Below are 60948 nucleotides of genomic sequence, written 5' to 3'. Positions count from 1 at the left end.
AAATTTTCTTGCATGTTCTATTTTAAAATTAGTCACTTAGTTGAAATCAAACATACAAAAACACAAACTGGATTGGACCCAAAAGATATTATTATCATAAATAGAATTGGATTGCATGTTCTACTTTAACAAAATGACATGCTTCCCTTTTCCAGGAAAAATTATTAATAAATAAGAAAATTCTCCTTTTTTTTTTTTGGGCTTTTGATGCATGCTCTACCTGTTATTTTAGCTTTGAATTTGATGATCGATGCACGCTTTCTTTTTTTTTTTGATAAATCAAATTTTTATTTATTCATAATCGATGCATGCTTTACCTGTTATTAAAATTGTTTTAATTATTAATGTTATTATAATTTATAATTTGTTGTTTTATAAGTAAAATCAGATATTATAATTAATAAGAAAAAATTTGGCATGGACAAATTCTCCTAATCCACATCAATGAGCCTACCCTATAATACCCAAACTAGGATATGACATATTAAGTGAAAAAATCTGGTGAAGAGTACATCCAAAACAAAACATTCAGCTCAAACAAAGCACAAAGAACAAAGTACATCTAAAACAAAACAATCGGCTCTAATAGAGTACAAAAACAAAATAAGCTAAACAAAATTCTAGACTAAAGCAAATATGACGACAAAGCAATCCACACTCAAAGCGTAACAGACGAACCCAGGACAAGCAAACCCATATAAGACAAAGCAAAACTAGCAAAGCTCATCAATACAGAGGAAAAGCAATAGTAAATGTAATAACCCTATTTGAAATTTTCTCAGAATATTCCATTTTATCAAACTTTAGTAGCTGATGTTATTGAAATTCGACTGTCAAACTTTTTGGAGTAGACCAATATAAATATAGGGTGAGAGACATTTCTCCCACTAATCCTTTCCCTATTAGATTCTCTAGAGCTTTCCATTTCCCCCCTCTTTTCTCTCATTTTCTCCCCTTCTCACCAATCCAATACCCCAAATCTTAAGAGTTTTCTAAGACTTTCTCCATAAAAGCATGCTAACCTTATCCTTCCTTTTTCTTTGCTGGGAAGAGGTGTTGAATATTCGGAGGGATGACTAAATGGATGGAGTCAGATATTGAAGTGAGTTCCTTCTCTTCTTCTCTTTCTATTTAATGAATTAGAGTCATCAAAACAAGAACTAACACTAGATTAGTGAATTAAAGTGAAAGTGAGAATGTTAAGGTTTTGTAGAATTAAATCTTGGATTAAATGGATATATTTAAGGTCTTTGAATTTTATTTTAGTTGTTTAGTGTTTGAAGTAGCTAAATATGGTTGAAAAGAGCTTTACGAAGTTTAGTTTTGAGTTTGGGGGCTTAAAACCTGAATTTGAGAGCCGTAGGATGAGTTATGAAATTATAGGTTCGGCAACTGAACTTGCACAAGTTAGGTAGCCAAACTTTGCATGAATAGTCATGTAAGCAGTGCATGGCAATTTAGGCAGTCAAACTTTAAAGTTAGTTAGCCTTGCTTGCCATATCTTAGAATGTTATGTTTAATTAATTAATTAATTATATATATATATATCCTAAAATAAGAACTAAGTTAATTATATTAATTAATAAAATATTCTTGGCATGTAATAATTATGTTAAGTGAATTGTAATAACATAAGAACACTATAAAAAAAAAACTTTTAAGAATATTTTTGTAATTTCTAGAACACAGGACCTAGTTGATTGAACTATAGAGGAGTTAGGAATCCTAAATAGAGAATTGAACTACGAGATTTAGATTAGGATTGCTGTAAGCCCCGGATGGGCATTGTAATGTTGCTGTAGGCCTGAAGTCTTGTTTGTATTGCTTTGTAGGGAGGATAGGTTTCAATATAGGGAAAACTCTGCCAGATTTTCGATGGGATAATTAAGACAATTGAATTAAGTTATTTAAGTAATTAAAGTTAATTTATGATTAGTGTTTATTGAATTGTTAGTATATTTGCATGGGTCCATCCAACTACTACTGTTGACAGCCACTAGCAGGTCCAATGGTAGTAAATGGTTACTTAATCTCTTAGTAGGACCTACTTAAACTGTTTTAAATGAACTTCTTTAATTAAATTTTTACAGTCTTTTGGTACGTCCGTGCATCATGGTAGTTATGACCTATATTAATTATACTCGCATAATTATATTTGTTATTAAATGCATTTCATGAAAAATGTTGCATTGCATTTATTAATTGTGTTGCACTGGTAGTTCATGGATGACCCACTGATTCTCATTGGGAAAATAAAGGAAAAGGAAAGGAAATGGCATACATGCATGCATGTGAGCTCACTTATGAAAGTAAAGTAAAGGGATGTTGAGTAAGACAATTCTGTGTCTCTGACATTCGGATATTACGGATTACATAATCCACCTTAGGTAAGTCATTACTTATGTTTCCCTAGTATCTATCATGTGAATGTTAAGAGAAAGTACTTATACTTGCATAATTATATCTATTATTAAATGCATTTCACAATAAATGTTGTAGCTGTACTAGTAGTTTATGGATGACCCACTTATTATCATTGGGAATGTAACACCCTCATTTTAGCTATTCTGTATATTCTACTGTTCCAGTGATCGGTGTCGGTCCGGACAGCTAGAACGTCTGGAAAATATTTAAACTAGAGTGATGAGTCATAAATAACTCAAATAATGATAAGAAAAATTTAGAAAAAATTTTAAAAATAAAATATAACCAAGTTAAATGAGCAAGTGCCCTAGCGATGGGTAACCCAATGGGAAGTTGCGGTTTTCGCAGCTAGAAGCCCTAAACCCGGGAGAAAATTCATGAAATGATTTTTGAGACTCCAGAGAAGAGTCATTGAGGTTTCTATGGCATTAGAATGCCAAGAAAAGACTTAGAAAAATTTTTAGATCGATACAGACAATTTTAGTCTGTTAAGCCAAACAGAGGGTATTTTGGTCATTTCGTCTTCAGATATGATTTTTGGCCGACTTGTGCAGTTAATTAAATAATTATTATAATCTAAAATATGAATAAATATTGATAAAAATTAAATTAAAAATGAGTAGAAAAGAAAAGAAAAGAAAATAAAATAAAATAAAAGTCATATTTATGACATAAGCATGATGCAATTAAAGTATTTTCACCCAACCAAATTTTGACACATCATTATAAACTACTTAAACATGAATAAAAGGAGATAAAAATTGAAAAAGTGGACAGCCATCTTCAATCTTGGGCAGCAGAAACGTAGAGAGAGGAAAAGAAAACTCCATGAAAGCTCTTGTTTAAGCTTGATTTTTCCTAAGCTTTCCACCCCAAAACCCTAAACTTCCTTCACAAAAAATTATCCCTAAACCTTAAGGAAGCATAAGGCAGCAGAAATTTGAGGAAATTTTAAAGTTGGGCAAGTCCAAGTTAGGTCACAAGAAAGGTTAGTGCTATTTTCTTCCATATTCTTTTAGTAAACTTAAATTTGAGCATGAAAATGGAAAGAATTACAGGAAAAAAATTGAGAAATTATTCATGTTTGATGGAAGAAGAATTTTGGTAAGCATGTGTACCTATGGGAATTGATGAATTTAAATGAAATAAAATGTGTTTATTGGAGTTGCTTAGTAGGTATTTGTGATTGGATGTGTTAGATGGCATGGATAGCATGAAATGGACATTTTGGAAATTAGGGTTTGTAAAAAATTAGAGTTTTGCTTATGTAATGGTATATTAACATTGTAATGGTCAATTAGTGACCATTTGAATGTGTGTGAGGAGGAATTGAAGTGAGTAAGGATAATGGAGTTGAGTTTAGGCATGTTGCCTTTGGTGACCTGTAGGACTGGGTGTGAGTTCAGCAGGTTTGGGTAGCTATAATTGGAGTTTTATAGGTTCAATTGGTGCAAGGCTAATTGGACATGAAACTAGACACATACTGGCACAACTATGGTGAAGAAACCCTACCTAGAAAACCAAACCAAGTTGACCTAAAAATTACCCTAATCTGGGTGACCAACATGCTGTCCCTGGAAAATAACTAAATGAACAATGTTTGTTCAAATAGTCATAACTCAGTGTAGAAAAGTTCAATTGATCTGAAATTTTACCAACAGAAAGCTGAGACATAGCCCTAAAACTTTTATGAAGAACACAAACTCAAATTCTGAACCTAACTAATTTAAATTGCCAACCAAACTTAGGTCACCAAATTTGCCAAAACCAAATTTGCCTAGAATTCTAGATTTTGTTCAATCCGGCCAATTATGGTTAAATAATCATAACTTGAGCTAAAAAACTGCAAATGAAGTGATTCAAAAAAAGAAATGTAACTAGACACAATAAGAAACAACTTTGATGAAGACAATTTTGTCAAATTCCTACTGTACAAATGACCAATAGAACAGTAAACTTAGTGTTTAAAATTTGAAAATTGTAAAGTAACCAACATTAAGCTTTGAAATGGTATTGGCAACCAATACCAACAACTTTAGAATGCAAAATGTGGTATCTTGGTGAACTTAGGTTTAATAAATTTATTATGTATTAAAAAGTCAATAATTTGAGTGAATAGTAATACAAAGACACAAAGTATAATAACTAAATTGGTAGAGGAAATTAAGGTATGAAATTTGGAATCCATGAAACATTTATGGATTACTTGGAATAGAAATAGTAATTTACTTAAATGACTTAATGAACATTTAAGTTATGTAAATATATAATTAAGATTTGTATTCCCATTACTAGTAGGTCTAATAAAACATGAGTGACACCATTTAAATATGAAATGAAATTAACCTAGATGGATTGTTTAGACTTATACTCCCAACACCAATGGAGTTCATAATATATTAGTAATACAACTTGAAGTATGAAATGTACTTTACATGAATAGATTGTTGAATGAATAAATGTGATAAAAGTGTCATTTAGAATTTAGGTTCCCATCAAGAGAGAAAGGAAAGATGTTTTGAATGTGAATAGTACATAAGATTAAATGAATGTGAACTGTAATTAGCATGAATATTACAATGAATGCATAAATTACCTAGAAATGTGAATTTGGAAGTTATGTTTCCATTATAAACAAAATTAGAATGGTATAAAAATATAAACGAAAAATATAATGAAATGATGAAACATATAAACTCTTAATGGTACTATGTGCACATGTATTGCCTAGACACGTGTGTCAGATTGGATAGATTAGCATGCCAATAGGGTATTATTTTAGCAGTATTGCGAAAGGCTTTATGCCTGTATTTATGGCTTTATGCCCGTATTCATGACTTTATGCTCGCATTCATGGCTTTTATCCCTGATTATGTATTATCATGGCTTTTTAGCCATACTGACTGTATACGTGGTTGACGTTCTGCATCCCATGGTATGGTGGCTCGAGGCACCGCGGTATCCAGTGCCAATGACCCGTTATCCAGTTTAGTCAGCCTGTCATAGGTTATCTGGGCAGAAAAATTTATTAAAATAAGTTAAAAATATTAGAAACTAAATAAATCAGTGAGAAAATTCGAAAGGTATTAAACTAGTATTAAGAATTTAATTATTGCGAAATGATCCACAACACATAGAAAATATTAAGAGAGTAAATGAAAGACTAACAGAATAAGCATAACGTAAGTAATTATTAGAAATGCATCCTCCATAATAAAATAAACATAAACTAAATATTTAGATTTATTTATACATTATATAAATGATTATTGTAAACTTATAACAAAAGAGATTCTAGAGAGCAACATAAATGAAGAAAAATATACCATATGGCAAATTTCATATGAATCCAGTAAAATTATTGAATATAGAAAATATACTCCAATTATTTTTATTTGTATACATTATTTCTTGTCATATTATTGCACCACTAAGCAGTAATGCTTAGCGCGATGGATTTGTTTCCTCTCGCAGGCACTAAAGATAAAAACCAGTGGACATTAGACTGGAGAATTTAGAATCCAGATCTGCGGAAGTGTCAGAAGTGTACAAGATTGTCACCTCCTCAGCAATGCATGTAGATAAGGTCCATATAGATCATATTATGTATTTTGTACATTATAATTAGTTATTATTTGTAATGTAAACTATGAATTGTATGTTGAAATATAGATTATGGAACTGTAATTAATTTATAGATCATGTAAATTTTAAAATTATGTAATTATTTTGTAAATTATGCAAATTAAGGAAATTTGAAAATTTTGCTTATGTAATTTGAGAATGTTTACATGTGAATTGAGTATGAATAGATTTGTACAAATGACTATGTGAATTACAAGAATTGAATGTGAGATGAATATGATGAGCATGAATGATATTTTTATTATAAAATATTATTGAAAATTTCAAGCAGGTAAATAGTAAAATACGTTAACTAATAATAAAATAGGGAAAACTCCGCTGGTTTCTCTGTAGAAAAATAATTAATATTAAAATATAACGAGATCAAATTATTAAAGGAATAAAGTAAGATAAGATAGGGTGTTCCGGTACCGAATGTAGCATGCCTCACTCGGCTACACTGTAGTCGGGTGAGGGGTGTTACATTTATTGGTATCAGAGCACGGTTTAGGCATTCCTAGGCATAGATAGATAGAATGAGATAGTGTGCATAACATGCATTGCATTCATATGAGTCGAGGTAACACTAATGCAGATCTGTTTTCTTGGTTAATTTAGGTTAAGGTATAGACTCAGAATCGCAGAGAGCAGTAGAAGAAGAAGTAGTAAGCCGCATCCCGACTGGGAGTGATATTGGAAATCGGGGAGATCTTGCTCTACCAGTGTAAGAGGTGCCAATACAACCCCAACAGGCCTTGTTTGAGCAGATGACTGAATTCTTTCGACAGTTGACTGGGGTTATTCCACCACCACCTCAGCGGAAATCACCTTTAGGAAAAATTAGGAAGTATGGAGCTGTAGATTTCAATGGTAGAAAGGAAGACTATTCTTCAGCGGTTGAGTATTGGTTAGAAAGGACTGAAAGAGTCCTGCAGCAGCTCCATTGCACACCAGAACAGAGTTTGGAGTGTACAGTTTCATTGTTACAAGAAGCTACATATCAATGGTGGGATGTTGTAACCAAGGCAGTGCCACCAGCCGACGTAACTTGGAAATTCTTTCTGATAGAGTTCAGAAAGAAATATATTAGCTGTGTTCATGAAGAGGAACAGAAGAGGAGTGGTGATCAGCAAAAGAGAAAATTTGGATAGTCTAGTAATAAGAGGCCGAGAGAACAGTTAAGTCAGACATCTGATCAAAGTAAGAGATCTAGACCGAGGCCTATACCCAGAAGAGATCAACTAGAAACACTAGTAGTGAGTGCGCTAAGACGAGCAGGAAAATGTGGCCATTGTAACAAGTGGCATAAAGGTGAATGTAGGGGATTGACTAGAGCCTGTTATAGATGTGGGGCCATAGACCATCGTCTAAAATATTGTCCTAAGAGGAATTTACCACAGACTCAGACAAAGATTATGGAAGGACCAAGTACAACAGTAACACCACTTCCAAATGTCACCCAAGCCGAAGAGGAGCAAGATGCCCCAAATGTGAATTTGAGATAAAGTATCATTCCTTTATGATATGCCTAAGTGTATAATGATAGATTTGAAAAGACTAAGTAATACCATATATATATAAAAGGAGTAGACAGAGGGAGCAATAGAAAGGTAAAGGAATTATCTCAGATACCTACACCCGATAAATTTCGAGGACGAAATTTTTGTTAGAGGGGAAGAATTATAACACCCTCACTTTAGCTATTCGGTACATTCTACTATTCCGGTGACCGGTGTCGGTCCGGACAGTTAGAATGTCTGGAAAAATATTTAGACTAGAGTGAGGAGTCATAAATAACTCAAATAATGATAAGAAAAATTTAGGAAAAATTTTAGAAATAAAATACAACCAAGTTAAATGAGCCAGTACCCTAGCGATGGGTAACCCAGTGGGAAGTTGTGGTTTTCGCAGCTAGAAGCCCTAAACCCGGGAGAAAATTCAAAAAATAATTTTTGAGACTCTAGAGAAGAGTCATTGAGATTTCTATGACATTAGAATGCCAAGAAAAGACTTAGAAAAAATTTTAGATCGATACAGATAATTTTAGTCTGTTAAGCCAAATGGAGGGCATTTTGTTCATTTCGTCTTCAGAGATGATTTTTGACCGACTTATCCAGTTAAGTAAATAATTATTATAATCTAAAATATGAATAAATATTACTAAAAATTAAATTGAAAATGAGTAGAAAAGAAAAGAAAAGAAAATAAAAGAAAATAAAGTCATATTTATGACATAAGCATGATGCAATTAAAGTATTTTCACCCAACCAAATTTTGACACATCATTATAAACTACTTAAACATGAATAAAAGGAGATAAAAATTGAAAAAGTGGACAGCCATCTTCAATCTTGGGCAGCAGAAACGTAGAGAGAGAGAGAGGAAAAGAAAACTCCATGAAAGCTCTTGTTCAAGCTTAATTTTCCCTAAGCTTTCCACCCCAAAACCCTAAACTTCCTTCACAAAAAATTATCCCTAAACCTTGAGGAAGCATAAGGCAGCAGAAATTTGAGGAAATTTTAAAGTTGGGCAAGTCCAAGTTAGGTCACAAGAAAGGTTAGTACTATTTTCTTCCATATTCTTTTAGTAAACTTAAATTTGAGCATGAAAATGGAAAGAATTACAAGAAAAAAAATTGAGAAATTATTCATATTTGATGGAAGAATAATTTTGGTCAGCATGTGTACCTATGGGAATTGATAAATTTAAATGAAATAAAATGTGTTTATTGGAGTTGCTTAATAGGTATTTATGATTGGATGTGTTAGATGGCATGGATAGCATGAAATGGACACTTTGGGAATTAGGGTTTGTCAAAAATTAGAGTTTTACTTATGTAATGATATATTAACATTGTAATGGTCAATTAGTGACCATTTGAATGTGTGTGAGGAGGAATTGAAGTGCGTAAGGATAATAGAGTTGAGCTTAGGCATGCTGCCCTTGATGACCTGTAGGACTGGGTGTGAGTCTAGCAGGTTTGGGCAGCTATAACTGGAGTTGTATAGGTTCAATTGGTACAAGGCCAATTGGACATGAAATTAGACACATAATGGCACAACTTTGGTGAAGAAACCCTACCCAGAAAACTAAACCAAGTTGACCTAAAAATTACCCTAATCCGGGTGATCAACATGTTGTCCCTGAAAAATGACCAAATGAACAATGTTTATTCAAATGGTCATAACTCAGAGTAGAAAAGTTCAATTGATCTAAAATTTTACCATCAAAAAGCTGAGACATAGCCCTAAAACTTTCATGAAAAACACAAACTCAAATTCTGAACCTAACTAATTCAAACTGCTAACCAAACTTAGGTCACCAAACTGCCAGAACCAGTTTTGCCCAAAATTCTGGATTCTGTTCAATCCGGCCAGTTATGGTAAAATGACTATAACTTGAGCTACAAAACTCCAAATTAAGTGATTCAAAAAAAGAAATGTAACTAGACACAATAAGAAACAATTTTTGTGAAGACAATTTTATCAAATTCCTACTGTACAAATGACCAATGGAACAATAAACTTAGTACTTGAAATCTGAAAATTGTAAAGTAACCACCACTAAGCTTTGAAATGGTATTGGCAACCAATGCCAACAACTTTAGAATGTAAAATGTGGTATCTTGGTGAACTTAGGTTTAATAAATTTATTATGTATTAAAAAGTCAACAATTTGAGTGAATAGTAATATGAATAGTAATACAAAGACACAAAGTGTAATAACTAAATTGGTAGAGAAAATTAAGATATGAAATTTGAAATCTATGAAACATTCATGGATTACTTGGAATAGAAATAGTAATTTACTTAAATGACTTAATGAATATTTAAGTTATGTAAATATATAATTAAGATTTATATTCCCATTACTAGTAGGTTTAATAAAACATGAGTGACACCACTTGAATATGAAATGAAATTAACCTAGATGGATTGTTGAGACTTATACTCCCAACACCAATGGAGTTCATAATATATTAGCAATACAACTTGAAGTATGAAATGTACTTTACATGAATAGATTGTTGAATGAATAAATGTGATAAAAGTGTCATTTGGGATTTAGGTTCCCATCAAGAGAGAAAGGAAAGATGTTTTGAATGTGAATAGTTCATGAGATTAAATGAATGTGAATTATAATTAGTATGAATATTACAATGATTGCATAAATTACCTAGAAATGTGAATTTGGAAATTATGTTTCCATAATAAACAAAATTAGAATGGTATAAAAATATAAACAAAAAATATAATGAAATGATAAAACATATAAACTCTTAATGGTACTATGTGCCCATATATTGTCTAGACACGTGTGTCAGATTGGATAGATTGGCATGCTAATAGGGTATTATTTTAGCAGTACTGCGAAAGGCTTTATGCCTGTTTTCATGGCTTTATGCCCGTATTCATAGCTTTATGCCCGCATTCATGGCTTTATGCCCGCATTCATGGCTTTATGCCCGCTTATGTATTATTATGGCTTTTTAGCTATACTGACTGCATACGTGGTTGACGTTCTACGTCCCATGGTATGACGGCCCGAGGCACCGCGGTGTCCAGTGCCAACGACTCATTATCCAGTTTAGTCAGTTTGTCATAGGTTACCTAGGTAGAAAATTTTATTAAAATAAGTTAAAAATATTAGAAACTAAATAAATCAATAAGAAAATCCGAAAGGTATTAAACTAGTATTAAGAATTTAATTATTGTGAAATGATCCACAACACATAGAAAATATTAAGAGAGTAAATGAAAGACTAACAGAATAGGCATAACATAAGTAATTATTAGAAATGCATCCTCCATAATAAAATAAACATAAACTAAATATTTAGATTTATTTGTACATTATATAAATGATTATTGTAAATTTATGACAAAAAAAATTCTAGAGAGCAACATAAATGACGAAAAATGTACTGTATGGCAAATTTCATATGAACCCAGTAAAATTTTTGAAAATAAAAAATATGCTCTAATTATTTTTATTTATATGCATTATTTCTTGTCACATTATTACACCACTAAGCAGCAATGCTTAGCGCAATGGATTTGTTTCCTCGTGCAGGTACTAAAGATAAAAACTAGTGGACATTAGACTGGAGAATTTAGAGTCCAGATCTGCGGAAGTGTCAGAAGTATACAAGGTTGTCACCTCCTTAGCAATGCATGTAGATAGAGTCCATATAGATCATATTATGTATTTTGTACATTATAATTAGTTATTATTTGTAATGTAAACTATGAATTGTATGTTGAAATATAGATTATGAAACTGTAATTAATTTGTAAATCATATAAATTATGAAATTATGTAATTATTTTGTAAATTATGCAAATTAAGGAAATTTGAAAATTTTGCTTATGTAATTTGAGAATGTTTACATATGAATTGAGTATGAATTGATTTGTACAAATGAGTATGTAAATTACAAGAATTGAATGTGAAATGAATATGATGAGCATGAATGATATTTTTATTATAAAATATTATTGAAAATTTCAAGCAGGTGAATAGTGAAATACGTTAACTGATAATAAAATAGGAGAAACTCCGCTGGTTTCTCTGTAGAAAAATAATTGATATTAAAATATAACGAGATCAAATTATTAAAGGAATAAAGTAAGATAAGATAGGGTGCTCCAGCACTGAATGTAGCACGCCTCGCTTGGCTACACTGTAGTCGGGTGAGGGGTGTTACAGGGAAAGTAAAGGAAAAGGAAAGGAAATGACATACATGCATGCATGTGAGCTCACTTATGAACATAAAGTAAAGGGATATTTGGTAAGGCAATTTTGTGTCTCTGACATTCGGATACTAGGGATTACATAATCTACCTCAGGTAAGTCATCACTATTGTGTCCTTAGTATCTATTATATAAATATTAAGAAGAAGTCTTGAGGAGCACCTTTAATGGGCCGAGCACATTGGAATTTTGATAATGATTATAATGTGGCTAGGGAACCACTAGTGAAATGAATTACCTCCTTATGAATTGTTTGTGCTATGTAAACTTCATGTGAATGCTGCATATCATGTGCTTGACTATAAATTGTTCTATTATTTGGTTTTTTTTCCTACAATATGCTTCTCATTGAGCTCTCAGCTCACCCCCTTTCTCTATTTTTCCATTTAGGGACAAGTATTATAGATACAGTCAATGGATTTTAACTAATTAAGTTTCAAAGGTTACAGCCTCAATTTTGCTTAAAGGTAGATGTACATTTTATGGAGTTCTATTTTGTAATTACATATGAGTTTTTCTCTTTTATTGTTGTGCTTACTATTTTGAAATGTAAAAGAAATATAATAATAATTATTATTATTTACATTTAATAAATTAATTATATGAACTGTTTGGATTTAAATCAAGATTTTGATTTAAGTTAAGTTTGTTGCGAGTTCTAGTGGCTTTATACTTTCAGTGCTCTAGTGCGGTTAATGGTCTAAATTCAGGTAGTTACAAAGTTGACATCAGAGTACTAGATTATGAGATTGAACCTAACTGCTAGTAAAGATATGCAGAGTGAGAAGAAAGTAAAAGTAGGAATACAACTCACTATATAAATGCAAAATATGTTATTCTAAAAAGATGAGTATAGTAATTTTGTATACATGTTTATTGATTTTGATAGTATTTTGTTGAGTTGACTGCAGTTTTGACAACTTGTTCCTTTCTAGCAAGAGTAGGGTCTAGTTAGAAAACATGCAATTTATATAGAAGATGCACAAGTACATAATGGCTAGTTACCTAATCCCTTTTTTTGTTTAGATTAATTATAAAAGAAGAAAGACTCTAGTTAACTTTTTTCTTTATCCAAATTAATTAAGAAATTTTATACTTTTCAATATCCTATATGGTAAATGCAATTTAAAAAATTAAAAATAAATTGAATTCCTGGTAATATTTCTCTCATATTAATGGACACACGATCTATTATATTTATACAATTTGAAAGATTTATGATGATCATGAAGCAGTGGAGATTTTATTAAAAATTAATCTTAAATTTTTTATCAATTTCAAATTTAATCATTGAATTTGTTTGATCATAATCTCTTATCTCAAAAATTAGTATTTTACAATAATTCAATTAAATTGATTTTGTCAATCATATTTAGAATGAAGAAATTTAATTCTTTTTAATTTAAAAAAATTATTTAAAAAAACTAAAAATCAAATATGATTGTGTGAGAATTTAATTGAATTTTTTTCTTATAAATGATTTATTCTAAAAGAAGCCTACAGGTTATAATGTTCCTTTAATTTGTGTTAATTAGAAAGCATCTCAATCCAAGAAGAATGTGATAAAAAAATAAATGGAAAATTTAGTAGGATATGAAGCAATTTGCTTGGAATATTATCACTTTATTATCAGCTTACGCTATACATTCCAATCACAATACAAAATCACATTTTGTTTTTCTTAGGTGACAAATTATAACAGTACGACTACAAAATCATATTGTCATCAATTTATTGCAGAACATATTTTCCTAATTTCACTATCAGAGCCTGTCTTTACTCCAATGTTACTCATCTTCACCATGGACTTTCCAAACTCAACATTGAAGTTCAATGCAGCCAAGCCTCTAACACCCAAGAAACGTTGAACAAAGGTTCTGGTGGAAGTATCAGTCCATAATTTCTGATCAGACTCAAGAATTCCTCGCCCATTTCTCAGGTTGCCGAAGAAAGATGCATCAAACTTGTTTTCACTATCTGTATCCAGTGCAACTCGCTTTGTCCTGTCACCGTTCTGTGGACACAGTGCTTGTAATTGGGGAAGGAATAAAGCGCTGATGGTAGGATCAGATCCATTCCCAGTTGTATTATATAATCTGTAATTAAAGAACTGGCAAGCTGTAGTCCCTATTGTATGTCCTCCTATATCAACAAAAAACCATGGATATGGAAGTTAATTATCATTGAATTTTATGTTTTAAGACTAATCAAAATGTGTAATTTTAGATTGGGTTTTTACACTTACCAACTAGTGTGACAAGATCCTGTGCATTAAGACCCTTTGCAGCGAACTTTTGCTTTTGTGCATCAATGGAGTCTGTGAAGCCAGGCAAATTAGCAGTGTCAGATGCCGATGACACCCGGCCGTCTCTACGTCCAGTAGGCACCTGCCAACTTCTTCCACCAGTCTGCATGAAATTTAAAGAAGCTAACGATTAGCAACAGTTTGAAGTAATTTACTTAATTATCTCTTCATTATATGTGATAATTACCAGAACAACAGAGTCACGGGCTGCAAGTGCAAGAATATCAGCGCAAGAAACAAGTCCAGGACATGCAGCTTCAAGCTGAGTCTTGGCATCGTCAATAACTTCATAGCCTTTCAACCCAAGATTTGGTAGGGCAGTTTTCTCAGTGTTGGAGCCATTAATGAGGATAGAAGCATCGCATCCTCGGACAAAGCAATCATGGAAATGCATCCTTAGCAAACCAGGAGCAATTGCAGGGTTAGATTTAAAATGTGTTGCAACTGTTGAGCTTACAATGGATTCAGCTCTAGGACAAGTCCTAGAATAGAATCCAACGCGAGTGCCTTGACCTTGCACCAAAGTCGCAAGCATGGCAACCAAGAGGCATATTAACATAGTGCGTCTCAACATTGAAGTAGGTGGCAGCAAACAATCAATAGTGATCGTAAAGGATAAAAAAAACTTGATCTATATACTGGGCTAGAAACTACAAGATATTGGATTCTGTTTTGGTGGTGATGTTAATTGTGCAAGAGAAGTGAAGTATATATAGGCATCTAAAGTCAAAAGAAAGGAAGTAAGCAAAGGCAGCTTGGGCTCTTCCACTAGAACTGATATATGGAGGATGAGTTGGGAAGCAATATAATATGGCAGCTGCCCTTAACGTTTGTATTGTTATAAATTGGGGATTGCATGATCCTGTATGATTACGTGAAGAATATTAAGTCTTTGTCATTATGTAATGCTTTGAACCCCTTGTGGAATAGTATTAATTATTTTTCTGTGGTTTCCCATTGCTTTTTTTGTCCAATGCTATGAGAGAAATAGGATTTTGGACGGGAATGCCAGCAAACTGGGAAACTGACCCTAGACCCAGGGCCATGCATATATGGCCATAGTGCTAGAACGCGCTTCTACCTACTTCTGCACCGAGCATCCAAGAGAATGTGCGTTTACCTTGTTATGGAGTCAAACATTCATTATTAGGAAACTTTATAAATCATCAAGTTTAATTAATTCGAATGAACCTTGGGTATTTTAGTTTAGAGACGTAATTATTATTGCATGCCTTTCAATTTATCATATTTAATTGCACAAAAAATGAAGGTCGCAAGCTTGTTCCTTTCCAAGTTTTGGTCAATTCATCTCTATGTGTAATTAATTCTTCCATGTGAAATGAATAAGAGGGATCTCTATGTGTAATTAATTCACAAGAATGACATGGTGGAATAAATGGAAAAGAAATGCACCCTAGGTACGCACAATATATATTGAGAACAAATTTGAAGAGGGCTCTCTATTTAAGAATCCTTTTTAATTAAAGGAAGTTAAGTTATGCTAAGGAGCTTAACCTTCAAGAGAAAGGAAAAAAAAATCAATGTGTTTATATCGCTATTGATTCTCGTAGAAATGTCTTGGACAACCAATTTTGTTCATAGCTTCTCAATCTACCATGAACTCACAACATAAGATATATAATCGGATCTACCTATTAAATATATAGATATTACATATTTGTATCTTGAATCCATGATAGATCAGGTCTTAGTAAAAAAAATGAGTTAAGATACTTGTGAGTTGCTTAAATTCAGTTAGATAAAAGCAGTCTAACACATTTTCTTAACAAGCTGAGTTAAAGCTTAATTTTTAATCTCATTTAATAAATTGTACTCAAATTTCATTAATATTTGATTTGTTAAGACTCATGAATTGATTTATTTTATAAGCTCATGATATGAACATATTTATGAGATGGCTCATAAAATAAGCTTATTTATTAACTAATTTACAAACTCATTAAATTAATGCATTATGTTGATATTTATATCATTTATGTTTTATTGTATTAAGTATATTAATTTTTTTATAATTATTATATAAAGTAATATATTAATAGTTATTTTATTAAATTATGACATAATTAATTAAGTTATATAAAATATAGTTATAAAATTAAAAATATATTTAATCCCAAACTTTATGACCCTAATAGAGCCATATTTATAATTTAAATATAAAGTTTTTTTATTATTCTTAATAAAAAATGAATTATTATATCATAAATAAAGTTTATATATATATCATTAATTAATTTAACATGATATTTTAATTGAGTCTATTAATAGAATTATTTACCGTTCTTAATTCTCTAGAGTTGAAGCAAGTAGAAAAAAAAATCTTAAAATAATATATAATATAAAAAATAGAAATTAAACCATATTAAATCAAATTTATAATATATATTGTGTGTAATATAATGCTATAGTAAACCAAATTTATATTCGTTTGCTCACTAATCTTGCCCAGGTGAATAGTATACGTGTAATTCTAGCATATGTCAACAATGTAATTCTTCTCCTGAATCTATTATTCATTGTAACGATCCAAACCAGGTGTCATTACCAGTGCTAGGGATCGGATCAGCTTAAGGCTGCCGGAATTTGTAGCAAGCCTAAAACTTGTGGAACATACATACATTCCTACATCTTACCACCTTAACGTACATCAAACCATTACACCTTGGTCTTTTCATTTATACATAGACATTCTTAATATAAAAATAGTTCACAATTTGATCCTTAATATACATAAGATCTAAAGTGTAATGGTTCATCATGCATACCCTCAAAAGGGTTAATACAACATATACATCCTTATACTTAAACAATTAATTATCAGCACAATACTGTCTATTCATAAATTAAATGTCCATCTACCCATACATCATACATAAAAAAGGGCTAAGACTACCCTTGATACTTTCTCTTCAAAGAGCTCTTCTAGTCCTACAATCCTGCACCTGGGAGTTAGGAGAATGGGGTAAGTTTACACAAGTTTAGTGAGTAAACTAACCATCATTAATTATGTCATTCATTCATACACGTGCAATGCATCATTTGTATGGATTTTCACATCACAAACATTTCACATAAGATGGACATTATCTCTAATAACTCCCCAAACTTTCCTTTTAAACATGACCTGTGTCATGTACCTAGGGGCAACTATTAGATCTCCCTTGAAGGACAATATTAAGATCTCCCTTTAGGATTTACTTATGGATCCATAATATATGTAACATTACATAAACATAACATGGGGGGAGTAATGGGTCATCCAATATCCATCAATTCACTAACAGTAATTTATGCAATTATGTAACATTTTCGTATTCTAGATATATATATCCTAAATAAATATGACGTGATACATGAGGATACTCATTAATTACCTGTAAATAGTTTTCATTTTGTTAAGGTTAGAGTTACTCACTTCTTGTAGCCTATCAACCTCCTTACTTGAACGGGAGCTATCCTTTGATCCTTACCCTTTTGAGTCTCTCAAGTCCGATCCTATAAAATCGGTCCCTAGAGTGTTATACAAAGCTCTCAAATTCTGTATATAACATAAACATCATATTCTAGGCCCTTAGAAACCATGAAATTAGGTTTTAAAACCTTAAAATTAAATGAGAAAATAAGTCGAAACCAAGTTCGACTGCTGAAGTCTTGGGTTTTAACTGCCAAACCTTAAAACGTTAGGTACCCATTTTGGGCAGGAGCCACTGCAACTATCAAAGTTTAGGACTTCGGCTGCCGAACTTGGAAAATTTTCAGATTTTCTAAGAAAATGCAAGCTTTGGCTGCCGAGCCTCTGGCTTTCAGTAGCCAAACCTGGGAGTTTTTAGAATTCTAAAGTCAAAAACCTGCAGATCCCTTTTCCTATTAACACCCAAACTCATTTCAAAGTTCCAAAATACTTTATGTCTCTAGAGCCTAGAACAACTAGAAAATATGCTTAAAACTCACATACATTTATCAAACTTAAATATTAGGTTTTCCCCCAATCTAACATAGCATAAACTTTCAAAAACTTAACTTAAAACAACTTTTCATGAAATTAAAGCTTTAAAAACCTAATTCTTCATCAATTCTCTTAAATCGATTGATTAGATCAAGAAAAAAAGAAGGTTATCTCTTTTCTTGGAGCTTAGAGGCAGGAGAACCAAAACTTTAAAAATTAAATCTACTCTTCCACACTTCTAAATGGAAGAATTCACCTCTAAATCTCCAAAAACTCAAAAGAATCTCTTCAAAGAGCTCCTTGTATGCCCCAAAGTTGAGAGAGTGAGGAAATAAAGAAAATCCAAGTGTTTTGAGCAGGAAATGAATTGAGTTTCCTTTTATACCCTCTTTGTTAAGGGACTTTCGGCTGTAGAAAGTTCAGTTGCCAAAGTCGGCTTTGCCCAAATGGGCATTTGAACTAAAAAAGGACTTCGACAGTCGAAAATCTGTCTTTCGGCTGCCAAAGTTTCTTCTGTTCAAAATACTTCTTTAAAACTTTTAAAGAACAAAACTCTTAAAATATTTTTCATTTTTAAATATATTTTGAACATTTTAAATACACATACCTGAATATATTTTCACATCTTACCATCACTCTCTTGTCAGTGAAGTCTCAGTCTTCATTAGAATATTTCGTTAAGAACAGATATTTCGACATCAAAAAATAACGAGTATTACATTCATACTTTATGAGACTGCCCTTTTGTTAGACCATTATGGTCAACTCTTATTTCATGTTCTTCTTTGGACCATTTTTCTATGAGAGATGTTCATCAATAGCTTCACTAGAATTGCCCAGGGCAGCACTCCTGGTATTTTCAAAGGTTGGAACACTACAATAATTTTTAGATTACTAGTGAATTTTTCATCGTTAATCCTATAAAATCTGTTAATAATTGAAATAACTAACGGTTTGCCGATGGATGAAGGTGATTGTAATGAACTCTTTAATTAGTAAATGTTTTTAACAACGGATACACTAATCCATTAGTAAATTAAGTTAAAAATTAAAAAAAATTATTAAATATTACAATTTTTTGGTAAATTTACAAATCGATTTGAAATCTGTTAGTAAATTAATTGGTAATTAAAAGAAAAAAAATTATTTTCAATTTAAGTAATAAATTTTATTATTAATTTTGATATTAATTTTTTCAAATTATATTATTATTATAAATATGTTTTTATTTTATCATTAATAATTATTGTAAATATATTATAATGAGAGGAAAAAAAGTGTATTTGATAAAGGAAAAAAAATAAAGATGAGAAAATAAAGTGAAAGAAAATTATTTATATTAATAAAAATGAAAAATATAAGGTAAAAATTATGAAGGAGAAGAAAAAAAAAGCGAAGAAAATGATAGAAAAGTGAAAAAAAAAATAAATAAATAAAAGAGAGAAGAAAGTGAGAGAAAATAGAAGAAACGGTAACAGAAAATAAAAGAAAATAAGATTAGAAAAAAAAAAGATGAGAAAAAGAAAAAAATGAAAGAAAATGAGAGAAAAATAAGAAAATAAGAGAAGAAAAATTGAAATGAAAGAAGAGAAAATGATTAAATAAATGAATGAGAAAAAGAAATATGTTGTTGTAGGTATACATGCGCGATTTAGCAATGAATTATTTAAAAAAAAAAAAAAAAAAAAAACCTATTTCCCCTCCAATAGTTATATCAACGAAATTTGAAATACATATATGTTTATAATTAAAAAAAATTATGTTATTTTCTCCTTTAAAATTTATCAATGGATTTTAAAATTTGCTGGTTAATCACTAATAAAATTCAAAATTCATTGATAATTTAAAGAAAAAAAAGACTAAATAAGCATATGCACTTTTAATGGAGGGCCAAATAAATCCAAAATTAGTTTTTAAGTCAAATAATTATTAAATTTTCTAATTAAGGCCAAATAAATTTTCATTTTATAAAATATTATTTTTTTAAATTTCAAATAATAAGAATTATTATTATTATTCTTAATTAAAATAAAGTTAACGAAAAAATTAAAAAGCGTGATGAACAAAAATTATTTAATATTAAAATATTCTTTTTAAGATATTATTATTAAAAATTAAAAAAAAATAATATTTTAATTTTTTGGACAAAAAATTGGATCTATTTGGCCTTGATTAAAAAGTTATATAATTATTTGACTCTAAACTTAATTTTTGATTTATTTGACCATCAACTGATAGTACAAAGACTTATTTGATATTTTTTATATATATAATTTAAACACCAATCAAGTTTTTATCTCACAAATTATGTACCAATTTTTTTCTTATCTCACACATTATCAATCGGTTTTATAATCTGTTACTAAATTACTAATAAATTTGAAATCCATTGATAATTTAAACATTTAATTTTTTTTGTTTCACAAATTACTAAGGAATTATAAATTACCAACGGTAATGGATTATAAATTATCAGTGAATTTCAATTATGTTGATAATTTAAATACTTAATTTTTTTATCTTATAAATTATCAATGATTTATAAAATCTATTGGTTAATCTGTTGATAATTTAAAGACTCAATTTTTTTTTACAAATTAACAATGAATTTAAAATCCGTTAATAATTAGAAACGGATTCATATCCCTTAATAAAAATTGTTGCTATTTTGGTGAATTCTTCTAATGGAATGGCGAATGGTTTTTCCTATAACAGTACCAACCTCTGTCTTAATGGACCCTGTATATGGACCTAGCATTTAATATCCAAAATTTGAAATGAACTACTAAAATGCCTCGTACAGGAAAAGGTAGGACATGACGTGTTGCATTTCCGAGGTACAGCTGCTAATGTCATCAATGCCCTCATAAGTGTTCAAAATGTGACAATACAACTATCAAGGCACACAATCGTTATTATGACTGAAACTAAAAATTCAGATTAGGGGGGGACTAATGATGAAGTTCACTTCAAACTTTGACTTATCTCCATTGGGCTAGACTCACTTAGTCCAACCTAATAGATATCAGATCCAGACAAAAGACAAGCCTAACGTTGTCGATCTGATATCAACCTAGAGCTACCAACGTTGAACACTAAGAGATCGGCAGGATCATTTGGCCATGTTGATAAGGTAGAGCTCGGATTGGTAAGGACGAACTTGGTATGGCGTGGATAAGACAAAAGCCATTAAAAATGGTAAGCGAGATCATAGATGAGAATCACGCTAACATGCTACAGTTCTGTTGTATATGGCAACACACCACTTGGCATTAACCAATGAAATTCCAAGAGTCATGCCATAATATCTTCTATGTGCGCCTACTCAGGTAAGTTTTTACATACATTATCATATTTTCTCTGTTACATTGCCTTGCAAACTCTGTTTAACTTGAGTGTTAGAGTGGTTGCCATTAGGCCACCAACCACTCCTTCTATGTGGTTTCAGGCTATTCAGATCCAATCATACTCATTTTGTGCCTAAATAGGAGGCAGCATCAGTATGTGTGGTATTTTCGAGGGTTGTTGCAATGTTGTGGGAAGTGTTTATCAAGCTGCAGTGTATTTCTTAATGCAACCGGTCCTAATTCTATAGTCCTTGCCAGAGGTTCGCAACATGGTTGGAAGACTACACCAAATGGCTAGGTTAAGGTCAATATGAACGGCAGTTTTCAAAGTGATACTAGTTTAGCCAGTGGGAGTGGTCTGATTTTACGGATCATGGTTCATGGCTTCTCTTTTAACTGTGGCTGAATTATTTGCTATCCGACAGGTACTTTTAGCGGTATGGGATATAAGGGTCATCGATAGGTTTTGTTAGATTCTGACTCCCTCCTTACTATTCATTTTATAGATTTTGGTATTATGGATTGTAGTATGCTAGTGTTGAGAGACTGGGACTGCAAATTAAGTTAACCATAGGTTTAGGGAAAGAATTTTGCTGCAGAAGCTCTTTCTCATTTTGGCAATTCTATTGATTTGGAGTCCATCTAGTAGTGTTTTAGATTAGATTGCTGCTGATTATGGGGATGCAATTCCCTCATAACTAGTTTTGTTTGTTTGCTATTTGGTATTGTTTTTTCCGTTATATAAAGAAAATAAATACATACATAATTTCTTGATGTCAAAATAAAATTAGAATCTGAAAATATCATAATCTGCGAACTATAGTAGTGCCTTTATATATAGAAAATCCAAGTGAGAAATTTATATATCATCTACGAATATTATTATATTAGATACATCTTAACTTTTATATATAGAAATAAAGAATTTATGTTATGTTTTTTAGTATTTTTATTAATTAAATATATGATATGCTGTTATATAAGAAATAAATTTTCTATTTAATTTTCAATCGAAATCAGATATATAAATTAAGGATAATCAATTTTTTTTTTTATAGACCCAAATATATATATATCATTGAGCACTTAAATACTGTACATTATGATCACTGCCTGTTCGAGGATTCCTGTAATTTAATGCTTAATTATCAATTTCAAGTTAATGTTAATGTTCACTATTAAAACTCTTCATCATCTACTGTTGACCTTGTGATGGGTATAGACCATCTTCCCAAGAAAGCATTGTAATTTATGAGCTGGATGACACCTCTTTTCGGTAGCTCCATCAGGGAAGTCTAAGGCATCAACATGAAATGATCCCATCCACATCCAGCCCTTGGTCAGATTCATGCAGTGCGCTATCCATCAGTGCCATGTGCATTGCAGGATGACCAACTGTGACCACAATCTTTTCTGGCTCAGATTCATCGGATAACTCATTCAACAAAGATTTCCAGGCTTTCCCAGACAGATCCCAGAGAGATAAAAGTGTCTCATCCTCATTTGTTTCATTTCTACATAACGTGGCACACAATCAGCACCCAGACACGTCTCATTCTTATTTGTTTCATTTCTACATACCGGGGCACACAATCAAGACCCAGACAATCTTCCGCTTCTTGCACTCTGGAGATGCCATGGCCGTCTCAAAACAAGCATTCTTAGGGCTGCTGACTATACTTAGTGTTTACTTCAAGATCAAGAAGAAGTTCTGCAATTTTCTGAGACAGTATAATTCCTAGCAGATTCATTTGGCTGATCCCCAGAATTAGGAAAACGAGCCTCTAGATCACCCTGTAAGGTTCCATGCAAACAAGTATGATCCGCCTACCGGTTTTTCTTACCCCAGAACTTCCGGCAGCAACAGGTGAACTCGGTGTCTGATTTAAATGATTAAGAGGGCGTTTGGATCATGGCTAATAGCTGATAAATATACAAACAGGTGAAACATAATTTTTAATAACTTTAAAAAAATAAAGTTAATAGCTGATAGATAACTGATATGCTATCACCAACCACAGATTGTATCAGCTCTATTTGTTTAAATTTTATTTTAATTATACTACCTTTTTCTCATTTAACTTGAAAATTAATATTATTTTTTTTTATTTATAATTTTATTATCTTAATGAATGTATTTCAACTTTATTAAAATATTTTTTATTAACAACATAAAATATAAAATATTTATTTATGTCTAAAAATTTAAAATTAATTTTAAAATTTTTCTTTATCAACAACAATAATTACTTTATTATTTTATATATATTTTTAAAGTTATTTAATTATTTTTTAAAAATTTTAATTATTTTCTTATTTCAATAAAAAATAAATGATATAATATAATAGATTAATAATTATATATTTATTTTAATAATATGATAAATGATATAATATATTAATTTAATAATTATATATTTAATTTAATAACAAAATAAATAACATAATATAATAAATTTATAATTTTATTATAATACTGAAATACAATAGCTGAAATACTCACACCACAATTGCTCTAAAATCCTGAAGTACTCAGTTCCCAATCCAATAGCTGCTGCAACCAAAGCCTGATTAACAGCATTGTGAGCAACCACTAGAATAGACCTGCTATCATGGGATAGGATTTGATTCCAGCAGTTTCTGGCTCGAACCCACAATTCTCTCACAGGTTAATGACCATCAATGTTGAAATTTGCAGCGTTTACTTGATGGTGTTTGAGTTATTTTCAAACTTATCTTATAATATCTCATTCTCCTTCTCATGTTCTGTAGGAAAAGGACTAAAAAGAAAATAATAAACAAACACGCTATAAAATTATTGATATGGTTGCCTAATTTCATGAGTTTTCTTTATCAACTATAAATATTAAAGATTTAAAATGAAAGACCAAAAAGTAAATCGAATCAAAAGCATATCTGATTACATGTTCAGTACAATAACATTTCAATCTTCCCTTAACCATTTGAAAATAAAATAAAATAAAATAAAATCTCCCCTTAACCGTGCCTGTCCATGAATTGCTTGGCCTTGCTGTAAGGTTTCTTCAAGAATTCCCTAAACCTTCCTAAATCAAGCTTCACATTTTGCTCCATCAAATATATATTCATGATCTCAGGAGGCCACCCTTTCCCCTGAACCTGAATACCATGAGGATCCTTCAACAACAAGCTATCCCTCCCATATTTTTCCACCAAGCTACTCTCTTCCACTCCAATCCTGTACTCCATGTACTCCAAATCCAACCCTCTTGCTACCCTCCCAAAAAAAGCATCGGAAGCCCACTCGATCCCAATTGGAACCACCTGCACAAACACTGCCCTTGCACGTAGAAACAACTAGTGTGTAAGTGCTGCACCGTGCACCCCAACCAATGCATGGCTTGATTTGATCAGTGCATAAGATTCAACCAAGGAGGTATTAGCCTTGGGTGCAAAAACAATCACTTCAAAACCAATTTCTTCCATCGCCTCAATTACTTCATCCTCATTCACAATCTCACGTCCTTTGCTTCCCTTGCGGCTCGCAAGCAAGAGCCGTGGACGAGACTCTAGGCTTGGAGTTGGAGGGTTCAAAACGTTTTGGCTATAAGCTTTCTCCAGAAGAGCCCTAAAATGCAGGAACGTTCTTTGGTTAGGCATTAGGGTTTGGTTTATCGTCATGAAGCCATGCGAGATTAGGCCAAATTCTGCTGAAGGAAAACAATGGGTCCTCGTCGTGTCGTTGAGTGTCAAGATCGGGTGTGTCGTGAACGCGTTTAGAAAATCTACGTACTTGGTGACCCACCAGCTAGGAGCTTCTGAGATAACGATGACGAAATCTTGATCGGGGAAGATGGTGTTGACAGTGATGAAGAGAGGGATGATTCCGTCATTGAAGTCGTGAAAGAAGTTTCCGGTATAGCCTCCGACACTGAATACTAGGGCTGGAGCACTGTGTTGGATTTCGCATGGTGGGCTTGTTGGGCTCAAGGTGAGAGTGAGTTCTTTGATTTGGGTCATGATGATATCATCGAATTTTCTAGGGTAAGGTTTGATTTTTTCCACCGAATTTGGATTGGCAGGGCCTACGAGAAAGAAAGTAGAGGTTGTGGGGTCCAGAACAGTTGAGCCGTTGACCGAGCAGAGATCATAGCGCAACTGACTGCGGTCGCAGCTGATTTGGCCTCCGAGACGAAACTGCGGACCTTGTCTGGTAATCGTCCTCAATTTTGCACGTGGCTTCTCTGCAAACAGTATAATAATAAAATAAAATAAGTAAGGACAAAAAAATGGTAGGCAAGATGACCAATTGCATATGTATGGATACTATCTGAAATTATTCAAATCTAACAAAATTATTTTAATTAATTGTACAGTGTTTAAAGAGAAGGAGAAGAAAAAGAAGTTGATGTTATTAATTAGTGGGGATCTAGGATTGTTATAAAAGATTATTTGCGTAATGATTGGGCATGGCATATTTACCTTACCTGAACTAGTTTTAATATTGAACACAGAAATTGAGGACATGCTGATATGGAGTAGAAGCAGAACCAATGAGCAGACTATGCACCAAGCAGACATCCCTGCTTTTGAAATATCCTTTCTCTTGTGTAGTGCCATCAATCTTTAACCACCCTTTCTTTATATGTATACATATACTGGAGAAAACTCTGAGTCTTGGCCTTGTTTTGAAGATCTTGAGGTGACCATTGGAAGAAAAAACCTGTCATGAATAGCTACTCATAGATCAAAGTCTGCGGAGGGAAAGAGAGAGAGGCAGCTCTACTTCTTCTCCATTGCCTGTATGGTAAACTATCTATATATAGTTCTTTGTTGCAGAGAGAGTGGAAGATGAAGGGAAGGGGAGAGAAGGGCTTCGGATCTGCCATTTTAAAAACCTTGTGGATTGACTCGGACAGATAACCATTGATCATGTGCTCCCTTTAATTGAAAATTGAAATTTATTAAGTCAGCTATCAAACAAAACTAACAAACGTACTAAATTGAATATTTTACTTTTGATTACTATCAAAGGAAATTACTGTCAACAAAAAAAAAATATATATATATAAAATTAATGAGTTTTAGTTTAATATATTAAAATTGTGTATAAAAAATGTAATAAAGCAGCTCATTTTATTGCTTACAAAATGCTTCATAATAACACTTTTACTTGTAATCTTTTGGAGTAATTCAGCTTTGTATTTTTTTTTTTCTTTGTCTTTTAAAAGCTTAATAGATATAATTTTTGAGATAAAATAATTATATTTTATTTTAGGATTATATGTGAATACATTTATATTTTAATTTAGTCAAAATTAAACTAACTCCAAATCAAGCTAAGCCCGTACGTCTGCCTTAGAACAAATTAATAAATTTAAAATGTGAAACAACTACTCTTTCATTTTCAATTAGGCAACAAAATGGTACCTACCATTGACAAAGTCATACCTGTAAGTTTGAAAAAATATATATGATATACGTAAATTATGCAAAAATTGGTCTCATTCAATTGGAATATTAACGCTTTATTTATTATATATTAGCTAAATGTTCGTGTATTGCATGATATATATTTATTTATTAATATAATTTTAAATTTTTTAATTAATTTTAAGATATATAATTTTAAAATTTTTATAATTAAATAAAATATTAAAAAAGAATATTTATAGAATTTTATAATTTAAAATAAATATTGATTAAATATAACTAATATTCTCATTAGATAAAACCATTTTGATATTAAAAAAAAAAAAAAGCTTTTATGATATAAAAATTGACCGCATATTCGATAGTCTTATCTTAAATTAAATTAATTCTATTAAATTTTATTACTCTTATTATTTTAGTTTTGATATTTTTAAATTCGTAGTCTGTTTATATATATATATATATATATAAACCATATTTTAAATGGAAATATTTTTATTAATTATAATAATTAAGAAATCCTGAAATTTTAATTTAATTTTATTTATTAAATTATTAATCCTTCAAAATTTGTTCATTAAAATATGTTTCAAGTGGCATTATTATAGATTTATTTATCAATTTTACAAATTAATGTATAACATTTGATGAAATACATTAAGAATTTCTAGAAAAGGCAAAAAATGATTTATAATAAGTATCTACATATTATAAGATATATCAACATCAGATAAAAATAATATTATTTTTATTTTTGATTAAAAAAGTGATACAATAATTTTTAAATAACAAAATTAATATTCTTGAACTTTAAGCAATCAATTGTTAAATAAAATAATCATATAAATTAAGATAATAAAAATAATAATTATTATTATTATTTTTAGTATAAAAAGCGTTATCTATAATTTTATTGTTTAATATAATTTTAATTTTTTATTAATTTTAAGATATAATTTTTAAATTTTTTCAATTAAATGAAATATTAAATTTTAAAAAAATTAAAAATGATATTTGCAAAAAATTAAGAATTAAAATAAATATTAATTAAATATATCTATTCTTCACATCAGGTAAAAACATTTTGATATTAATAAACTTCTTTATAATTATAAAAATTAACCATACATTATAATTTTGCTGGTCTCGTCTTAATTTAAATTAATTATATTAGGTTGTATTACTCTTATTACATTTAAGTTTGATATTTTTCAATTCGTAATTTGTTTGATATATATTTTCATTAATTATAATATCTAAGAAATTCTAAAATTTTAACTCATACTTATTTAATTAAATTGTTAATCCCTTCAAAATTAGTTCACTAAAATATGATTCACTAAAATTATTTCACTAAAATATTAATTAAAATTTATTCATCAATATTGTAAATTAAAGTGCATAACATTTGATGAAATATGCTAGAAACGTCTAAAGAAGCAAACAAATGATTTATGAGAAATATATGCATATTATGAGATGCATGAATATTAAATAAAAAATATTATTTTTTTATTTTTTATTGAAAAAAATAATATACTAATTTTTAAATAACAAATTTAATGATAAAATTCTTGAGTTTTGGCCATCAATTGTAAATGAAAATAATCATGTAAATAATAAAAATTATGATAACAATAATAATAATATTCAAATAAAAATAAAAAAGAATTAAATTTGATGTATAAAGAAAATAATTTACTAATTATAAAACAACACCATGAGGTAATATCATGAAAAATCATTAGAAAAGCCTGCATGTTTTATATAATAATAATAATAATAATAATAATATATAGATAATTTATACAAACAATTCATTGCATACAATGCTCTTTATTTTTAGATCCCCTCATTAATCACTATCCCTCTTTGTCCACAAACTTCTTAGCTTTCTTATATGCATTCTTCAAATATTCCCTAAACCGAGCCAAATCCAGTCTAACATTTTGCTCTTTCAAATATATGCTCATAATATCATTTGACCATTTTTTCCCTTGAAAGGCAATTGGGTCCTTTAACATTAGACTATTCTTATCATACTTATCTACCAAACTGCTTTCCTCCACTTCAATCCTATACTCCATGTACTCTAATCCCATGGCCCTACCTGAATTTCCAAAACAATATTCAGCCACCCATTCGTTCCCTAGAGGCACCACCTGCATGAACACCGATCCTGGCCTAAGAAACAACGAGTGTGTAAGTGCTGCACCATGTACCCCAACCATTGCATGACTTGAATTAATAACTGCATAAGCTTGCCACAACGGAGTATTAGCTGTAGGTTCAAATATGGTAACATCAAAACCAATCTTTTCAGCTATCCTTTTTACTTGGATTTGATTCAAAATCACACGTCCAACACCACCACTACGACTCATCAACACTAGTCGAGGTCTCCGTTTCAAAGAATTGACTGTGGTCGCGTGGTTTTCACCGCGGTGGCGGCCATAGGCTCTATCCAAAAAGGAACGGAAATGGGTTAAAGTTTGTGAATTTGGTAGTAACTTAGGGTTAATGGTCATAAATCCATGAGAAACAAGGCCTATAGTTGCAGAAGTGAAACAATGGGCGGAGGAATCATTATCAAGGTTTATAATAGGGTGTTTGCTAAAAGTTTGTAACAAATCTGCATACTTCCTCACCCACCAATCACGGGCTTTTGATATGACAAGGACGAATTCTTGATTTTCAGAGAAGACAGAATGAATGGTGATGAATAGGGGGATGATTCCATCATTGAAATCATGGAAAAAGTTGCCGGTGTAGCCTCCCGCAGCGAATACCAAGGCAGGGACATTGTGATGGACCTCACATGATGGGCCTGGTGGGCTTGAAGTGAGAGTAAGCTCCCTGATTCCGCTCATCGTGAAACTCTCCCATTTTCTTGGGTAAGGCCTGATTTTCTCCACGCTGTACGGTGGTGAGGTAGGGCCTTGGTGGCCCACAAGATAGAATGTGGCGACGGTGGGGTCCAAGACAGTTGGGCCGCTGATAGTGCAGAGATCATAGGATTTGTGGGATCGGTCGCAGTTAATTTTTCTGGCTTGAGGCGATAAAGAGAAAGACGGTGGCGGCTGTGATGGTAATGGATTCTGCTCGAACACCGTCTTTAGCTTGAAACGTTCTTTTCCTGCAAAAAAATATTACCACAAAAATGTCCCCGACGTCAGGAAAAAAGACATCATTGCATAGACAATTTGCAGAAAAAAAAAAATTGGAAGAGAATCTAAAACTAAATCAATTAGGCAAGCATCAAAAAAACAAAGCAAATTGTTGTTGAACAATACTTGTATTTTGTCTTATCTGATTGATGACCATATTAAATTAGAGAGTTTTCCGCAACGACCTTATAAGAAAACGTTGCAATGTAGCTATCAATATAAGCTGTCTCGTCAATTTATAACAAATGAGGTACCCAATGTTGGCAAACGAAGTTAAAAAAAAAAGGCATCAATCCCATGTTAACAATCATTGAATAAGAAGCCAACTGGGGCTGGGGCATTTGTCAGGAACCATGGACAAGCAGACATTCAGTTCCATATATATTTAATTCTGAACTGACCTCGGCAAATGGCATACTAAAATATTTTATATTCACAATTTTCTGGTAGCTTGTCCCGTAGCTTCCCTGGATTACAAATTTCTCTATGGAATCTTTTTTAGAGGAAGCTTCGGTTTAATTATAATGGGTTGGGCTTCGAATTTATGAAAAATAGAACAACTTTCTTTTGTATGTAGCTCGTTATAATTTCCAGGAAAAATCTGTGCAGAACCTTCTAATTAAATTTTGATTTTTCAAATAGCAAATATATCTATATTTTCAATTTTTCTAAACGCCTAAATTCATCAATTTAGTGCTATTCAGAGTATTATTTAAAAATTGCCCCTTTCTAATCTCACAAATAATATTCTGTAGAAAAAAAAAAGTGCTTTGTGACAATAAAATTAATTCTAAAAGAGACAAAGGTCTAATAAAATTTATTTATATTAATATCTCAAATGCATGATATTTAAACTCTATTTAACAAAATACATTTATTTTTGGATATGCATATATCATGAAAAAAATTAAATTTTTTAGCAATTAAATAACTAGTAAATCAGAATGAATCGATAACATCAAATTGAACTAAAGGATTCAATTTGAAACAAATTCAACTAAAGGATTCAATAGCAAAAATTTCATATGATAAAGGATTTTGAATTTAATAATTCATTTTTAGGACTATAAAATTCTGATTTCAATTTCAAATTGAAAGCAAATAAATTAAAAATATAGCATCAAATTGAAAAGTTCACATATAAAAATGCATGCAACTAAAAAGTTTAATAGAAAACTTTATATAAATTTAAATTTTGTAAAAATTCAATTTAATTAATTTTTTTTTGTCAATTTTTATATTTAAAATGAAAAAATTTTAATTTTTTTTAACTGAAATAGAAATAAACATAATTATGTGAATATTTCAATTATTTTTTTTAAATTATTTATTCCAAATGAAGCATAAGGGATTTTGAATTTAATGAATCTTACTAATAGTGCCATTAAATATATGGATATTTACTTCCATTTTTAATGCTTCACTGCTACACTTCTCAACATTTTCAACAAACTAATAATCGGTAGTGACAAATGTTAACAGTAAAAATCTGGAATGAATGGTAAGTTAGGGCATACCTGGATTATTGTTTGATGAAAGAATTACATTTCTTGATTGAGAAATAAAAGATAAATTGATCTGGAATATGAAGCAGAACACCAAAAAGAGCAAGAAGACGACTGCGAATTCGTAATGCCTCCTCTTCATAATCATTTCTAGTGAAATCAAAACCTCAGGAAACAGAAGAAAATGAAAAAAAGATCAGTTCTGACCAGTGATCATCCAGCATATGCAGACTAGAGAAAGGAGACTGTTGATCTGTTCTTGACTGCAACTTGAAACTTGGAAATGGTCTGGAGAGAGAGAGAGAGGGAGAGAGGAGGTAGTAAGGCGTGAAGGCTAATAAGAGGAAGTATGGATCTATGGAGGTGAGGTCAGGGGAGAATTGAGAAGAATGTAGAATTGAGACGTGGAGGAATTTGGGAATATGACAGCAAATACCATGGCTATTGAAATGAATTTGCAAATCCCCTACCCACTGAATTTTCTATTTCTTTATATTCATTAATTATATTATGTATTAATTAAGGTCAAACACTCAACTGTTTTGCTAATAGTTTATTAAATATTAATATTTAATGATTAATTATTTATATAATTATTAAAATAAAAATATTTGATAAAAATAATTATTATATATATTATTAAATATAAAAATAATAATAAAATTTTATTTATTTTAAATAAAATATTTCACCATCAAATATTATAAATAAATAAAAATATATTTTAATTCTGATAAAAAAAAAAACACCGCCATTTTTATCATTGTAATTACAATTAATATGATTAAAAAAAAATACGATAATATGAATATTATTTCCAAAAAAGGAAGCGTCAAATTTAATTAAATTCGATTTAAAAATAAACTTAAGAAGTGACATGTAGAGGCTTTGACCCTCAAAACCTTTAAAAAATATGTTCTTAAAATTTCATCTAATGATGGCGTCCTGTTTTATAGAGTGTGTATAATTTTTAAATTTTATGTCAATTTTCAGCTATATTTCTATTTTATATTAATTATAATCCCTCAAAAACTTATATTTTAATTTCAACCTACCACAATTGGAGCCATCTAAAAAAAAGTTTGAAATGTTCTAACAACTACCATTGCATCCTAATAGTGGTATGTGCTGTTTGACATTAAATTTTAAGGGTGTAAATTATTTTTATAAAAAAATTATTTTAGATGTTATTAAAAAAATTTAAAAATTTTATTTTATTATTTTAATATTTTTATGATTAAAATTTATTAAATTTAATTTTAAATTATTTTTTAATATTATCTGATTAGTATATTTAAAAATCTAATTTTTTCAAAAACAGTTTTAATAGTGATGTCAAATAATGTCTATAAAATTTTATGACTAATTATTGAATATATAAAAAGCACTAAAAAAATACTTTTTATATATAAAAAATTAATAGCTTAAAAGCTTAATTATATTTCAATATTTATTGAAAAAGTTTAATTTAACTCATTTTTTAATTTTTGTTTAACTTAATTCAGAAGTTTCAATTTAATTTTAATTTAGCTCAAAAATTAAGAAAATTAATAAATTGAACTTTTTTTTAGTTTAAATAAAAAATAAGAAATTTAATTAGAAATTTAATTTCAAATTTTGAAATTAAATTTCTTATTTTTTATTTAAATCAAAAAATTAAAAAATTTGGCTTATAAATTTTAATTTTTCAGTAAAATTAAATTTAAATTAAAACTTTTAAATTAAATTAGATAAAAAATTAAAAATTAATTAAATTAAGCTTTTTCAATAAATATAAAAGTCAAATTAGATATTTTACTAAAAATTAATTATTATTATTTTTCTTAATTTTAAAAAAATAAAACTCATATTTTAAGAAAAAAATGATGCATATATAATAGACGTATTTAATAATATCTCAAATTTCATTATAGCAGATTGAAAAATTAATTGAATAAAATATTTTTAGAATTAATGAAGAAATTGAATACTTCTAATTGATTATAATTAAATATTATATCTAATAAATATAGGATAATATTTTATTGGTCGGTCGCGAATTTGCGCTGGGAAAAATTTTCTTCCTATTTGGGTCAATGGGATTGAAAAAATCAAAAGGAGTTGATACAGTAGCCACGATTATGATGTGAGGGACAGAGATGGGCCCGGCCCTTAGAGAAGCGAAATGGCCTAAATTATGCTTCCATGGGAACGGCCACATGTGATACGTACAACTGGTAGATTGAGTGGGTCCCAGAGAAGCTATTATTAATTGGCAGGAGTTGTGGTCCCAACGTATCAGTTGATGTGTAACTGTCCAGCGCGTACAAGGTTTTGTTGTACTTAAATATATCCAGGCTGACGTCAATATCAGTATAACCTGTCACTCCATTTATTATATAAAAAAAAGGTACACTTGTCTTTCGCCCATTTTATTAATAGAGATATAAAGTTTTTTTTTTAATTTAAATATTTATATTATTATGTTACCAACATTTAAAAATGTAATCAATGTCAATATATTTTAATATATAAATAAATTTCATCTATTTAAATATATTTAATTTATTTATAAATTTTTTTTATATAAATATAAATATATTTTTTTTTATTTAATATTAAATTAATAACATGATTATATACCGTAAAACATATAAAATTTACTTGTTATATTAAATTATGAGTACACAGAAACTTGCCACATTAATATAATTGAGACAATAATACAAATTTCTTAAATATAAAAAATAAATCTCACAAACTATATAATGTTAAAGTGTAATTATTCATAAACTTTAATTATTAAAATAGCCAATATTTATCACGTTATTATTATTATTATTATTATTATTATTATTATTATTATTAAAGGATGGTGAAAGGCTTTTAGGCCCCTAGCCAGTTGATCCAGCTTTAGAATCAGGGCTTGCATCAATGTCTCATCTCATAATTGTTGGAACATGAAGATGAAGATTTAGATTTATGAAGTATAAATATTATTTCAATTAAATTAATTTACTTTTCTTGACTCCACTCAACTTAATAAATATAAAATATTTAGATTAACTTATTAACCAATCTCTAATAATTAATTTGAGTGAACTTTAATAGAATTTAAATTCACAAATTATTATTTAAAAACAACATTAAAATTAATTGCTTATTGTTTTAAGTTTATAAGCCATTGTAAAACACGAATTCAACATTCAACTATTAAAATTTCAAACTGCATTAAGTATAATGAAATCAAATTTAAATATTAAATGAGTTGATTTTAAAATAATTATTAAATAACTTTATTTATATTTCAATCATTAAATCTTGATTATTTAAGTTCAAATCTCAATCAAAATAAATATAATCATGTCCATATTCATTTTAATTCATTTTAATTTTTGGAAGAAAGAGTTTGTGTTGAGGCGGTTGGTGTAAAATAGGCTTTGAGGCGTGATGAATCGCTTTCTTTAAGGTATTAATTGCCTCCACTAGATTGCTGCAAGGTCATGTTTGCTGGTTTTGCAACCACCGCAAGTGTACGGATCGCCAACAAGTAATAAAGTGATGAGTAGAGTATCGTTCCCACGAGGACCGTGTTGAGTACCAAACTATAGTGATTTTAATTATCTAGACGATCGAATTGTAGAGAAATAGTTATTATATCTAAATTGAAAGAAATAAAATCTAAATAATTAACTAAAATAAAATACTAATGGACAAAGGCATTCTAGAGCTAGGGATTTACACTTTAATTAATTATAGAATCAATCTAATCCATTCAATAATTGAGAAATTATTACTTTGATGGAAATTAATCCTAAGTTATCTTAAGTCCTCTCTCAAGGCACTCAAGGTGTATTTTAATTAACATAAACTCTACTTTCGTGGTAATTAAATTAATTAAAACCCTTTAAGATCTTTGATTAATTTTGAAACTCCACAAAGGTCATCAACCTATCTCTAGGTCAGATTTCCTAGGTTCAAAATCTCGATTTTATAATATTAATCTTCACCTTTCAGTCCTTCAATTAATATCTGTAATCAATACTAAGTGGGTGCCAATACATAGCATGCATTAAGATCACAAGAGATTGAATCAAAGAATAAAATACCCAATGTATTAAATAAAATCAAACCAGAACCATAATGAAATTGAGTGCTACACCCTAACCCTAGAATAAAGAACCTACTCACCCATGGTGAGTTTTACAATCAAGGTTATAAAAAAATAAAGAGAAGACATGAGAAGAAAATAGAGTGAAAGAACCCAGAAAAAGAATTGCAGCCTTGGACTTTTAGAACTTCAGCTGAAAATCCCATCTAGCAATCTTGCAGATCTTGTTTCTCCCTTACCTCCCTTAAAGTTTATGTGCATCTTTGAATGTAAATCGGCTCTCTTGGATGTAAAATTTTGTTCTTAGATGTAAATTCTCTCCTCCCCCTCAATTCTTGACTTGTTCTATTTATATCTGATGTAAAAACCCTAATTTCAGAGTCCTAAAAGCATTAGGAGTCCATCCGGGTCGAGTTGGAGCGAAGAAAAGTCACATCAGAATTGCTGTCAGAGGACTTTACATGGGCCGTGTAATGATACACGCCTCGTGTAAATTTATGCACCTTCATTTTTCACGTTTTCTTCTGTCCAGAGAGTTACACGGGGTCCAGGAAGTTACACAGGATGGGTTACACGGCCCGTGTAATGTTTTTAGCACTGTATTCTTCATGTTTTGACCTCCAAATCTCTTCCAAACTCGTCCTTGATTCTAGAATCACACAAAAACACCTGATAAAATATAAAAATCAATGAATTGAGTTGGATTAACATGTTTTCTAAAATAATAATGAAAACATATAAAAATAAACATAAAATAATACTAAATGCTAACAAAATGCAATGGATGTTAACCTTAAATGTCTATATAATTTGATGCAATCAGGTCATAGCAATATACCTCCAGGATACAACAAAACCTGAAATCTGCAAATAGCAACTGCTGAAGATTTTCCTTAAGAACTCTTTATACGAACCAAATTTAGAGAGACTAGAAGAAAAGAAGAAGAAGTAGAAGTAGTATATATCTAGATTAAAAAACTCATCCATATTTATAAAAAATGAAAAGTTATAGCACATTTTCTAAATAAACACATCTATCTATCTTCAATAGATACAACTGTTTGTGTAAAAGACATGTCTGTTTATTAACAGATACCTATATAAATATTTGTGACTATTTGTATAGAATATTCATGTTTGTTTATTAATAGATACCTATACTAACAGTTGTAACCTTTTGTATACAATAGACATATCTGTTTATTAACAAACACCTATATAAATAGTTGTAACTATTTGTATAGAATAAATATGTTTATTTATTAACAGACACCTATACAAATAATTGTGACTTTTTGTATAAAATAGACATGTCTGTTTATTAACAGACGCCTAAACAGTTGTGGCTATTTGTATAGAATTGAAATGTCTGTTTATTAATAGACATATCTACTTGTTAATAAACACATCCTTTTGTCATTTATTTACAAAAATTATAATAAGATAATTATTTTATTTTACACATATACGTACCAAGTGACATAATAAAATAATATATATTTATTTATATATATAATTCTATATACATTTCACTTTTATCATTCCTTCACTTTCTTATATTTTAACAATATGGGAATTCTTTCTCTCTATATTATCTAACATACAAGCTATATATAACAATCCTCCACTTAGCTTGTATTGTTAGATCTCATTGTTTCATGTATAATGAAAAGTATGTTTCGATTTAAACTTTTCCTTAGTGTAAGTATTTCAAAATTCTAAAGAAATTATGGTGGTCTTAGCTTAAACCTATATTCATATTAAATTGAATCAGAAATACTACAGACACGAATTAATTAGTTCAACTTAAAAAGTTCACCAAAAATTTAGCACAAATATGGCCTTGTGCTACCTTCTATTTTTATGAACATTTATAAAAGTTATTCTCACTTTTATTGAAGCGGCACCACTTCTTATGTTCATATAGGTAAAGTTTCATTTGTAATAATATTAAACTTCATTAAGAGTGTCACGACCCAACCTATGGGCCGGACCGGCACTAGGACCTGGGCCAGCCTAAAGCCCCCGAGGCCCGTAGTAAGCCTTAACTATTCATTTACCCAACTCTAAGGCCCATTGGGCCCAAATTCAAGAAAACAAACGGACAGAGTCCAGCCATAAAATGGACTTTCCAACGGGGAGTTTTCGACTCACCCGACCTGTAAACACAATAAACCATCCATTGGGTATATCTTCTCACCATCCAAATTCTAATCAACATATTAATAAATGTGAGCTCAGCTCACTCATCCAATCCATCAAAACAGACTTAAAATATTAAGTTTACAGGTCCAACATGAATATAATATTACAGACCAAATTCAAATAATTACTGCTAACACATGCGGAAATTCTAGGAGTAAATAAAATTACACAAATATCAATAAACAACCTGCGAAGTATAAAAGCAGGTTAACCCAGAATAAATATCCTCCTGTGGTAAAAATTTTTGAACAGAGTGAGCGTTCGACTCGGAGAGTATAATATCAATCTTATCTTTAATCTCTATAACTTTCTGAAACTAATGCAACCTGTAGAGTGAAATACAACATCAACATCATATTCACATCATAGCATCATAAAGGATATTTGGAGCACTCACACACCTGTAGTATCAATCATAACATATGGGAGTGATCCCTATACGACTCTCTTAAATCCAACCCGGTGCCGAATTACTCAAGCTCGGACTTCCACTTAATAACCAAATCGAGGGTCCCAGCGAATTACTCAAGCCGTGACTACCCCTCGAAGGATCGGGTCCCAGCGAATTACTCAAGCCGTGACTGCCTGTCCTATCCATAGTCCACACCACATCACACGCACGCCAACGCACGCACACCGCTCCAAATTACCACGGCAACATTCATGGCACATTAATGATTATGAATGCAACATAATTCGTGCCTAGAGTTTAACTACATAAATATATGCATATAAGTGATGCATGGGCATCTTGAACATATAATAATATCGAAATTATAATTAAAATTAATATTTTACTCACGGACTTGACGACAAATTCTTGTGGCGGTGGCGAGGAAGAAGGTCATCGTCACTCACGACAATCATATTACATTTATTTAATACAATCGACTCAATACAAACAAAGAAAAAGACCAATTACGTCCTAAGTCGTGCCGAAAATCGTGAGTCTCCCTATACCTAGGACTTACCCAACTCGCAAAAGGGTTCAAAACACACTTCTATACTCACAATCCATATATCAACAGTTCAATCATATCACACAGCCCCTCCCGGGCCCATCAAATCGATCATCCATCACAATACGCAAAATTTCAATTTAGTCCTTATTATTGATCATTTTTGCAAAAGCGCCCAAACAAGCTAAAAAAATTATAAAACATTGCAACACTGTCCTTACCAATATTAATAAGCTATTGCAAAAGAATCGTAATTTTCTAAGCTACCACGAATATTTTATGGATTTTTAATCCTATTTAAGCACTAGAAAATTACGTAAAAACAAGGTTCGGGTTTACCTTTGCCGATTCCGACTTCGGGAACGCGCTCGGGACGTCTGACAATGGGGGGCTAGCCAAAACCTCGGTCCAATTCGGGGACTTTTCCGTGCAGTGCATGCGGCGAAATTTGCGCCTTGGTCAACTGTCGAATTTCCGCGAATCGAGGATACCTACACGAAGCCCATAACACGGGGGTTAGTACATAAATTTTTCAGAATTTTCTAAGCTCATTTAATGCTCGAAAATACACTGCGAAGTTCCGTGGGACCCACCGAAAAACGGTGTCGGAAAAATTCGAAATTTATGTCGTTGCGAAGCTCTCGACGAATGGAGCGTGCTGGTGGCCTCGGTTTTCTCGTGGGATTCACGGTTTTCGAGAAATCTAGCCCAAAAGTCGAAATGGGCTAAAATCTTCCCGAGCAAAAATCGGACAATCCGCTCGATGGATTTCGGCGTTCTTGGTGTCTATGGAAAGCTCTCGCCGAGTAGATGATTTTGGACACAAGACCCGGTCCAATTGGTGGCCGGATCGGCCGGATTTGGCCGAGGAAGTCGAAGCGGCGCGCGCCGGGGGGAGCTCGCGTGGGTTTTCAGCGATTACGGGCGGCCATTGGGAGAAGGCTGAGGCGAGGGGAGGACGCAGGGGAGGCGGCCGTGGCCGAGGAGGAGGAGAGAGAAAAGAGAGAGAGAAGGGGAGAGGGACGCGCGCGCGGGAAAAGAAAAAGGAAGAAGGAAAAGGGCCGGTCCGATTCGACCGGTTCGATTCGAAATACAAAATTTTGAATTTTTACTCTGCCTCGGGACCGAAAACGAGGTCCAAAAATTCCAAAAAAATTCCGTAAAACTCAGAAAAATACGTAGACTCCAAATATATTTTTAGTTTTGCCACGTGGTTTTTAAATTAATTTTTGAAAATCATTAAAGTTTATATTTTCGGAAAATCGAACCCGATTTTTAAAATCCGAAAAATCTCAAAAAAATTCCTAAAATTTAAATAAAATTAAAATACCAAAATGCTCATAAAAATTAAAATTTCGGGGTGTTACAAAGAGTATAAATACTCATTCTCATTCTATTAACTTAGTACTTATTGTTACCCTTTAAACTTTATTTAGTAATAATACTATAAAATAGGGTTCCCATTAGTAGTAATTTAATGGAATGTTTTAAATCTTAATCAGCACATGTACTTACGATCATAACTCTCGATAGTCATTTTATTAAAGGATTTGCTAGATTATTATAGGATTTAACATAAACATGGTAATAACACCATTAGAGACTAATTGTCTTACATTTTTATATCTTAAGATTATATGTATATACTTTCAATTGTATATTTTACTGTAATGGCCCGGCCCACTAGTGATATTGTCCGCTCTCGGCAGAAGCCCTCACGGTTTTAAAATGCGTCAATAGGGGTTACGAACCACCAACTTATAAACCCAGCATCTCTCCCGTGTTTTATCGATGTGGGATTTGCCTAGGGTGTTACAATCCACCCCCCTTATGGGACTCAGCGTCCTCGCTGAGGTTTGCCCCACCATCGCTCAAGGTTGCACGCGGAGCAGCTCTGATACCACAAATGTAATGGCCCGGCCCACTAGTGATATTGTCCGCTCTGGGCAGAAGCCCTCACGGTTTTAAAACGCGTCAATAGTGGTTACGAACCACCAACTTATAAACCCAGCATCTCTCCCGTGTTTTATCGATGTGGGATTTGCCTAGGGTGTTACATTTACTATAAGCTTTAGCCATCATGATTTGACTATCACAATATAAAGAAATAGATGGCACAGGTTATGGCTATAACTTAATATCTGATAACAAGTTTTTCAGCCATTCTGCTTCTTTACCAACATTTGCCAAAGTTATAAATTCGGATTTCACCGTAGAATAAGTTGTACAAGTTTATTTCTTTGATGCCCAAGAAACAGCACCTCCACCTAAAAAGAAAACTCAACCAAATGTTGACTTATTATCCTTAGCACTAGTTATCCAACTGGTATTTGTATAACCCTATGATCTCCACTATAATTGTTTCACTAGTCTACCATGCAATCACATATTTATAACATGAACTATATAAATAATTTACAGTCTAGATATGTACTTTATTTGCAGAAATAAATTGTTCCATAACTTGTTTAAAATGAAGCATCCAAAAATAAAAAAACCAAACTAAACTTGCACGCACACATAAATGCATACTCATTTGTCCTTTTGTCACCTCTTATAAATGACTTGTAAGGCTCTTATATTTACTACTTAAAATGTACTAACTTTTTGGCCAATAAATTAATCTCTTCATTCATGTAACTATTAAGAAGAATTGCATCTTTTCATTTTTTTACATCTTTTAGTCAAGTGACACAACTCTTTGCATAGATACAACTTTTTATATGGTTTTTGCATAATTGGAAATTTATCGCAGAATAATCTATAGTTTATAATTTCTTTTTTAAATATCCAAAAACCCTTAAAATTTCTTTCCAATATTCTACACTAGGATTATTAGTATATCTTGATAATTTACATATTGCAAAAGCAATATCAGGAGTAGTGCAATGCATAGCATACATTAAGCTACCAATAGCACTAGCACACTCAATTTGAGCAATTATTCTATCAAAAATTTTCAGTCAATTTGCAATAAATATCATATGGAGTATTTGCTTCCCTCAATATAATGAAATTGACAAAGAGTGAAACCCTCACCATGTTACAGCTAGGTAATTTAGGCAGATCCCTCAAGGACAGTAACTAAAATATAAATCTAGACAGTAATTTTAAAATTCTCCCAATAATAAATTAAATAATAATAATATTGATTGTAGGTAAAAATGAAAAGAAGAGACAAAAAAGAAAGGTTAATAGATTTTTTATTCCAAACTGCTATCTATAAAGCATTTGCATCTCTTCGAATATATACAACAGTTCACTTTGTATCTATTAGAATAATTATATATATTCACTTATACTTTTTAAAACAGAAATAATTGCTCACTTTGTATCTCTTAGAACTATTGTATCTATTCACTTATACCTCTTAGAACTATTGTATCTATTCACTTATACCTCTTAAAACAAATACAACCGTTTACTTTGTATCTTTTAGAATAATTATATTTATTCACTTATACCTCTTAGAAGATATTTAATTATTGGTAATAATCAGTTCATTTTGATGTCTTTTAATGAACAAATATAACTCTTTCAATTATGGGACAACTTTTCCTATCACTAACTATTTCTAACAATATCCTCCACTTCGTTAGTAATAAACACAATCAACACGAATTAATATTTATGCATACAAAAGGTGTCTTTCAACTTATTTATATAAATCTTATTAACTTCTTTAACACATTCACCATGAGCTTTAGCATCGCATTATAGCCTTATATTTCTTCTAATTATAAGCATGTCATCAACATAAGACAAATTATCACATAAAAAAACTTTTTCAATGTTCAAGTGTTTCTGAGTCTGTTTAGAAAAAAAAAGTCTTATGTAGTATGCAAAAATTTCTTCCTATAAACATTCAAACTAGGAGTAAGTTTTGCTATTATTCCTCCTATTTGCAATGACTAAGGAACCACCACTTTCAAATTGTTAAGTTTTGAAACAAGGATACGTAACTCATAGAAGGATATGTTACTTATCGATAATAGACACACTATTAACTATTTGGAATTCAAAAATATTTTATGATAAGAAATTTATTCACACCTTTTTTTTTTATCTGCTTTCACCTTTTCAGCGAATATAATTTGTTCATTCAAAATGATCCAGTTTTATAAACTCTTGATTCATCACAGAAATAGCCTTTGACTCCACTGCGATTAATACCTTAAAATTGTTGAGGCAGTGGGTGTTGAATAAGCTTTGAGGCGTGATAAATCACTTTCTTTAAAGTATTAATTGCCCCCACTAAATTGCTACAAGGTTATGACAATATACTTTCAGGATACAACAAAGTCTGAAATCTACAAACAGCAACTCCTGAAGATTTTCCTTAAGAACTCTTTGTACTAACTGAATTTAGAGAGACTAGAATAAGAGAAGAAGAAGTAGAAGTAGTATATATCTAGATTGAAAAACTCATCCATATTTATAAAGAATGAAAAATTATAGCATATTTTCTAGATAGACACATCTATCTATCTTCAATAGATACAACTGTTTATATAAAAGACATGTCTGTTTATTAACAGACACCTATACAAATAGTTATGACTGTTTGTATAGAATAGACATGTCTATTTATTAACAGGTACCTGTATAAATAGTTGTGACTGTTTGTATATAATAGACATGTTTATTTATTAATAGACACCTATACAAACAATTGTGACTTTTTGTATAAAATAGATATATCTGTTTATTAACAAATACTTAAACAGTTGTGATTGCTTGTATATAATTGACATGTCTGTTTATTGATAGACATATCTACTTGTTATTAAATACATCTGTTCGTAATTTATTTATGAAAATTACAATAAGATAATTATTTTATTTCACACATATATGTGTCAAGTGCCATAATAGAATAATATGTATTTATTTATATATATAATTCTATACACATTTCACTCTTGTTCTATAGACAACAACTCTTTAAGATTTCCCTTAAGAACTCTTTATACAAACTGAATTTAGAGAGACTAGAAGAAAATAAGAAAAAGTAGAAGTAGTATATATATGAATTGAAAAACCCATCTATATTTATAAATAATAAAAAGTTATAGCACATTTTCTAGATACACACATCTATTTATCTTTAATAGATACAACTATTTGTGTAAAAGATATGTCTATTTATTAACAGACACCTATACAAACAATTGTGACTTTTTGTATAGAATAGACATATCTATTTATTAACAGACATATATACAAATAGTTGTGACTATCTGTATAGAATAGACATGTCTATTTATTAACAAACACGTATATAAATAATTATGACTTTTTATATAAAATAGACATATCTATTTATTAACAGATACCTAAACAGTTATGACTATTTGTATAGAATTGACATGTCTGTTTATAATAAACATATCTACTTGTTAATAAACATATATGTTCATAATTTATTTGCGAAAATTACAATAAGATAATTATTTTATTTTACACATATACCTGTCAAGTGCTATAATAGAATAATATATATTTATTTATATATATAATTCTATACACATTTCACTCTTGTCATTCATTCACTTTCTTATATTTTAATAATATAAGAATTTTTTCTCTATACTATCTAACATGCAAACTATATATAATAGTTTGAAACAAAGATCAAAAACTTTTGATAATTGAAATCAAGTTAGATAAGTGATATGTCTTTAATTCCTAAATTCGCATCACAACATTGCACTATAAAAAATAATCATTTTTACAACTGACTAAAAGCGATTATTATTAACAACTAATTTTATAACCAATTTGTGATTTCAGTTTTTTTTAAGTATAATAATTAATTTTTAAAAAATTTAGTAACCAATTCAATAATCGGTAACTAATTGATATTAGAAAAATCTTAAATATATGATTAACAACTGATTTTAAAATTAGTTGCTATTAACAACTGATTAAAAAATTAATTGTTAAAATTTATTGCTAAGAGCAATCGATTTTAAAATTATTTACTAATAGCAACCGATTTAGGAAATCAATTGTTAAATTAAAGAATTATTTTAGTTAGTTACAGAGTTAGCAACCGATTTATAATTAGTTATAAAAATTAATGATCAATTTGCAATCAATTGATCAAATAGTTCGTTATTTGCAATCGATTCCTTATTGGTTGTTAATAGTAACTGATTTTTACAACTAATTGTAAATTGGTTACTAAATTTTTTCCTCCAAAAATTATCGACTAATTTTTTTTTCTTTTTTTGATTTGCAATTATTTGCAAAACTGTTACTACCAGCAATTGATTTTTCAACAGATTTTGCAACCGACTTTCCCTCTAAAAAAATTTCACTCAATTTTTTATTTTATTTTTTTGATTTACAACAGATATGCATGTCGGTTGCAAACAACAGCTAATTTTTGTAACTGATTAAAATCGGTTGTTATTAGCAATTGTTTTTGCAACCAAATTTTTTTCTCCAAAAATTTCAGCTTAATTTTTTTTTATTTGTAACCGATTTGCAAATTTGTTGCTAATAACAACCAATTTTTAAAATCAATTAAAATCTGTTGCTATTAGCAATCGATTTTTTCTCTCAAAAAATTTCTGCTTATTTTTTGTTTTTTATTTTAATTTGTAACTGATTTGCAAATTAATTATTAACAGCAATTGATTTCTACAACCAATTAAAATCAGTTGCTATTAGCAAACAATTTTATAATCAATTGTAAGTCGGTTGCATAATTTTATCCCAAAAAATTTTCACTCAATTTTTAAGAAAAATTAGCTACTGACAATTGATTGATAATTTGCTTATATAAATTACCACTCATTTTCTTTTTTTACTTCTCATTTTCTTTCTCTCTTTCTTCTCTTTTCTCTGATTTTATTCATTATCTTTTTCATTCTCATCTATTGTATTCATCATATTTTATTTTATAACATATTTTCTTTATCATTTTTTCTTTCTTATCTATTTTTTTTATCAATTTTCTCATTTATTTTCCTTTTCATTTTTTTTTATTATCTATTTTCTTTTTAATCATCTTTTTTTCCTCATCTACTTTATTTTTCACCCTTTTTTTTTCTTTAATATCTATTTTGTTCAACATCTTTTTTCTTTATCATCTATTTTCTTTTTTATCATCTTTTTTTTATTATCTATTTTCTTCATCATCTTTTTCTTTGTCATATTTTTTCTTCATAATCTTTTTCTTTTTCATCTTTTTTCTTATGCATCTTCTTTTTCTTTTTCATCTTTTTTATCATTTTTTCTCATTTATTTTCTTCTTTATTTTTTCTTTATTATCCATTTTCTTCTTAATCATCCTTTTTTTTCTCATCTATTTTCTTTTTCATCCTTTTTTTTTCTTTATTATCTATTTTGTTCAATATCTTTTTCTTTTTCATCTTTTTTATTTAATTTATTTTTTTTGACATAAAATAAAGATTTATATGCAAATATATATTTTGTTAGTAAATTATTTGTAGTGTTAATTTTTCGTAATTTTTTTGTTATAATATATATATATATATAGTAAGTTTTTTTTAGTAATTAGTCTTATAAATATGTTTTTATATTTAATTTTTTGATAATATTTTTTATAAAAGTTATTATTAGTAATTTTTTTATAATATTTTTATATTAATTTTTAGTACAAATTTTCATTAATAATTTATATTATACATATGTTTTTATTTTTAATTTTGTTAATATTTTTTATAATAGTTATTATTAGTAATTTTTTATAATATTTTTTATATTAATTTTTAGTACAAATTTTCATTAATAATTTATATTATAAATGTGTTTTTATATTTAATTTTTTGTTAATATTTTTTTGTAATAGTTATTATTAGTAAACTCTGCCTAAGGAGTTTGCGCTTAGCCGGTCCCAAGCCCGGATAAAGGAGGAGGGTTGCGGTAGGTGACAACCAGCGTAAAAATTTCGTCACACCCTATGATATGGATTCAAATGATATAAACGTTGGGGCGTCCTCTACTAACGACGCGCTACATCGGAGCCCGGGTGTAGTGATAAATATGCAAGGGTGTAGGGCGTTCACCGAAAGCGACGCGCCATGCCGGCGCCCAGGTGTGGTGTTAAGTGAGCAAGGGTTCCCACATCATGGACGGGTGTGGGTAAAGAAGTTAGTCCATAGGACAGATAATAGAATAAATAGTGGAACAGAACACAAGATAGACATAGAAAATAATAGAAGATATCATAGAAGGAGACCAATTAGGAAGGAGCAGGATAGGAGGAGGATCAGGGTTGGTACTTGAAATGTTGGATCACTTACAGAAAAATTAATGGAGCTTGTGGATACCTTGAAAAGGAGAAGGATGAATATTGCTTGCATTCAGGAGACTAAATGGGTAGGAGAGAAAAGTAAGGAAGTAGGTAATTCAGTTACAAATTGTGGTTTACCTGGAAAGGAGAGAAACAAGAACGAGTGGGTATAATCATAGACAAGACATTGAAAGACGCAGAGTAGTTTGTGAAAAGAGTAGGAGATAGAATTATACTAGTAAAGCTAGTACTAGACGGAGAAACAATAAATATAGTTAGTGCTTATGCCCCACAAATAGGACTAGACAAAGGAGAGTAAACAAAGGTTTTGGGAAGATATGGATGATTTAATGCAAAGCATACCGAATGAAGAGAATGTTTTCATTGGTGGAGATTTGAATGGACATGTAGGAAGTGATAGGCAAGGTTATGAGAATGTTCATGGAGGTTTTGGTTTTGGCAAATGAAATGAGGAGGGAAAAAGCATCCTGGATTTTGCTATGGCATACGACCTAATACTAGCAAATACCTACTTTATAAAAAGAGAATCACATTTAGTGACTTTCAAAAGTGGGCAACATAGAAGCCAAATCGACTTCTTCTTAACCAGGAAGACAAATAGAGCTCTATGCAAGGATTGCAAGGTCATTCCAGGAGAGGCTTTAACAAGTCAACATAGGTTGATGGTCTTGGATGTCAAGTTTAGGAACAATTCAAGTAAGGTCAGAAGAAATAGTGTAGCTCGAACAAAGTGGTGGGAGTTCAAAGGAGTAAAGCAAGTGAAGTTCAAAAATGAGCTTCTTGAGTCTGAAGTATGGAAGCTAGATATGGAGGCCAATGATATGTGGATACAGATGGCATCAAAGATTAGAGAAGTAGCTAGAAAAGTACTTGGGGAGTCTAAAGGACATGGACCACCTTCAAAAGAGAGATGGTGGTGGAATGAGGAAGTACAAAAGGCAGTGAAGAGAAAAAGGGAATGGTATAAGAAATTACCTAAATGTGATAATAATGAGGCATATGAACAGTACAAGATAGCAAAGAAAGAGGCAAAAAAGGTAGTTAGCCAAGCAAGAGCACAGGCCTTTGAAAAGTTATATGAGAAACTTGGAACTAAAGAAGGGGAGAAAGATATTTATAGATTAGCAAGGAGTAGAGAAAGGAAATATCAAGATCTCAATCAAGTTAGGTGCATTAAGGATAAAGAAGGAAAAGTGTTGGTGAAAGATGAGGACATTAAAGAAAGATGGAGAAATTATTTTAATGATCTCTTTAATAATAGTCAAAATGGAAATAGCGTGAATATAGATTATAGAACAATAGAAAAGAATGTAAATTATACTAGAAGGATTAGATCTTTAGAAGTAAAGGAAGCACTTAAGAGAATGAAAGTAGGTAAAGCCTGTGGACCCGATGAAATACCAATTGAAGTGTGGAAGTATTTGGGAGATATGGGAGTGGCATGGTTAACTAAATTATTTAATAAGATTCTAAACTCAAAGAAAATGCCTGATGAATTGAGGAAGAGTATTTTAGTACCTATTTTTAAAAATAAGGGAGACATACAGAGTTGCTCAAACTATAGGGGAATTAAACTCATGAGCCATACTATGAAGTTATGGGAGAGAGTTGTGGAGCATCGACTACGTCATGATACTTCTATCTCTCTCAATCAATTTGGTTTCATGCCTGGTCGTTCAACTATGGAAGCGATCTTTCTCATTAGAAGCTTGATGGAGAAATATAAAGATGGGAAGAAAGATCTACACATGGTTTTTATTGATTTGGAGAAGGCTTATGATAGTGTTCCAAGAGAGGTCTTATGGAATGCGTTAGAACAAAAGAGGGTATCTATTAGGTACATACAAGTATTGAAAGATATGTATGAAGGAGCAACTACTATTGTGCGCACAATGGGAGGGGACACAAGAGATTTTCCGATCTCAATTGGATTACACCAAGGATCAGCCATAAGCCCTTACCTTTTTACATTAGTTTTAGATGAACCGTGAAACATATACAAGAGAGTATTCCTTGGTGCATGATGTTTGCGGATGATATTGTTCGATAGATGAGACACGAGAAGGAGTCAATACGGCTAGAACTTTGGAGAAGTACTCTAGAGTCAAAGGGTTTTAAGTTAAGTAGAACGAAGACAGAATACATGCATTGCAAGTTCAAGAAGGCCAAACCGTGATAGAGAATGAGTTAGTTTGAATGGAGTGGCACTGTCCCAAAGTAATCACTTTAAATATCTAGGCTCGATCCTTCAAGTAGATGGGGATGTGAGGAGGATGTTAGTCATAGGATTAAAGTCGGATGGTTGAAGTGGAGACGTGCCACGGAGTTTTATGTGATCAAAACATTCCCAATAAAAAAAAAGGAAAATTTTACAGTAAATCCATACGACCGGCTATGCTATATGGTAGTGAGTGTTGGGCACTGAAAGAGTCGTATGCATCTAAGATAAGAGTTGCAGAGATGAGAATGTTAAGGTGGATGAGTGGTCATACTAGACTAGATAAAGTCCGTAATGAAAGTATTAGAGAAAAGGTAGGAGTGGTGCCAATTGAAGATAAGTTGAGAGAAGGGAGATTGAGGTGGTTTGGTCATGTGAAGCGTAGACATACGGAGGCTCCAGTTAGACAAGTAGAGCACATTAGGCTAGAGGATAGAAAAAAAAAAGGGGTAGACCTAAATTGACTTGGAGGAGAGTAGTACAGCATGACTTAGAAGCATTACACATTTCTGAAGATTTAACCCAAAATCGTTCAGAGTGGAAAAAGCGAATCCATATAGCCGACCCCAAATTTTTGGGATAAAGGCTTAGTTGAGTTGAGTTGAGTTGAGTTATTATTAGTAATTTTTTATAATATTTTTATATTAATTTTAGCACAAATTTTCATTAATAATTTATTATTATAGTATATATTTTGCTCAACATCTTTTTCTTTCTCATCTATTTTCTTTTTCATCATCTTTTTTTATTACTATTTATTTTCTTCATCATCTTTTTCTTTCTCATCTTTTTTTTCATAATATTTTTCTTTTTCATCTTTTCTCTTATCTGTCTTCTTTTTCTTTCTCTTCTTTTTTATTTAATTTATTATTTTGACATAAAATAAAAATTTTTATACAAATATATCTTCTGTTAGAAAATCATTTATAGTATTAATTTTTAGCAATTTTTTTGTTATAATATATATATAGTTATTTTTTTTAGTAATTAGTCTTATAAATATGTTTTTATATTTATTTTTTGTTAATATTTTTTATAATAATTATTATTAGTAATTTTTTTATAATTTTTTTATATTAATTTTTAGTACAAATTTTCATTAATAATTTATATTATAAATATGTTTTTATATTTAATTTTTTGTTAATATTTTTTATAACAGTTATTATTAGTAATTTTTTATAATATTTTTATATTAATTTTTAGTACAAATTTTCATTAATAATTTATATTATAAATATGTTTTTATATTTAATTTTTTGTTAATATTTTTTATAATAGTTATTATTAGTAATTTTTTATAATATTTTTATTTTAATTTTTAGTGCAAATTTTTATTAATAATTTATTATTTTATATCTTTTTCATTGTCATCTATTGTATTTATCATATTTTATTTTCTAACATATTTTTTATTATTTTTTCTTTCTCATCTATTTTTTTATAATTTTTTCTTATTTATTTTCTTCTTCATTTTTTCTTTATTATCTATTTTCTTCTTAATCATTTTTTTTCTTATCTATTTTCATTTTCATTCTTTTTTCATTTATTATCTATTTTGTTGAACATCTTTTTCTTTATCATCTATTTTCTTTTTTGTTATTTTTTTTATTATCTATTTTCTTCATCATCTTTTTATTTCTCATCTTTTTTCTTCATAATCTTTATCTTTCTCATCTTTTTTCTTATCCATCTTCTTTTTCTTTTTCATCTTTTTTATTTAATTTATTTTTTGACATAAAATAAAATTTTGTATACAAATATATCTTTTGTTAGTAAATTATTTATGGTATTAATTTTTAGTATTTTTTTTTATAATATATATAGTAATTTTTTTTAGTAATTAGTCTTATAAATATGTTTTTATATTTAATTTTTTGTTAATATTTTTTTATAATAGTTATTATTAGTAATTTTTATAATATTTTTATATTAATTTTAGTACAAATTTTCATTAATAATTTATATTATAAATATGTTTTTATATTTAATTTTTTGTTAATATTTTTTATAATAGTTATTATTAGTAATTTTTTATAATATTTTTATTTTAATTTTTAGTGCAAATTTTTATTAATAATTTATTATTTTATATCTTTTTCATAATCATCTATTGTATTTATCATATTTTATTTTCTAACATATTTTTTTTATTATTTTTTCTTTCTCATCTATTTTTTTATAATTTTTTCTTATTTATTTTCTTCTTCATTTTTTCTTTATTATCTATTTTCTTCTTAATCATTTTTTTTTCTTATCTATTTCCTTTTTCATTCTTTTTTCTTTATTATCTATTTTGTTGAACATCTTTTTTTTTATCATCTATTTTCTTTTTTATCATTTTTTTTATTATCTATTTTCTTCATCATCTTTTTATTTCTCATCTTTTTTCTTCATAATCTTTATCTTTCTCATTTTTTTTCTTATCCATCTTCTTTTTCTTTTTCATCTTTTTTATTTAATTTATTTTTTTGACATAAAATAAAAATTTGTATACAAATATATCTTTTGTTAGTAAATTATTTGCGGTATTAATTTTTGATATTTTTTTTGTTATAATATATATAGTAATTTTTTTTAGTAATTAGTCTTATAAATATGTTTTTATATTTAATTTTTTGTTAATATTTTTTTATAATAGTTATTATTAGTAATTTTTTTATAATATTTTTATATTAATTTTAGTACAAATTTTCATTAATAATTTATATTATAAATATGTTTTTATATTTAATTTTTTGTTAATATTTTTTATAACAGTTATTATTAGTAATTTTTTTATAATATTTTTATATTAATTTTTAGTGCAAATTTTTATTAATAATTTATTATTTTATATCTTTTTCATTATCATCTATTGTATTTATCATATTTTATTTTCTAATATATTTTTTTATTATTTTTTCTTTCTCATTTATTCTTTTATAATTTTTTCTTATTTATTTTCTTCTTCATTTTTTTCTTTATTATCTATTTTCTTCTTAATCATTTTTTCTCTTATCTATTTTCTTTTTCATTCTTTTTTTTCTTTATTATCTATTTTATTCAACATCTTTTTCTTTAGCATCTATTTTCTTTTTTATCATTTTTTTTATTATCTATTTTCTTCATCATCTTTTATTTCTCATCTTTTTTCTTCATAATCTTTATCTTTCTTATCTTTTTTCTTATCCATCTTCTTTTTCTTTTTCATCTTTTTTATTTAATTTATTTTTTTGACATAAAATAAAAATTTGTATACAAATATATCTTTTATTGGTAAATTATTTGCGGTATTAATTTTTAGTATTTTTTTTGTTATAATATATATAGTAATTTTTTTTAGTAATTAGTCTTATAAATATGTTTTTATATTTAATTTTTTGTTAATATTTTTTATAATAGTTATTATTAGTAATTTTTTTATAATATTTTTATATTAATTTTAGTACAAATTTTCATTAATAATTTATATTATAAATATTTTTTTATATTTAATTTTTTTTTAATATTTTTTATAATAGTTATTATTAGTAATTTTTTTATAATATTTTTATATTAATTTTTAGTATAAATTTTCATTAAATTTTTATTATTTTAGTAATTTTGAAAATTTTATTTATTTAAATTTTTTGTTTCTTATTTAGAAATTTAATTTGTTTATAATTTTTTTAAAGTTAGCAACTGACTTTTCAGTTGCTATATTAATTACAAATAGCAACTAATTTATAAAATAGTTGTAAAATTATAAAATCAAAGATACTATATTTTTTTTACAACCGATTATGTTTCAGTTGATATTAGCAACCGATTTCGATTGCTAAATCGGTTGCTAGATAGTTTTTTTTATCAAAAATTTTATTTTTTTAAATTTAATTAATTTAATAACTAATTTGATTATCGATTATTATTTATAATTGATTTAATTGTCGATTGCTATTTGCAATCAATTTTATTATAACCAACTAAATTAATTACCAAATTGATTAGTAACTGATTTTAATGGATTAACAACTGATTCAGTCATTTGCGTTTTTTTTTTTTTAAAAAGTGTTGATTGTTGCTGGCCTTTACATTTCCATTTTCCAACCTATTTTCCAGTCAATTTTAGTGTCGGTTTTCTTATCGAAAAGGTTTCTTGATTCTATTATTTCCATATGCCTTTGAGGTCTTTTTTTGTAATTTGGATTAATTTGTGCATCAATCAAGATCAAGAGACTGTTTCGTTTAACGATGGCGATTAACAATCAACATTGAGCAGTCAATAATTAGAGTTCACTGATCATTTACTTATAATTAATTGTAAAATATTTACTGATTAATGCAACTAAATTAAAAAATATATATAAATAAATATAACTAGTTTCAAAAAATTAATCAGTTAAAATTAAAATTGTTTTTTATTTCCTTAAAGTAAGTATTTAATTAAGTATTTATATCATTATTGTCAATTTAAAACTTTTCTAATACAATCTCATGAGATCACATTGGCATAGGTACTTTATAAAATAAGAAAAGTGAACTTCAATTAATGATATGTGGGGTAATTTTTATATTATTTTGCTCCGTATTTTACTCCTTTCTTTTGAATTTAATTTGTTTAAAAATTATTTTCATTTACATTAACAGGTTTATAAATTAAAAAATTTATTTAAATTATAATATCATATTTATAAATATAATTTTAATATTTTTTAATAAAAAGTAAATACTCCTCTTTTAATTTTTAAAAATTAAATTATTGCGATAAAATTGATATTTTTATTATAAGTATAAATTTTATTAAAATATCAAATATTTTTTTAATATGAAAAGAAGAAAATGGGAAAGAAAGAAAAAAAAGTACTTATTTTTTTACCTAAAAAAATCTATTAAAGCAAATTAAAGAAATTTTTATAAAATTAAATTTAAATTTAAATTTTTTTAATGATAATTTTAAATTAAAGAGATAAACTTTTGAAATATACTATAAAAATTGCTTTTATATACGAGAATGATTGAATAATATCTCCATCATACGGATCTGAAGGACCAACATGGCAAGGGTGAGGTCACCCACACCCAATACCTCCAAATTACCTTAAAAGGACAAATTTGGAAAATGGAGTGGAGGGGAAAGCGAGATGTTATAATTTTGAGGACGGAGGGCATTTATGTTATTTACCGGAAATTCGAGGTTAGGGTGTTGCTGTTTGGAGTTTAGAAGCCCAAGATTCAGCGACGCGGATCGACACGGGGATTTGAGAATTATTATTATATAATAAATCGTTCACCCTTTATTGAGAATTAGTCATTTTAATTTATTAAATCTTTTAGTAATTTTTATTTTTATATTTATTAAATATAAATTAATTTTATTAAAAATTTAAAAATATTATTAAATTTAAGATTGACCTACCAAAGATACTGAATCCATACGTCAATAATTTAACTAATGAAATAATAATTTATTCAGTAAATTAATAAAAATTAATTAAATATAAAATATTAAAAAATTAAATATATATATATTAATTAAATAAATATAAAAATATTGATTAATGAAAACAAAAACAATCATTTAAGTGTGAGAGATATAAGAAATATAGTGAAAATAAATTAAAAAATAAAAATAATATTAATATTTTTATTATATTAGCATACATAAAGAAGAACAGGATAAAATTTTATTCAAATAAAAAATTTATTAATTTTAATTATAAAATTATAATTATCAAATAAGTTGTAATATAAATTAAAACTAATTCTTTCTAAATAAAATGTATATATTATGTTTAGACGAGGGAAGCGTTATGTTTTTGCAAATCAACAAAGCCTTCGCTTCTCATTATAATGTTCGAATTTCCTATTTTATCCTCCCTACCTCTATATATTAACAACCTTGCCCCGAATCCTGATGAAATGGCATGCACTTTTCAAATCTGGCTATGTTTATTTTCATTCCATATTATGATTAAAACGAGACTAACTCTTACCCATACTTATATTATATGAAATTATGGTAAAAAAATTATATGAATATTATATGATTTATTTGCCTGTGACTTCATCTTTTAAGATCCCACATCGATTATAAAAATATGTGTGAATATGGATTATAAAATTATCATAGTTTCAACGATAATTCATTCTCGTTACTAACCTGTATCTGTGTGTGTTCTATTTTTAACAAAAAAAAAAAGAAGAATATTATAGAGTTAAATTATGGTTAAAAAAATCAATTAAAGGTCAATTAGTAAAAAAAATATAGGGTTAAATTAGGCAATTTATTTATTAAAAAATAAAGAAAGTATTTTCTTTCCTTTCTTTTAATAATAATAATTTTTAATTAATATTAAAAAATCGTTTTATTTTTTTAAATAAAAAATAAAATTATTTTTTCTATATATATAATTATTTTTATATGTATAATTTTGTCTTAGATGGATTGGCCCTACTTGATTGTAGAGGTATTCTTCTAATGTGATAATACTCATAATACACTTTTCACAAGAATGATGTAGTCATGGTGAATGATGTGGTACAACAATTTTTGACATATTAGGCTAAAATGATGAAGCTTCAATTTGGCAATCTTCTAGACTATACATATGATAGTACATACACCTACATTTATGATAGTTGATATCAATGTTGACAATAGGGCATATATTATATCAAAATAAATGTCCCAATTTTTTTATTTTTTAATATGTTTTAATTTTTTTTTTAACTAATGGGAATATAATGAAAATTTTTTGTTCATTTCATTTCAAGAATTTATTTTAAATTAAAACTTAAATATTATTCAAAACCATCAGAAAATTTTCTAAAGAATAATTATGTTTTAATTTAAAAAATATTTTTAAAAATAAAAATTAAATATAATTATATAAAAAAAATTTAATTAAATTTTTTTTCTTACAAATAATTTATTTTTCCAAATGAAGTTAAAATGCACATTAATTGCGAGAGAGAGGAGTCATGATAAACCTAACCCTAAGTGGGTCCTTTAGCATTTAGTTTGGCTAAATCTTTCCACTAGTTAGAACTTGAGAAAGCTTCACACATTTTCCATCACAATGACAATAGAAGCTTGTATTTTGGGACCACATTTCTATGTTTAACGTTCACAATTTAATCATATTTATACCTACCTACCAAACAGTATCTCTTTCTAGCTACATTAACCAATCAATTTTTACCTTTAATTTTAATTTTGTTTTTTAGTTTAATTATAGATAAATTTTTGATATTAATAAAAAAAAATCTCACGAGAATATAGAAGTTATGTACGTTAAAAAAGATTTGTGATGAAAGGTGCTTTTTTTTTTTTTTTGGGTGTTAGGGTTTGGGCTGAGGCTAATATCAAATCCATGTGGTGAAGTTGTGGTCCATGGGTTTTTATACATCAAACCGAAATATTGGCTTAATTGATAGAAAACTCTAATATTATAGTTATCAAATTTAGTTTGAATCTTGACCTTGAAAGATCAAATCGTTGAGTTATTGATTTAAATCATATAAAATCAAATGGTACATGACTTTATCCAAAGGTTGCAGTGCTAGACTAAAAAACATAACTATTGGCCAAAGGTAGCCTTATCTTCTAGCAATATAACAAAGAGTTGCAATATAATCAAGAGTTGCAATACAAAACTATATAAGGTCAAAAGACCTATTCCCTCGATGCACATTTTGTAGAGAATTACAAGAAATAAACATGTAGAATGCACACAAATTTTCAAAAGGAAATAATGTCCATAAGAGGGAAGAGCGTAAGTATTTTGGCTTATTGGTTCTTAGATTTTTAGAGACTCTCTTATTCATTATTCAATTGACGGATTATCAATTTTCTGCAATTTCAAAGTACACATCTATTGAGGTAGGATGAATTATTATCTTCAAATTATTAATTGCCCCACTAGATCGCTGTAAGGTTATAGTAATATGTCTCTATGATACAAAAAAGCCTAAAATGTGTAAATAACAACTGCTAAAAATTTATCTAGAACTTTTTATATGAATCAAATTTAGAGAGACTAAAAGAGAAGATAAATAAATAGAAGTAATATATATCTGAATTGAAAAACTCATCAATATTTTCAGAGAATGAAAAATCATGGCACATTTTCTAGACAGGCATATCTGTCTATTTTCAACAAACATAACTGTTTGTTTTAAATTGACATATCTTTTAACAGATATGATTATATTAATTTATTGCAAACACATCTGTTTATTTTCAATGAACACGACTATTTGTTTTAAATCGACACATCTTCTAATAAATGTAACTATATTAATTTATTAATAGATTCATTGTTCTGACACGTTTCCTAATAGTCGTAACTATTTGTGTGTAATAAACATGTCTGTTTATTAACAGACATATATACTTATTAACAAATATATCTATTCATAATTTATTTGTAAAAATTAAAATAAAATAATTATTTTATTTTACACATATATGTGACAATTGTTATAATAAAATAATATATATTTATTTAAATATATATAATTTTATATATATTTCATTCTTTTTACTTCTTCCTTTTCTTGTATTTTGACAATATGAGAATTCTTTATCTTTCTACTATCTAATATATAAGCTATTTATAATATTTAGACTGTAAATTAATCTATATAGTTTATATTATTCATGTGGTTATATAGTATACTAGTGAAACAAATATAATGAAAATCTTAAGGTTGTATGAACATGAGTTAGAATCAATATATTTGAATCTATGTATTAAGTTTTTAATTTTTCTTCAACTATAAATAAAAAGATAATAACTAAATAACATCATATTCATCAACTAAAATATAAATTTAAATATTAAAATATCAATACCATTGATATTTTAAAAGAATTTTCAATTATAACAATTTTCAAATTGGCCGGGTTATGGATCATTGGGTTAACGAATTACTGATTCAATCACTGGGTCATTCAAATTTTATAGATCAACTCTTTGTCGGTTCAATGAAAAAATCGATCTAGTACAATGAAAATTATTTTATTTATCTAAATCACCTCTGAACAAAAAATTTTAATGATCTATATTTATATATTTTTTTTTCTCTTATAAAGTCATTAATGAATTATCAAATTATATAAAATAAATAAAGAGATAGATTTGGTAGGAGAAATGTGAGTCAACTCCATAAAGGCACTTCCATCAATGCAAGCAACTAGTGGAAATTTTTTAGGGAAGTTAGAAAGAACATGATTATTGTCACTATATTATAACATTCATTTGCAATATTAGGTCAATTTTTGGACCACCAAGTTAACACAAATGCCCAAAGCTAGCCACCAAAGCTTTTTTGGTATCCCAAACATTGCCTTCTACTTTTCTGATTGCACAAGAAAAAAAGAAATTCCATTTGTGTTCTTTTTTCTTTTCCCTTTAAATTCAAACAAGCAAAAATTATGTGTGAGGTTCTTGAACAGAAAATTTAAATAGTTGTTGATTTTTTTTAAAATCTTTTATCTTTATCTTACATGTAATTGTTAATAATATTAAATAAGAGACTTAAAATTTGATTATCAAAAATAAATATGTATATACACATTCAGAAAAAGGACATGCTCTTTAATAAAATTATGGCTAACTTGATAAAGATATTTGGAAACACTAAAATTTTATTTATTTGTATTATAAAAGTGGATGCAGAGTTAAATTTTGATTCAGGTGGGCAGTAGAGATTAGGTAGGACTTGAAACCTTGAAGACAAGAATTTTCCCTTCTACCATGTCTAAAATATGTTGCCAATTCTGCACATCACTAAACCATGGGTTCCACTCCATCGCTTTTGGACTTCAGTTGCTGCTAGTGCTAGGCCTGGCCTGGACCCATCCCATTTCCTCTCTTTTAACGTAATACTCCCAATTCTCTATTTATGTTGTTTTAAGAGAGAGCATGGGAGAGAGAGAGTGAAGGGGGTATTTCCTCTCTTTCACCGGCTGTTAATCAACCCATTCCAGCAGCCATAGACTTGACTATTATTCAGTTCGAAATTGAAATCAGATTAAAATTGAATTGGTCTGATTTAAAATTAAAATTTATCAAGTTAGTATTACTTGAAATCAAATCAAAATTGATTTGTTCCAGTAGTCACCTCAACCCTACCTCTAGCCGGCGACCTTGAGCCGTTGCAATTGAGAATCGAGATACACACTTGTGATGTTATTGACTTGAGTTGAATTCCAATAAATTTTACATGTTGGTTTAGTATTGAAAGTGAGTGATTTTATGTCATGCTTCTATACAAATATTTAATTTAATTATTACTTCATAATATCTGCTAATCAAGATTTAGTTTATATGTATATTAAGAAAGTATATTATCAAATTTAGTTTACAACCTGTTTGATTGTTATTGAAATTACTTATTAATAAAATTAATTTTTTAAATATAATAAATAAAAAATTATTAAAAATAATTTAAAATTTAATTCAATAAATTTTAATTATAAAAATATTAAAATAATAAAATAATTTTTTTAATAATATTTAAAATAATATTTTTATTCAAAAAAAAATAATTTTGACCTTTTAAAAGTAATGTTCAACGATCATTAAGTGTCTATATTAAATTTTTATTGGTCTCTTTTCCTATTAATAAAATGAAGATTATAGGCAACTGCTATACTATAATTAAAATTTAACTCAGATTTTAAAAAATATTTTTTACATTTACAGAGAAAGTTATGTTTTTTAAACGAAAAATAATAAATTTTTTATAGACAAAAATTATACTAAAAAATTATTATTCAATTTTAATAATAAAAAATTAATTATATTATAAATAAATGAATAAATTTTTAAAGTAAAATAAGTTTTTAAATAAATTTTATAATATTTTTTTAGAGCTATTTTATAATGATTTTAATTATAATAAAAAAAAATAATTTACCAATTTGTTTGTGTAAAACCATCAATTAAGGAAAAGCTTTTGAATCGTGACTTGCAGCTTTTTAGGCAAAAATCAAATCAATGTTCTTCTGCTTTTAAAGGCAAAGATTAGTTCTCTCTTTACCCTTTTCTGTTTCTTTCCCCTTCTCTCAGGGTAAAATTTCAATTTCCTCTGCAAAAATAATTTAATTTAATTATCATTTTAAATACCCATTAAACATTCTAATTCAGATCTTAATGTTCCTGCAAAGAAGCCACGTGGTGAGCTTTAAATGTGTGCGTTTTTTTCCTAAGAAAAATAAAAAATCTTTTCTCTGTTGTGACCTGTGTAGCAGGAGATCAGCCAATGAAAAACAGGGTGGGAAATGGATAATCAAGAACCTAATATCGTAAATATAGGGTACCCATATGGGCATTTATTATCAGATCCAAAACCTCAAGAAACCTCATCCTTCCCACAGTATTATGGGACCCACACTTTGTCTTCTGTATGTGATGTCATTCAAAGCTCTCAAGAATGGAAATATTTAAATGCTAATTAATCACTTTGATTTGGGATTAATTAATTAAAAATAACTAACCCTAAAGCTTGTGAGGTTGTTTCTGTCAAGTTTGTTGTCCTTGTTGGTAGGCTATAATTTTAATTATATAAATAAAGAAAATATTTTTATAAATATTTGTGCTAAAAGCAAGGAAGGTGGAGAGAATCTGCAAATGCCCATTAAGTTTAATTAATTTTTACTTAAAAACCCAGAAAGAAAATGGAGCAAGAAAGTAATATGGGAGCTGTGTAAGTGA

At 28.8% G+C, this 60948-nt stretch overlaps 4 protein-coding genes and 1 pseudogene across 4 annotated transcripts in view; 1 reads left to right on the top strand and 4 right to left on the bottom strand.

Annotated features, from left to right (window-relative positions):
• Positions 1 to 13404: 13404 nt before the first annotated feature.
• On the bottom strand, positions 13405 to 14840 carry LOC110668344 (cationic peroxidase 2). Its single transcript, XM_021829537.2, has 3 exons — positions 14295 to 14840; positions 14048 to 14210; positions 13405 to 13944 (listed from the first exon to the last, which is right to left on the bottom strand). Exons 1-3 carry the CDS (start codon positions 14679 to 14681, stop codon positions 13529 to 13531), a joined length of 966 nt encoding a protein of 321 aa, XP_021685229.2. The 5' UTR covers positions 14682 to 14840; the 3' UTR covers positions 13405 to 13528.
• Positions 14841 to 22599: 7759 nt separating this feature from the next.
• LOC110668333 (2-carboxy-D-arabinitol-1-phosphatase-like) lies at positions 22600 to 24649 on the bottom strand (annotated as a pseudogene).
• Positions 24214 to 26311, bottom strand: LOC110668330 (xylan glycosyltransferase MUCI21-like). The gene is made up of 2 exons (XM_021829521.2): positions 25888 to 26311; positions 24214 to 25644 (listed from the first exon to the last, which is right to left on the bottom strand). The coding sequence occupies exons 1-2, from the start codon at positions 26018 to 26020 to the stop codon at positions 24758 to 24760; spliced, it is 1020 nt and encodes a 339-aa protein (XP_021685213.2). The 5' UTR covers positions 26021 to 26311; the 3' UTR covers positions 24214 to 24757.
• A 2384-nt stretch (positions 26312 to 28695) lies between these two features.
• LOC110668352 (xylan glycosyltransferase MUCI21-like) lies at positions 28696 to 31787 on the bottom strand. The gene is made up of 2 exons (XM_021829546.2): positions 31518 to 31787; positions 28696 to 29969 (listed from the first exon to the last, which is right to left on the bottom strand). The coding sequence occupies exons 1-2, from the start codon at positions 31651 to 31653 to the stop codon at positions 28696 to 28698; spliced, it is 1410 nt and encodes a 469-aa protein (XP_021685238.2). The 5' UTR covers positions 31654 to 31787.
• Positions 31788 to 60835: 29048 nt separating this feature from the next.
• Positions 60836 to 60948, top strand: part of LOC110646173 (uncharacterized) — a 7339-nt gene continuing 7226 nt past the window's right edge. Inside the window, exon 1 of the mRNA XM_058137295.1 lies at positions 60836 to 60948. This exon is cut by the window's right edge and continues 538 nt beyond it. The gene's annotated coding sequence lies outside the window, so the exon portion shown is untranslated.

This window comes from Hevea brasiliensis, chromosome 2 (genome assembly GCF_030052815.1).
Source record: "Hevea brasiliensis isolate MT/VB/25A 57/8 chromosome 2, ASM3005281v1, whole genome shotgun sequence".
NCBI lineage: Eukaryota > Viridiplantae > Streptophyta > Magnoliopsida > Malpighiales > Euphorbiaceae > Hevea > Hevea brasiliensis.
Note: the sequence above shows the minus strand (reverse complement) of the source record. Positions and strands in the feature narration are given on the sequence as shown.

Bases quoted from the DNA above. Each gene is read 5' to 3' on its own strand.
- LOC110668330 (XM_021829521.2), bottom strand. From the start codon at position 26,020: ATGGCACTACACAAGAGAAAGGATATTTCAAAAGCAGGGATGTCTGCT. The intron at 25,645-25,887 runs GTAAGGTAAATA...TACTGTTTGCAG, and splicing joins CAATATTAAAACTAGTTCAG to AGAAGCCACGTGCAAAATTG.
- LOC110668344 (XM_021829537.2), bottom strand. From the start codon at position 14,681: ATGTTGAGACGCACTATGTTAATATGCCTCTTGGTTGCCATGCTTGCG. The intron at 14,211-14,294 runs GTAATTATCACA...AATTTCATGCAG, and splicing joins CCCGTGACTCTGTTGTTCTG to ACTGGTGGAAGAAGTTGGCA. The intron at 13,945-14,047 runs GTAAGTGTAAAA...TTGTTGATATAG, and splicing joins GGATCTTGTCACACTAGTTG to GAGGACATACAATAGGGACT.
- LOC110668352 (XM_021829546.2), bottom strand. From the start codon at position 31,653: ATGATTATGAAGAGGAGGCATTACGAATTCGCAGTCGTCTTCTTGCTC. The intron at 29,970-31,517 runs GTATGCCCTAAC...ATTTTTTTGCAG, and splicing joins TTCATCAAACAATAATCCAG to GAAAAGAACGTTTCAAGCTA.